This window comes from Cnephaeus nilssonii, assembly GCF_951640355.1.
Source record: "Cnephaeus nilssonii genome assembly, chromosome: 15".
NCBI classification, from domain to species: domain Eukaryota; kingdom Metazoa; phylum Chordata; class Mammalia; order Chiroptera; family Vespertilionidae; genus Cnephaeus; species Cnephaeus nilssonii.
In genome coordinates, this window is record NC_137086.1 from 59864110 (window position 1) to 59924887 (window position 60778).

Below are 60778 nucleotides of genomic sequence, written 5' to 3' on the forward strand. Positions count from 1 at the left end.
CGGACCCGCCGGAGGCTTTTGTCCTGGAGCATGAGCGGACCCCCTGCCATCAAAAGCGGGGAGCTGGGTGTCCGCTCCGGCTCCAGGCCAAAAGCCTCCACCGAAGGCTTTTGGCCTGGAGCATGAGTGGACCCCCTGCCATCGATTGCAGGGAGCTGGGGGTTTCTTCAGCCTAGTACACCAGCGGACCCCCTGTGATTGATCACCTGGGCAGGGAGCTGGGGTTCTGCTTTCGGCCTGGGCAGGAGCGGACCCCCTGCGATTGATTGTAGGGAGTGGGGGGTCCGCTCCTGCCCAAGAGGCTTTCGGTCTGGGCAGGCCTGGGCAGGCCTGGGCAGGGGCTGAGCCAGTGATCAGAGGGAGCTGGAGAGGCCTGCCCAGGCCTAAAACTTCAGCCAGAGGCTTTAGGCCTGGGCAGGGCCCAGCCCTCCATTGGTGTGAACTATAGAGGAAACACCTTTTCTGACTGCACATTGGCTAAGCTTCCTGTATGCCACTGGTAATATTCTTAGTCACTTGGGTAATAAGAATCCAAAAAGGTGATCTAGGGTTTTTCCACCACACTTCTGGAGAAAAAAATGAAGGTCCGCTGCTGGAAGGCTAAGAAACGTCATATCCTGCCCTAGCCGGTTTGACTCAGTGGATAATGCCTCAGCCTGCAGACAGCAGGGTCTGGGTTTGATTCTGATCAAAGGCATGTACCTAGGTTGCAGGCTCCTCCCTGGCCGGGGCCCAGATCAGGGCTCATGCAGGAGGCAACCAATCAAAGTGTTTCTCTCTGTCTTTCCCTTTCTCTTCCACATTCTCTAAAAGTCAATGGAAACATACCCTCAGGTGAGGATAAAAAATAAATAAAGAAATCTATATCCTATGAAAGACACATCTTGAAAATGCCTAAAGAAAGTTGTCATTTTTTCTTGGTGAAGGGACTGGAGTCTGTGTTGATGAAAACACCTTGGTGGCTGCGGTGACTGACAGTGGCTGCAGCAGTGGGGTGATGGGGCTGGTGCCTTCCCCTGACCAACCCAGTTGCCTCCCACAAAGGGAGGCCAGACTGCGGCTTAGGTACGCTCCCTGTGGGGCGCGGGCCTAAGCCACCAGTATGACATCCCCTGAGGGCTCACAGTATGTGAGAGGGGGCAGGTTGGGCTGAGGGACCCCCGACCCCCAGTGCACGAATTTCGTGCACCGGGCCCCTAGTCCTATATAATAAAAGCCTAATATGCTAAGTGTCCAGTCAACTGGTCAACCAATCAAAGTGTAATATGCTAATGATATGCTAAGGCTGCTCAACTGCTCACTATTACATGCACTGACCACGAGGGGGAGATGCTCTGACCAGTAGGTTAGCTTACTGCTGGGGTCCAGCCAATCAGGACTGAGTGAGATGGGCCGGACACGCCCTGGTGCCCTCCTGCAGCCCCTCCCTGGCTGGCTAATCTCCTGCATCCCTCCCCAGCCCTGATTGTGCACCAGTGTGGTCCCTTGGCCTGGCCAGTGCCCTCTTGCAATCTGGGACTTCTCGGGGGATGTCAGAGAGCTGGTTTCGGCCCGATCCCACAGGACAGGCCAAGGGACCCCACTGGTACATGAATTCGTGCACCACAGGCTTCTAGCCTACATAATAAAAGCCTAAACGACCGTTATGGTGAACAACCAGAATGACCAGTTGCTATGATGTGCACTGACCATCAGGGGGCAAATGCTCAATGCAGGAGCTGACTCCTGGTGGTCAGTGCACTCCCACAGGGATCACGGCTGGCCGGTTTGACTGCCAAGGAAGGAGCCTCTCCGGACTCCACGGCAGCAGGCACAGTGGGCCAGGATGAACGTGAGTGGCACCCTGCCCTGAATCGGGCTCCTCCCTAGCCACCTGTTGCTTGGCACACTGCTACATCCCCCGAGGGGTCCCAGATTGTGAGAGGGCACAGGCCGGGCTGAGGGACCCCACTCCCCTAGTGCACATATTTCGTGCATCGGGCCTCTAGTGTGCAACATAAAAACAAAAACCAAACAAGAAAACAAAAACAAATTCACAGAGGCAAACAACAGATTGGTGGTTATTAGAGGGAAAGAGGAGTGACAGAGGATTAAAAGGGTAAAGGGGGTCAATTGTATGGTAACATGGAAACTGGATTTTTGGTGGTACACATGATGCAGTATATACAGATGTTCAATTATAATGTTGCACACCTGAAACATACAATGTTATAAGCTAATGTTACCCAAAAAAATACAGGTATGCTATTTCTCTTCAATCATGGAAGGACGGGACCTATTTTTATGTCTCTTACTTATGAGGCATGCTGCTCAGAACACAGCAGTGGGACCATCCCTTATAGTAATGTAGTGCTAAGTTGGCACTTTGAAAAATAGGTTCTAACTCTCTTCTAATATTGCATTCACAAAGCATAAAACAAAGCTCTGCATCAAATGGAAAGGTGGAAATTCATCATGCATGCGCTCTGTTTTCTTTACCATCCAAGTCTTTTCCTAGGAATGGACGATGTGTCTCAATTCTGCCAGGTCGGGTGGAAGTCCAGGCTCTTCACATGGTCCCCACTGACACCATGGGAAGGGGGTTGTTACTACCCAGTGGAGATAACAGTCCTGACTCCCTACTCAGTCTTTTTTTTATGCATTTAGACCCTTAATTTTACATTATAGAAAGAGCACTTCTAGACTCACTTAAACATAAAGTTTATATATTATTTATGTTCATAGTTAAAAAGAAAATAAGAGAGGAGCCAAGATGGCAGCGGAGGTGAACGGCTGATCTGTTGTCTCGCATGGCAGTTTCGGAAATACAACTAAAAGATGGACTGGTGAGCACGGCGACTCCTGCTCGCATCTCCCCAGGCCGGGCGGCTGCTCCTCTCAGTCAGCACCTCAGCCGGGGCCATGAGCTCGTGGGCGGCCGCGGCAGCTGCTGTGGCGGCGGCCGCGGACTCGGCGCAGGGGCTCTTGGTGAAGGAAGAGACCATCTTTCTGCAGGACGGGCCCATCCACGTCACCGACCTGGCCGAGCTCCCCAGTGAGATTCTCGGGGCCCCGGTGGCCGCTGACACCGACTTAGAGGATTTTTAGGATTTCCCGTCTTACATTCAAGTCCTTTAGCCATTTTGAGAGAGGAGAACCAAGAAGGAAGCAAAGTTAAACAAAGGAACTTCGCCGAGCACAGCAATTTCAAAAATACAACTGGAGGACAGAGCGTCTGCCACCCAGAACCACAGGAGAGCTGGCTGAATGGTGGATTTACAGCTAAGAGGGAAGAGGAAAGAGCGAACTCAGAGGGGATAAGGTGCGGAGGCGCGTGGGTCAGGCTGGTGGCGGGGGAAGGGTCGTGCGGCTTTTGTTCTAACCCTAGGGGAGATTAGCTCCCCATCACCTTGAAATCCAGCTTCTGGGGACGCGCGGGAGACCCAGACGCCTTCGGGGAGAGGCTGGACTCTCGGCCTTCGTGTCAGAGAGTGGGAGTAACTTCCTTGCGGAGGTGCGCCCAGCAATCAGTGTTTGCTGTGCTGGAGTGCGGAACGAGGGGGCTTAGAAATGTGGAAAGCAGAAAAAGCAGACTTGCAGCCATTGCGGTTCACCACGCCATGGCCTGGTGGCGCCCTGAGGCCCCGCCCCGCCCTGAGACCCACCCCGCCCTGGGACCCGCCCCGCACATTTTGCAGACCCACCCCGCACGTTTTGCAGGCCCACCTGGGCTCCAAACAACGGCTTTTGCATGTGGGTGGCCTGCCCTATGGCAGCTTGACCAGATAAACTGCGGTTCTAGTCGGACTGCTCCAGGGCCGCTCAGACAGGAGGAGGAAACTGCAGTTTTTGCTGTAATTCCTGCTGAATGGCCTCAGGCAGTAGCTGACCTACACTCCATTGGAGACCCAGAAACGAGGGCATCTAGTGGTCGGTGTGAGATGACACCAGATTTCAACCACTCGCATAAGGGACACATTCAAGAAGCAGACTCAGTGAGTGCCAAAGCCTTGCTGCACCAAGACCCGGCCCATAAACGTGTCTCCTGCACAGCAACTCTTCCTTTATAGACACAGAGGGTCCTCACGGCCAATTGGCCTGGAGGACAATTCCTCCCAGTGACACCAACAACAATCAAGACTTAACTATACAAAGGAGGACCAAGATGGAGGCATAGGGTGGAAGCCTGATTGTTGCCTACCACAACAATTTTGAGTCTACGATGGGAGAGCAGAGCAGACACCATCCAGAACCACCAGAGGGCTGGCTGAGCAGATGCTCTACAACTAGAATAAAAGAGAGGGGTACGCGGGATGATGCTGATGCCGGTGACCCAAAGATCACACTTTAAGAACTACTGCTCAGGCGACACAATGGCGGCCTGGAATGTGCTTGGTGCAGTTCCCCCGGCGGTCTCCGGCTGAGGGGACGGCTCCGCTCGCTGCCGAGCACGGACAGACGAGCCCCTGGGAGACATGGGGTGGGAGACTCCGCGCTTGCTGACCTCCGAGTCCTTCAAGAATCTCAACGCCCCGGAAGCGGCCAGGTGCGCACGCTCGGCGACCGGCCACCGCTGCAGACCCAAGGGCCGACGCAGCCACCCCGGACCAGCCCGCTGCCGCGCACCGGGCACACTGGAGCTTTGCCAAGCCCGCCGCCCAATGAGTTCTGCGGCAGCTGCCCTGGAGCTCTGAGAAAATGGCCGAAGGAATTGCTGAGATGGAATTGACCAACAGGAATTGGGATCAAGAAGACGAAACCCTGCTGGGTCCCGGATCCGGGTGAAGCCGCGCACCCCTGGGTCCGGGTGAGGCCACGCACCCCCTGGGTCCAGGTGAGGCCACGTGCCCCTGGATCCGGATGAAGCTGTGCCCCTGGGTCCAGCCGAGACCCAACCAGAGGGAATCGAACCTGCATTACCACCATTTGTCCACCATCCAGAGCTGAGGAGTCAGTGCCGACATGTACACATAAGGAACTGGTGGACATTGATATTGGGTCTCAAAAGAACTGTTGGTCCAGAAAGAAACTCACTACAGACTGATTCATTTGCCTGTCAGCATAACTATTATTGCTCGTCTCACATTCAGTTCATATAAGTATATCTCTAGTGACACATGATCTCGCTCATCTAGGGGAAATGATGAACAACATAGACTGATGAACAAGAACAGAACCAGAAACAAGGAGGCATCAATCGAACTATCGGGCCTCAGAGGGAGGGTAGGGGAGGTGGGGGGAGGAGGGAGAGATCAACCAAAGGACTTGTGTGCATGCATATGAGCCTAACCAATGGTTAAGGACAACAGGGGGTTGGGGCATCTGTGGGGAGGGGTGTGGGATGGGAATGGGGAGATGAGGACAAATATGTGACACCTTAATCAATAAAGAAATTTAAAAAAAATAAGAAAATAAGAAATCTAATTGATTAAAAAACTTAAACATCACATATTGAATCCTATTCTTATTACTTTTTCAACTTAGAGCTACTGACAGAAGTGATTTCAATACAATAGCACCAGCAGTGCCACCAAAAACATTGATGATGCTGTGTGTGTGTGTGTGTGTGTATGTGTGTGTGTGTGTATGGTGTGTGTGTGGGTGTGTGTGTGGGGGTGTGTGTGTATGGTATGTGTGTGTGTGTGTGTGTGTGTGTGGTGTGTGTGTGTGTGTGTGTGTGTGTGTGTGTGTGTGTTTACTAGTAAGTGCTCTGCTGACAGCCACGTTTTAAGTTTGATGCTGGTCCTTTCCTATTTGACTGCTCATAGTTATGCTGTTTCCATTGAATCACAGGTAGCTGGAAGGTAAGGGCTTCTCTTTGAAGTCAGCAGGATACAACACAACCAGTCTCTTATTACTTTGAACATTTTTCCATTTGTTTGGAGGAACTGGCAATTTATCCCACCTTGAGTTGCATTGCTTGGTGTGGAGAGAGAATTCTTCAGCACTTTGCAACATCAGCAGGACCTGGAATCTCTGGCCCCACCCCAGGCTCGCTGCATCAGAATCCTCATGTTTAACAAGACTCGAGGTGATTCAAGTTCGAGAAGAATTATTGCAGCTTCATCCCTTTGTAGGATGCTGTTTCTTAACTGCTGTAATGTTCTTAGTTGCTCCTTCTGGACTCCGGCCTGGCAGTCCCTCCTGGTCATGGGCCTAAGTGTCTCCTCAGCTGCTCCAGGTGGGCACCTCACGCCTGGTTTTCAGCACCAGCTTCTCCTGTGTTGCCTGCACCACAGCGTCCAGCTCCTCCTGGGCCGCACTGCAGCTCATCCCCAGGCCCTGGCAGCATGGCCCCCAGGAGTGAGGATGCATGTGGGTGGGCTAGAGGAGACACCTGCTCTGCCCAGGGTGGTGGGTCTCTGCTCAGCTTTCTCTGACATCACCTTGGCCATAGGGTTGGGCCTGGCAGAGGTGAAAGTCGAGGCTCCCCAAGCAGCCTTTGCTTGCAGGGACTGGGACAGGACAGTTTGCTGTGCTGTTTTGTTGCAGTAGAGTGGTTATTTTCTAAAAGTTTCCTGTTTTGCTAGGTGACCTTTTCTAAGTCCTTTGGATATAGAAACCAAGCTTCTGTTGGGGCTCTTTTGGTTTGCGCTCATTGACAAATTTCAGGGTTGGTGGCTTTTCCAGCACCGAGTCTGGGGCATCTGAGGCAGAAAGAAAACCCAGAGAATACACCACCATGTTGTTCTTAGGGCCCTGAGGTCCTATGTCAGTCTGCCTTCTTCTCTATACCTTTAAGAGCCTCTTATATTTTATATGTCATGGTCAGTGCTTCTAGTTGTACATAGTGGGAAGAATAGAGAAACGTGCCTCTGCTCCATCACTCTGAAACCAGGCTTGACTTGCTTTTCACTCAACATTGTGCTTTTAAACTGTACTTACAATGACACATTTAGAATGATTTATTTACCTAATTAATTCCTGTATAGTATTCCATTGTATGACTAAACCTAAGTTTATTTACCTATTCTCCCAATGATGGACATGTACGTTATTTCAGACATTTTTGTTGTAACAGAGCTTCATTGAATATCCTTCTTTGCACATGTCTCCTGTGTACACACGAGTTTCTTTACACGCCTATATGCAGCACGGGTGAGCATAGAGTGGGCACATTTTCAGCTTTACTAGGTATTTCCAAATTTTTACTCGCCCACCACTTCTTTGCCACACTTAGTATTGTTAGACTTTTTGATTTCTGCCAGTCTGATGTGTGTGAAGTGGTATTTAATTGTTTTACTTTGTATGTCTCTAATACTAGTCTACTGATCTTTAGATTTCTTCTCTGAATTGCTTGTTCATATCCTTTGCTGAGTCCTGGCTCAGGCTGTTATCAGCTATGTGATATGAAACAAGTTATCTAATTTCTCTGTGTCTGTTTCTTCATCCATGGAATGAAAGTATATAATAGTATTACTTTATAACTGCAGGGCGATTATTAGGATGAAGTGCCTTCATGTATGTTTAAAACTGTGCTTCATGTATAGTAAGAACTGTGTAACTAATTATTATTCATTCATAGAACATGTATTAATTTTTATATGGATATAAATTCCTCATTTGTTCTCTTATAAATATGTTATCTCTGACTCTGACTTGTCCTTAAACTTAATTTATAGCATATTTGATCAGACTGAAGTTTGAAATTTATATAATAGTATATATCAATATGTTCCCTAATAATTTCTGCTGTCTTTTTAAAGAAATCATCTTTCCCCAAAATAATGAAATAGTTCTGCATACTTTCTTCCAGTTGTTTTAAACTGTTGATTTTCACTTTTAGATATTTAATCTCCCCAGCATTTATTTTTATCTGGTGTGAGGAGATAGAAAGCTGAGTTAGGCCAAGACCACAGGTGCTGGTTAGGGCATGAGGACTGGTGAGGGCGATGACCTGCACTCAGCTCGGTTTCATTCTTTGTCATTTACTTGGGAGCCAGTCAATGACCAGGACAAAGGATCACAGGAAGTTGAGGGCATTCATACAATGAAACAGCTCTCCAAAATGTCCTTTGTGGTCATGGAAGTGCATCTCATATTTGGCGTCTCAGCAGCCCAGGAGAGGCAAGTGCCAGAGGCTGCAGAATTAAGACAGCCTGCCTTTTACATTATCTTGGAGGTTGAGAGGGCCCAGCGGAGTCACATCAACATGTAAGATAGCACTGTGATCTCATGAAGATATTGGTACAACTCTGCCTTCCATTTCACTTCTAATTAGGCCTTCTTGTGATTTTGATGCCAAGGGATGACACAATTCTCTCAGCTCCATGACTAGCCTTTCCCTGAAACTGGTAACATCTCCCACACAAAAGACCCCCTAAAGGCCAGGATCTCTCTGAATACAGTAGCTAACATCATCCACGTGAAACAGACATCTGCAAATGTTGGCCATTTTGCTTTTGCTTTGTAAAGTCCGAATGCTGCAGAGCTAAAATTAAAGCAAATGACACATTTGCTTGCAATGACACATTCCAGTTTTTAAAGATTCATAACACAACACAGAGCCTTGCTCTCCAGATGCCTAATGGTATGCCATGGGCTCAGCACTTGGAAGTGTGCCTTCTAGTAAATACGGTGGGGTCAGATGTAACAGCTGGGTAATTATAATGGCAGGAAATGTGTAGCCAATTCACAGTCGGAACCTGAGTCAGTCCATAAATTGATCAGCAAACTCTCCAAAAAGAAAATTACTAACCTGGGAAGTGGAGGAGTAAATGTGTGGTCACAGTCCAGTTTTATTTCCTGTGAACTGATTGCTTCCTCAGTAGCGGGCAATGTGTTCTCAGTGCCTTGGGGAAGCTCAAACTTCCGTAGGGTCATGATGAGTAATAAAAACACAGAATCCTGAGGAAGATTTTAAGGATGGCCCCAGAATAAAACGTAAAATGAGCTTGTGACATCTGACTAAGAGGGAGAAGGAAGGGTGTGAGAATTATTCACAGTGGGTCATAAAATGAAAATGCCAAGAGGTCAACAGAAGGGGCAGCCAGCAACGCTGGGGGGTTGTTTGCACACTGCTTCTCTAGATGACACATTCTAGTCATCAAAGCCTTCTCAAAACTTCCCATCCTCCAGGGCTGCAGGGCGAGTACACAAATGGTATTTTTACACATGCAGACGGCTGTACGCACATCACAGAAACTTTAGCAGCAGTGACGGAGCTGGGCTGTGGCACAGATCGCCCAGGACATTCTATACGGCTTCTGGGAAGTCCTCTATTACTTAATTTTGGCAGGAGATTTATCTTTGTCAGTGTGATCCTGTGATTTATAAGAAATATACATTTGGTCTTCTTCCACAGTTTCTGGCTCACGGCTCTAAAACCCTTGGAATTTTCTAAGTGATGAGAGCCTAATAGTGTCTTTGGTTGTGTTAATAAGGTGACTTTTGGAAAGTATCTAAGGTTGGGGGCTGGTTGTCAGGGGAGGGTTGGAACTTTTAGTCCCACCAGCCTTCCCCGCCCCCACTTGCAGGGAGGATAGAGGGGCTGGAGCAGGGGTCCTCAAACATTTTAAACAGGGGGCTAGTTCACTGTCCCTCTAGACGGTTGGAGGGCCGGACTATAGTTTAAAAAAAAAACTATGAACAAATTCCTATGCACACTGCACATATCTTATTTTGAAGTAAAAAAGCAAAACGACAAAAACACCTGCATGTGGCCCGCGGGCCGTAGTTTGAGGACGCCTGGTCTGGAGGTTGAATCAGGGGACAATGACATTGATTCAATCAAGCTTGGCTATCTAATGAAGCCTCCATTAAAAACCCAAGAGGACAGGCTTTGGAGAGCTTCCAGGCTGGTGAGAACATGGAGATGTGGGGCGAGTGGTGCACCTGGAGAGGGCATGGAAGCTCTGAGTCCTTTCCCCTTACCTGCCCTATGCATCTCCTCCATCCTCCATCTGGCTGTTCCTGAGCTATATCCTTTATAACAAACCAGTGAGATAGTAAGTTCTGAGTTCTCTGAGCCATTCTAGCAAATTAATCAAACCCACGGAGCTGATTGTGTGAACCTGTGATTTACAGCCACTAGGTCAGAAGTACAGAAAACAACCTGGACTTGTGATTTGCATTCTGAGTGGGAGACAGTTGTTGTCATCTCTAATTTTTAGCCAGTCAGAAGCCCAAGTAGCAAACTGGGTTTGTGATTAGCATCTGAAGTAGAGGGCAGTCCTGTGGGACTGAGTCGTTTACCGGTGGAATCTGATTTTATCTCCAGGTAGATAGTGTCAGAATTGAGTTGAAATCTCAATCATCCTGCTGTGGTCTGAGAATTGCTTGTTGATATGGGGAAGCCTACACACACACACACACACACACACACACACACACACACACACACTGGAAACTGGAACTGGGTCCAGGAACACTTTTCAGTCAGTATTTTTCCAGAACTCATATATATATATAAAACCCTAATATACAAATAGACGGAATGGCAGAACAACCTAACAACTGAACAATCAGACACTATGACATGTGCTGACCACCACGGGCGCATGCAGAACATGGCAGGCGTTGGCTGCGGCAGGATGGTGAGCAGGGGTGTCAGACCAAGGTGGGGCACTGGTCACTGTCATCGGGGTGAGCCTCTGGTAGTTACTGAAAATCCCTTGCTCCCGCATGCTGCGGTCCTGCCCAGCACTTGCACCTGCTGCCAGTGCCAGCCCTGCTCGGACCTGCAGCCAGTTCTGGAGCTGCCACTCGCACCTGCTGCCGGTACCAGGTGCCAGTCCCAATCGCTTGGCGCCATCAGCGGGTGTTAGCAGCAGCTGCCAGCCCAAATCGCCCCTGATGGCTTCTCCACCTCCCCCTACCCCTGAAGGGCAATCGGAGCAGCAGCCACCACTTGCACCCACTGCTGGTGCCAGCCCCAATCACTCTGCACCATCAGCAGGTGTGAGTGGGGCCGGCACTATCAACGCATGGGAGCGATGGCAGCAGTGGGAGCGGTGGCAGGGGCAGGAGGGGCGGCGGGAGTGGGGCTGCTGGCAGACAGGGTACCAGGGGCCGTGGTGGGAGGGGCTGGGTGAGGACACCGAGGATGCGCCAAGACCCGCCCCTGTGCCCACCGCAGCACAGCGGCCCACAGTTTCTTTCAAGGTGCACGAATTCGTGCACTGGGCCCCTAGTATAAAAATAACTTCGAGTGTCCTGAGCATCCCTAGGTGATGGAAAAGGAAAGCCCAGGACCATGCTGACTAGAGGCAGAGGCAGGAAGAGCCTAAATGAACTGAGAATGTACTCTTGAGTGAAGAGAAATTGCCTAGTTCTGCTTAAACTGAGATTCTTAACTTGGTGTTCTTGAACCCATAGTAGGGCTTCTCAAACTCAGATTGCAGCAGAACCCCTGGGGAGCTTGTTTACAATGTAGATTTTTTTGTGCATCACACTCAGCAATCCTGATTCAGAGAGTTTGGAAGGGGCCCACAACCTGTATTTTCATGTGCACTGCAGGTATTTCTCTCTTTTTAAAAATTTTTGATATGTTTATTGATTTTAGACAGAGGAAGGGAGAGAGAACGAGAGAGAGAAACATCGATGTGAGAGAGAAACATTGGTTGTTTGCCTTTCATACTCATCCCAATCAGGGACCAAATCCACAACCTAGGTATATGCCCTGACCAGGAATTGAAACCATGACCTTTTGGTGGAATACACTCCAACCAACTGAGCCACACCAGCCAGGGCCACTCCAGGTATTTCTGAAGTGCGTAGTCTGATGACTACATTCAGAGGAACCCTCTCCTGAGAGTGGATGGTTGTCTGTGATGCAGGTTCATGAAAGGGATTGTGGAAAGAGCTATGTGCCAGAACTGAAAAGGTATGAAAATCAGGCATTCAGATAGGTCTGTGAATTTTTCAGAGGTGAGAATCCATAGCTTTCCTCACATACTCAGAAGGATCCATGTCCCCTCAGAACTTACAAACCATGATAACACATGGACCCCACAAAGCTAATACCTCCATTTCCACCTCCAGCCTCAGATGGCTCCCCAGAATTCATCCAGCATCTCACAGAAGTATGAACACATTTGGCACTGAGAAAGTTCTGGTCGGAAAGAATGGCTGGGTCTCTGATTTTATCATCATTATGTTGGGAAAGTAACTCAAAAGATATACCAGGTGGACAGGCAGCTCATTTCTGCAAAGATAGCAGTGCAGTTGCTAATGGTTCCCAAAGACAGTCCAAGGAGCATGAAGCTCCCCTGGGAGCAAGGAATTTTCAGTCAGTGCCCAGGAAATGACTCTCAGAGGTGGCCCAAGTCTCCGTCAAAGGTCTGACTAGAAAGAGGAGGCTCTTCAGTTCCAGTGCCCCCTCCAGAGCTTCTTGAGCTTCTAGAATATTTTTCTCCTGTCCCTTGGGCTGTGCAAAACTGTGAAGAATAGCCCACAGTTGCAAAGAGTATCCCCAATGACCATGTTCACCTTAACTCTGAGCTTAGCCAGTTTTTTCATTTCCCACATAGCTTCTCAAGCATTTATTACCATTAATTTACATAATTTATTCTTCAAACTCTTTGCTTAAATAAGAGAACCATAGGTCTTAGTTTATTATCATTATTTTACCTTTGCACAATGAGAGATAACCCTCTTCTGACTTAGAGACAGACTCACAATGCAAGTGCCTTTTAGAAAACATCTCAAATGGAAGGTGACCAGAGCAGCACATTTTTAAGCAAGACCAATTAGGATTGTGCCTTCCTGTGCGCTGCAGGCTATTTACACAAATCTTGGCAGCAATCTCTGAACTCCAGGTGTTTCGTGAATCCTGTGTCAGAACCAGCACTGACAAGCATAGTTAAACTAGAGGCCCAGTGCACCAAACGCATGCACTCGGGGGTCTCTCAGCCAGGCCTGCACCCTCTTACAGTCCGAGAGCCCTCAGGGGATGTCTGACTGTTGGCTTAGGCCCACTCCCTGTGGGAAGCAGGGAGCAGGGAGTGGGGAGCAAGCCTAAGCGGGCAGTCAGACAGCTTAGTGCTGCCTTGGAGGCAGGAGAGGCTCTTGCCACCGTCGCTGCGCTGGCCAGCCATGAGCCCAGCTTCTGGATGAGTGGTGCTCCCCCTGTGGGAGCTCACTGACCACCAGGGGGCAGCTCCTGCATTGAGTATCTGCCCCCTGGTGGTCAGTGTGCATCATAGCGACCAGTCCTTCTGGCATTCGGTCAATTTGCATATTACCCTTTTATTATATAGGACTAGTGACCCGGTGCACAAAATTCGTGCATGGGGGGCGGGGGAGTCCCTCAGCCCAGCCTGCACCCTCTCCAATCTCGGACCCTTCGGGGGATGTCCAACTGTTTCTGACTAATTAGATCAGGCAGAGACTCTAATCCTCCAGGGGCCACCTTTGCCTACAGACTGATAAGATTCCATCTTGAATTGCCCTCAGGCAATCATCCATGAGTGTGGCAAGTGTTTTTTTCAATGGGGTGGGGCAATTGCCTCTGCCTGAAGGCTAGTTGTTATTCTTAGTCCCTTAATGGGTCTCAGAAACTCCACACCATGGAGCAAAGTGTTTTCCAATAGGGTGTTTCAGCTGTCTTCCCCCCAGGCAATGCTGCCTGTAAAGAAATTGTCTGCATGATAAAGATGACCTCTGCAGTATGAGGGAATGACTCAGCACAGGAAATTATGGTCTCTGCTTTCTGAGCTCTAACCCCAGAGCCCTCAATCCTGGCTTCTGCTCACACATCTTCAGTCCACTCTGCCCTCCCTTTCCTGGAGTACAAGGTGAGTGGCTCCACAGGGAATTTTGTGCATTGGCCCTTTAAGAGGGTGCCTGAATTTCCAACCATCTCTCCCTGGCCGACAGCAACCTCACTGCTTTTCACAGCCAGATGTTATGTGGGTACCCTTCTCATTTCTGGTGTTCTCTACTGGGGGGCTCAGCTTGGGGATTAGACCCTAGAGTTCTCAGTGGCAACCCCCACAGCTGAGATATCTCTCTGGAATTTCAGTTGCTGCCTGTGGGAGCCCAGCCAGCCCTTTCGTACCTCTGCCCCAGTCTCTATGCAGTCTCTACTTTCCATCCTTGGTTATCAGGGTTCTCTCCAGTGAGTCTTCCATTAATTATTCAAGAAGTTTTTCTGTACTTTAATTGTAATTCCAGTGTGGTCCTGGGAGCATGTATGTGCAGCATCCACTTATTCCACTGCCATTTTAAATCCTTAAACTCTTATTTTATTTGGTCCCTATGAAACTCATTTTTCTCATTCAAGTGTGTTCTTACATAGAACTCCATTTGATATAAGCAATTTTCTTTTCTATTGGTTGCCATCCCTACTTACTCTTTTTTGCTTGCGAAATTACTAACCTTCACCTGTACTCTTCCACTACTTAGTCTCTCTTTCCAAACACTAGTGATAACTCTTCTCTCTTACTCTTTTTTTATTGTCTAAATTTTTACATATGTCTCCTTTTTCCCCTGTTAACCTCCCCCAAGCCATTCCCACCCCGAGCAAGCCCCCACCACCCCAGTGTCTGTGTCCATTGTCTTCTCTCTTACTCTTAAGTGTTTCCCTTTCAATACCTCTGAATCTTCCCCTGTGTTTGCTAGAGATTCTTTTCTGACTTCTCTGTCTGTGCTTCAAATAGAGTCTTTATATTTTCATTTAATCATGGTCACAGCACATTTATTTGTAATAGCTCAAACTGGGAGCAACCCACATGTTGCACCAAGAAGTGACTGAAAAAACAAACTGTGATCCATACATGCAATGGAATACTCTTCATCAATAAAAATGAATGAGTGATTAAAAATGCCAACAACTTAGATCAGTTTGATTATGCTGAATAAAGAATTCAAATTTTAAAAAAAAAGAGTACATACTTTAACCTTTTGCACTTTGATATCGAGTGTGACTCGACACGGTTAGCATTAGAATAAAGGAATCGAGAAAAAAGCAAGCGAGTGCAAAGGGTTACGTTTCCATTTATATAAAATTCTAGAAAATGCAGCAATAATGACAGACCCCAAATCAGTGGCAGGTGAAGGAGAGGGAGAGATTACAAAGGAGCATGAGAACCTTTTGGGGAGGGGAGTGGATATATTTGTTTGTATTGTATCACCATGGATACTTTTGTTAAAATTATTCAAATTACACAGTTCAAATACTTACAGGTAACCACAACAAAACTATAAATAAATTGTCCTGAAAGGAGGCTATAAGTACAAAAGGGTAAAAGGTGATATTATCCAGAGGTTAGCAACTGCAGAAAGTCCCATCTACCCATAATGTTGGAGGAGCACAAGGAAAACTGGTGTTCACGGAGCCCATGTTCCTTGGCCACTAAGACTAATGGGGTCCCTGCTAGGGCTGCTGTTTCAGTTATGATCTCTGCTTCTTGTTCAGGAGGCTGGGAGCATGCACTCTCTCTATCCTCTAGAACCTGGGGAGTGTGAAGGTGTGTATAGATGATGCTGCTAGAGCTAGAACCCCTAAGTGTTGCTTCCACTGGAGCCATCACCCAATGCAGGAAAAAATAAATGGCTCTCCCTTCTATCTTTCAGACTCCTCTTCCATTTACAGAAAGCAACTGGGAAGAAAGTTTATTTTTGCAGGTTTCCAATTCTCTGTGATTGGAGGGGAATAAGGAAAGGTAGTTATTGAAGCTGAAGACTAGTGGACAAGAAATGGGCACTACGCTTGACAAAGGAAAGTATAAAATATGCAGAGGCATGGTTCTGCCATCTCATGGGTCTTGTCTGTTAGCACATCCTGGTTCTCCTGAGTTACATGGCTCTCCCGCCCCCTGAAACTAAATAGCAAAAAAGGCTGTATTCAAGTGGGTGTGGACAGTGTTAGCAGATGGGTGAGGTTGGCCTTTTCTGCAACCAATCAGTTTTTTAGGGGATTTGACAGCCAGCCTCTGAAATAAACCTATTACTACTTTCTATGAAATCCTGCTACATAGATAGATGCCCTCAAACATTAATTCTTGTACCTACATCATAATTTACTTTAGACTCAGAAGGTTCTTGAAGAACATTGGGTACCACAAGAACTCAGGGAATTATACTTTGAACACTGAAACTTATCATTGATTTTGAAATTTCATTTTTTATATCCTACAGATTAAAGTTCAGTTCCTTGAAAGCCTGCTGAGTTTTATCATTATAACAACTTGTAAAGCGGAAGCTAATTTAATGAGGGAAGGAGAAGGAATTTTTAGTGTAATTCTCTGGCGTTTGCTTCTGTTTCAAATGGTGTGGAAAGTCCACATAGTGAGTTCATTTATTTTTTTAAATTATACCTCATTAAATTGGCTTGGCACTGACAAACCCACTGGTCACAAGCTTTTCAATAATACCTAACAAATAAAGCACTTTGGAGAAATAAATGTAATTTAAAAAGAGAAGAATTGATCTTTCACATATATAAGTTCAGGTCTTTACATATGTTAATCTGTTTACTAATAATATTGTTTGGAGTTTATTACAATTTTGAATTTAATTTTGCTTATAAGTAATTCACAATTAGTCAATGCAAAAATTCAGAAGTACAAATAATGCAAAGGTTTTTATGAGCCCCTCATAATCCATCACTCTGGAATCAGTGCTATTTGTGTGTGGTGTGTAGCGTCCCACCCTTTTTCTTTGCATTTACCTCCATAGGTACTTATGGAATTACATGTGCTATTTTGAATAAACTTGTACGTAAATGGAGGTTGGTAGATTGCAAGATTGGCCTTACCACTTTTCGGCTCCTCTCATTGACAGATAGAGTTATTTTCCGCACCCTTTGAATCTGGTTAGCCATGTGACTTGCTTTGACCAATAGAATGCAGAAGTGGTGTTGTGCCAGTTCCAAACATAGCACTCCAGAGGTGTCATAGCTTCTACTCTCACTGTCTTATAACTTTGAAACCAGCAGGAGAACAAACCTGGGCGAGTCACCTAAAGAATAAGAGACTAAATGGGAAAAGGCCACAGACACTCCAGTGTATTTACCAGATGAATACAAGTGGCTAAATGAGTGCAGCTAATTAGTTGAGCCCAGCCCAAATCATAAATACTGGCAAATTGAGCCCAGCCCAAATGACTGACCTGCAAAAATTTCAGCTAAATAGATTATTGATTTAAAGAACTAAGTTTTAAAGGCATTTGTTATGAACAGAAGCAAACTGATGCTAGAACAATATGGTGTGGAGTTTTATAACTTTTTTTCTTTACTCATTATGTTAGGAAGAGTTTAACTTTTCAATAAATCTTCTTTTTTAAAAATCCTCACCCAAGGACATGCTTATTCATTTTAGAGAGAGGGAAAGGGAAAAGGAGAGAGAGAGAGAGAGAGAGAGAGAGAGAGAGAGAGAGAGAGAGAGAAAGAAGAGAAGAGAAGAGAAGAGAAGAGAAGAGAAGAGAAGAGAAGAGAAGAGAAGAGAAGAGAAGAGAAGAGAAGAGAAGAGAAGAGAAGAGAAACATCAACGTGAGAGAAGAAACATTGATCTGTTGCCTTCCCATATGTGCCCCTGACTGGGGACCGGGGATTGAACCCACAACCTAGGTATGTGCCCTGACCCAGAATTGAACCTGCAGCCTTTCAGTGCACAGGATGACATCCAACCAACTGAGCCACACTGGCAAGATCTTATTCTTTTCAACAGTTGCATAAAGTTTCATATTATGGCTATTCCACAGTTTACTTCATATTTCCTCTATAATGGACATTTATTTTATTATTTTTAAAAAATATTTTTATTGATTTCAGAGAGGAAGGGAGAGGGAGAGAGAGATAGAACCATCAGTGATGAGAGAGAATCATTGATCTGCACGATTGAATTGAGCCAGCAACCCAGGCATGTGCCCTGACCGGAAATTGAACTGTGATCTCCTGGTTCATAGGTCAATGCTCAACAACTGAGCCACTCAGGCCGGGCTATGATGGACATTTAAGTTGTGCCTTCCTGCCTGTCTTCTTTCCGTCCCTCCACCCTCCGTCCTTTCCTCCCCTTTCTCTTTCTTTTCCTCTCTTTTGCTTGTTTTTTGTTTTTTGTGTGTTGTTTTTTTTTTTTGTATTATAAGTATCTCTAGAATTGTTGCAGAGACCCTATTCTCTCTTTTCTAGGCTAATATTGGTTAAGGTATACTTTTCATTTTTTAAAATCCTTACCCGAGGACATTTTCACTGATTTTTTTTAATAAATCTTTATTGTTCAGATTATTACAATTGTTCCTCTTTTTTCCCCCAATAGCTCCCCTCCACCCGGTTCCCACCCCACCCTCTGCCCTTACCCTCCCCCCCACTGTCCTCATCCATAGGTGTACGATTTTTGTCCAGTCTCTTTCCGCACCCCCTCATCCCTATCCCCCTGAGAATTGTCAGTCCACTCCCTTTCTATGCCCCTGATTCTATTATATTCACTAGTTTATTCTGTTCATCAGATTTTTTATTCACTTGATTTTTAGATTCACTTGTTGATAGATATGTATTTGTTGTTCATAATTTTTATCTTTATCTTTTTCTTCTTCTTCCTCTTCTTAAAGAATACCTTTCAGCATTTCATATAATACTGGTTTGGTGGTGATGAACTCCTTTAGCTTTTTCTTATCTGTGAAGCTCTTTATCTGACCTTCAATTCTGACTGATAGCTTTTCTGGGTAGAGTAATCTTGGTTGTAGGTTCTTGCTATTCATCACTTTGAATATTTCTTGCCACTCCCATCTGGCCTGCATAGTTTCTGTTGAGAAATCAGCTGACAACCATATGGGTGCTCCCTTGTAGGTAAGTAACTGTTTTTCTCTTGCTGCTTTTAATATTCTCTCTTTGCCTTTTGCTCTTGGCATTTTAATTATGATGTGTCTTGGTGTGGTCCTCTTTGGATTACTTTTGTTTGGGGTTCTGTGCACTTCCTGGACTTGTAAGTCTATTTCTTTCACCAGGTGGGGGAAGTTTTTGGTCATTATTTCTTCCAATAGATTTTCAGTATCTTGCTCTCTCTCTTCTTCTGGCACCCCCATAATTCGGATGTTGGTATGCTTGAAGTTGTTCCAGAGGCTCCTTACACTATCTTCATATTTTTGGATTCTTTTTGCGTTTTGCTTTTCCGGTTGAGTGTTTTTTGCTTCTTTGTATTTCAAATCTTTGACTTGATTCTTGCAATCCTCTAGTCTGCTGTTAGATTTCTGTGTATTATTTTTTATTTCAGTCAGTGTATGCTTAATTTCTAGTTGGTCCTTTTTCATATCCTCAAGGGTTTTACTAAATTTATTGGCCTTTTCTAGAAAATTCTTGAAAAACCTTATAACCATGGTTTTGAACTCTATATCCCATAGTTTGCTTTCCTCCATTTCTTTCATTTGTGACCTATTTCTTTGTCTCTGCATTTTGGCTGCTTCCCTGAGTTGATACAGTGGCTTTGTGTGCTAGGTGTCCCATAGGGCCCAGTGGCTCAGCCTCCCCAGTTACCTGAGGTGGACACTCTTGATTCACCCCTTTGTGGGCTATGTGCACAGTCTTGTTGTAGTTAAACCTTGATTGTTGTTGGTATCACTGGGAAGAATTGACCTCCAGGCTGTGAGGATCAGCTGTGTCTACGACGGGAGAACTTCTGTGCTGGAGACACCTCTGGACTTTACTTCCGCAGCTCCTGTGAGTCTCAGCGTGCTTTTCTCTTTCCTTATAGTTGTAGAATTTCCACTCAGCCAGCCTTCCTGTGGTTCTGGATGATGTCTGTTTTGTCTTTTAGTTGTAGTTTTGAAATTGTTGTGCGAGGCAGCAGTTCAGGTGTTTACCTATGCCACTATCTTGGTTTCTCCCATTTTCACTTATTTTTAGACAGAGGGGAAGAGAGTCAGGGAGGGAGAAAGAGAGAAGGGGGTGAAGGGCATCCATGATCAATGTGAGAAAGAAACATTGATCGGTTGCTTCCTATATGCACCCAATCCAGGGCTGGGGATCAAACAACCTAGGTATGTGCCATGATCAGGAATCAAACTGGGACAATGCTCCTACCAATGGAGTCACACTGGTCAGGGCTCATAGAAATATTTTCAAAATATAATCCAATTTATCAATCTTTTCCTTAATGGCTTCCCTATTTTGAATTTTACTCAAGAGCAGTTTTCCAATCAAATATATACTCTATTTATTTCTAATATAGCAGTTTATATAAATGTGTGTGTGTTAGCTTTAATTCGTGAATCCTCTGGAATTTATAGTGTGAAATAGGAAAATTTTTGCCAAATGATTAACCAATTGTTTTAAACACCATTTATGAAGTAGTTCAAGATTTTTTGCACTGATTTGCAATACCACGTTTATTTTGTACTAAACTAATCTGCTTCAAGATTCTATTCTGTTCCATTCATGTCTGTGACTGGATCAATAACAAAATGACTAGTACAATATAGCAATTATTACTGCTTTGCAATACATTTTGACATTGACAAGTCATTCTTTTTTTTTTTTTCAAAAAATTCTTGAATATTCTTGAATATTTTTTCTCCCAGGTCAATTTCAAAATCAGTTTTTAAATTCCATGAGAAGTCATTTCGGAATTTTAATAATGATTACACTGACCTTATAGGTTTTTTTGCCATCAGTTGAACTTTTAACAACATTAAATCTTGTTGTCAAGGATCATGATATGCTTTTTCATTTATTCATAGTCCTTTATGCCTTTTATGTCAATAAAATTTTGTAGTTATCTTTTTAATATATTGCACATTTATTCTTTGGTTTAGTCCTCAGTATTTTATAGGTTTTTTTTAATATATGTTTTTATTGATTTTGGGAGAGAGAGAGAGAGAGGAACATTGATGAGAGAGGATCATCATCGATTGGCTACCTCCTGCAAGCCCCATACTGGAGATGGAGCCCACAAACCTGGCATGTGCCCTGACCAGGAATCAAACCGGTAACCTCTTGGTTCCTGGGTCGATGCTCAACCACTGAGCCACACCAGCAGGGCAGTATTTTATAGTTTTTAAAGCTATTTACATTTTCTAATACATTTTATAATTCATTTCTGTTCATGTCTAAGAAAATTATTCCTGAAAATAGTTTTCTCTAAATCTGGCCACAGTAAACTCTTTTGTATTCTAATAATTTACCAGTTGATTCCTTTGGATTTCTTTGGGTAGATGATCATAACTTTGGAATGAGAATTTCTAACGTTTACTTTTTATTTCATTATTTTATTTTATTTATTGAATCAGCTAAAATCCCCTGTATTTGCATTAGTCTGCCCAAGCTGCCATGACAAAAGAGCACAGGCTGGATGGCTTAACCAACAGAAATTTATTTTCTCACTAGAGGCCCAATGCATGAAAATTCATGCAATACTAAGCCTTCCTTCCCCCAGCTGCTGACACCGGCTTCCCTCCAGCATCTGGGATCCGGGCTTCCCTCCTCTGGCTGCCTGCAGGCACCTCGGACCCGGGCTGGCTTCCCTCCGGCCCCGGCTTGGTCAGGAAGGACATCCGGAGACGTCAGGCCTAATTAGCATATTACCCTTTTATTGTTGTAGATAATTTGGAGTCTGGAAGCGCAAGATCAAGGTGCCAGCAAGATTGTTTCTGGTGAGACTGCTCTCCTTAGCCTTCAGACAGTGCCTTTTCACCGTGTCCTCTCCGAGTCTTTTCTCTTTGTGCATGGAGAGAGAAAGAGAATTCTGGTATCTCTTCCTTTTCTTAGAAGGACACCAGTCATTACAAATTAGGGTCTCATCCTTGTGTCTGATTTAACCTTAACTACCTTTTTAAAGGCCCCATCTCCAAATACATGGGGGTCAGGGCTCCAACATATGAATTTGGGGTGGGAGACACAATTCCATCCTATCTAATAAAAGAATAATATGCAAATTGACCATCACTCCAACACACAAGATGGCTGCCCCCATGTGAACACAAGATAGCCAGCAGGAGAGGGCAGTTGGGAGGGATCACGTCTGCAAGGGAGGACAGTTGTGGACAATCAGTCCAGCAGGGGAGGGCAGTTAGGGGTGACCAGGCTGACAGAGGAGGGAAGTTGGGGGCGACCGGGCCTTCAGGGAAGGGCAGTTGGGGGGGACCCAGGCCTGCAGGGGAGAGCAGTTGGGGGGGGGGGTGCCAGGCCTGCAGGGGAGGGCAGTTAGGGGCAAACAGATTGGCAGGGGAGCAGTTAGGCATCAATCAGGCTGGCAGGGGAGTAGTTAGGGGGTGATCAGGCTGGCAGGCAGAAGCAGTTAGCGGCAATCAGGAAGGTAGGCAGGTGAGCAGTTGGGAGTCAGTAGTCCTAAATTGTGAGAAAGATGTCCAACTGCACATTTAGGCCCGATCCTACCGGGAGGATCGGGCCTAAAGGGGCATTCCGACATCCCTCAAGGGGTCCCAGATTGGAAAGGGTGCAGGCTGGGCTGAGGGACACACACCCCCATGCACGAATTTCATGCACTGGGCCTCTAGTCTATAATAATGTTGAATGCAGATTTTTTTATTGCTTGTTTCCTTTTTCCTATTTCTGAAATAGCATTAAAAATAACATTTTGATTTTTAAATCCTGAAATATGAGAAATAATGTGAGCAAAATATGCAAAGAAAAAAAATAAATGTGGTATAAATCAGAGTTATCACAGAGGTTTATTTGAGAAAGGTACGTTTGGGTATAAATCACCTAGTTCACTGGTATACACAGACCAATGTCCAAAAAGTGCTTGTTGATTGACATTTAGTAGAACTGTCACAACCTTTGTTATTATGTGTGTGTTCTGTGTCTAAAATGTCCATGAGTAGTTGTGTTTAATACCATAGAGATAAGTGGTTTATGTTTAAAAAGCATTTATTCATTCATTCAGTAAAGACCTGTTCCTAGGCAGTGGGCATATTTTAAAAACTTTGGGTTATTCTCCTTGAACAAAAGTGAGAAATCCTATAAAAATAGAAATATCTATTCTCACTGGTTCAAAGAAGTAGGCAAAATATTATGGCTATAAAGTAGTTCATAATTCCCACTCTGTTATGAATTAGAAATTTGGGAGCAAAATTCCATAGTTTAAGTCATAAACATTCTATGTTGAGCAACACCTTCTCAAATTATTCTGTAAATCTTCATTAATTTAAAAATTATATAATATGACAGGTAAATTATTAACATGTTTTAGGCATATTGTAAGCATTCAACAGTTGTTAGTCCTTAAAAGAACAAAACTTAAAGATATGCATGATGAAAAGAGTCCAAACATTTATTTAATATAGGGCATGTCTGTTTCCTCTTTAGTAAACAATAGCAGACTTCATTTTTTATCTTCTTTCTTTTTAAAAAATATATGTTTTTATTGATTTCAGAGAGAGGAAGAGAGAGGGGCAGAAAGATAGAAACATTAATGATAAGAGAGAATCATCGATTGGCTGCTTCCTGCACACCCCCTACTGGGCATCAAGCCCACAACCCAGGCATGTGGTCCCAGGCATACTGGGAATGGAACCATGATCTCCTGGTTCATGGGTTGATACTCAACCACTGAACCACACCAGCCAGGTTGTCTTCTTTCTATTCCATATCTAATCTATTTTTTTTATTGATTGATTTTTAGAGAGAGAGACAGACAGACAGACAGACAGAGACAGAGAAACATCAATTTGTTGTTCCACTTATTTATGCATTCATTGGTTGATTCTTATTTGTGCCCTGGCCAGGGATTGAACCCTCAACTTGGTGTATTGGGACAATGCTCTGACCAACTGAGCTACCCAACCAGAGCCTTAATTTTTCTATAATGATCATAAATTTCATGTGCAAGTTTTAAAAATAACGTTTGTTTAAATTAGGGGTGGAGAACATCTGGATATGGCCCACAAAATCATGTGGTCTGGCCCTGCCAAGGCATTAGGGGTGAGTTAACTAAATGTTTGACCAAATATAGCAGGCTAATTTTTAAGTTGATAATTTTGTATGGCCCACAAATGATGATATAAATATCCAAATGGCCCTTGTCATAAAATAGATTCCCCACCCCTGTGTTAAATAGTCTTCCGAAGTATTTTTAATCTAATTCAGTACAGAAGAATAAAATTTTTCAAGTACTTTACCAGGCCTCTAGAAATAAATATAGGGTGGGACAAAAGTTGGCTTACAGTTGTAAGTACACAAAACACAGAATTTATTATTATATTACTAGAGGCCGATGCATGAAATTCATGCAAGAGTAGGCCTTTCTTCCCCCCAGCTGCTGGCACCGGCTTTCCTCTGGCACCCGGGACCCAGGCTTCCCTCCCAGCCCCAGCTTCGTCCGGAAGGTCGTCTGGAAGGATGTCCAGTCTAATTAGCATATTATGCTTTTATTATTACAGATTATTTATTGATTATTGTATTATTTTCCATACAAACAACTATAAAACTACTTTTGTCCCACCGTGTATCACATAGCTTCACAAATGAAAACATATTTATAAATATATTTTTTTCAGTTTTTTTATTTCAAGAAAAACTATTTTAAATATAATAATGTTACATGCAATAAACCTTAATAGTTCAAGAAAAATGATTTTAGGGTGAGGCTGGAACCCGGGTCCGGGTGAGGCCACGCGCCCCTGGGTCCGGGTGAGGCTGGGTCCCGGGTCCAGGTGAGGCCGCGCGTCCCTGGGTCCGGGAGAGGCCACGCGCCCCTGGGTCCGGGTGAAGCTGGGTCCCGGGTCCGGGTGAGGCCGCGCGTCCCTGGGTCCGGGAGAGGCCACGCGCCCCTGGGTCTGGGTGAAGCTGGGTCCCGGGTCCAGGTGAGGCCGCATGCCCCTGGGTCCGGGTGAGGCTGGATCCCGGGTCCAGGTGAGGCCGCACGCCCCCGGGTCCGGGTGAGGCCGTGCGCCCCTGGGTCTGGGTGAGGCTGGATCCCAGGTCCGGGTGAGGCCGCATGCCCCTGAGTCCGGGTGAGGCCACGCGGACATCCAGGCAGAAGCAAATGCCCCACCCTGTTGAAAAAACTCTCACCACACCTGAGGACAATTGCCTGGGAGCAATTCAAGTCAGAATCCTATTAGTCTGTAGACAGAGGCAGTCTCTGGAGTGGCCTCAGGGCAAGGTATTTTCAATAGGTTGTGTTCACTGTTTTCCCTTCAGGCAAGGCAGATGTCTATGTAGGAAAGATGTCCTCTGGCTATATGAGGGAGTGACTCAGTCCAGGAAACTTGGGGTGTCTGCTTCTGAGCTCTATCCCCCGAGTCCCCAGTCCTGGGTTCTACTCTCATAGCTCCAGTCCACTTCACCCTCCCTCTGCCAGAGCACAAGGTGGGTGGCTCCACAGGGAATGTTTGTGCATTGGTCCTTTAAGAGGGTGCCCAAACTTTCAGCTGCCACTCCCTGGCAGACTGCACCCCACTGCTTTTCACAGCTAGATGTTATGTGGGCACCCTCCTCAGTTTGATGTTTCTGTTAGGGAGCCCTGCTTGGGGATTAGATCCCAGAGTTCTCAGTGGCACCCCCCCCCCCCAAACAGCTGAGATATATTTCTGGGACTTCAGTTGCTGTCTGTGGGTGCCTGGCCAGCCCTTTCACACCTCCACCCCTCCTACCAGTCTCTATGTGGTCTCCACCTTTAGTCCTTGGGTATCAGGGTTCTCTCCTGTGAGTTTTCCATTGATTATTCAGGAAGCCTTTCTGTATTTCAGTTGTATTTCCAGCTTTTTCCTGGGAGCATGTCCATGCAGCATCCACCTACTCTGCCGCCATTTTTAATCTCCCATGTCTAATCTTAAGGGGACTCTTTTTAGAAAAAACAACAACAACACCTACCTATTATCCCACACTCTTAAAGACATGACTGCATCCTTGGGTCCAAATTCCTCATTTGCATTCTTGGGATGTTGACCTTGGTAAATTCTTTCATCTTTCCAAGGCTTAATTTCCCCATTAATAAGATTAGCATATTATAGTCCTTATGGATTTTCTGTGAGAATTACATGAAATAACTTATGTGAAGTGTCTAAAACAGACAAAAACTTAGTAGGTGGAGTATTGTTATTATGATTAAATGTTGTCATGTTTTCTTGAATACTGATTTAACAGGTCATATTTAACTTACTTATATAAAAGAATCTGGAGAAACCTTAAAGAGTCTGATTTTCAACCACGATTTTTTAAAAGAACCTTACATATTTGAACTTTTTAGTTTCTTGTAATGTTATATGCTGGACTCCAAATTTTGTTCTCAGATGCACCAAAGACTACAAAACATCCTTTGTTAATGATGGGGAAGAAACAGCTTCTTCAGAAACAAGACTTGATCATGCAAGAGTTTATAGATTTATGTCCAGATCTTTTATTTAAAAAAGAGAAAAAGCCTTTCTTTAGAGTTAGAAATGTTTCTCAAACCACTATAGAAAAACAATTATGATTCTCCACTTTTTGTTTTTATTGCTGGGTTTAAAAGGATGACTCTCTACAATGCCAACACCAGGAGGATATTATTTCACAAATAAGAGCCCAGCATGACATTTATGAGAAAGCCGGGGTCCTCCTGTGCAAAGCTAATTGGTGCTTAGCCAATGGGCTCCGGGCATTACTGGACTTATCAGACACAGAGAAGAGGGTTGCCTGTACCTGCGGAACTTCAGAAAATGCTCACGTCTTGTCCTAGCAGGACACATCTGTGGCCATCAAAGAGCAAACAGAGTTTAAAGATGAAGTATCTTCCCCAATTCCCTTCCATCTTGGCCATCTATTGCTTCTGCCTGCTACAGCATCCCTCCTCAGGTAAGAGGACCCCTTCATCAGACCCTAGCTGGCCTGAGCTCTAAGGAAGACTGAGATGCCCCTTGATCCTTCTGGAGGGAGGCAAACTTTATTCCCCCACCTGCCCCTATTTCCACCCTTTCAATTTCTGGCTTCTCGTTTGTCTCTAGCCTTTAAGAGAGGGTCGACAGAGCTAGATATCACAGCCTTTTACTAAAGCAGGCAACTTTCCCTTGTTGAATGGTCTCACACAGCTCCTGCCGCTGTCCTGAGGATGTGCCTGCTGAAACTGCGAGAGAAAGGACTTGGGGAAATCCCAACTTCTTAGGAAGAGAACTAGAGACTGTAGAATTGAGATTACAGACTGGAGATTAGGGGCATTTGGAGAGGGGTAGGGTAGGAGTGCGCACAGGAAAAGGGAATCTTTTCATAGCCTTGTGGGCTCCCAGGAGGCAGGATCCCTGAAACCCCAGCGGAGGTCCCACTGCTTCCAGGTTGGGGCGTTGTCCGAGGTGCTGACTGGAGTCGCTTCATTAACTGCCTAGAACCAATGGTTTGTAGGGAACCAGTGCGTTTGTATGGGGTCAGTAGTCTGAATCCATTACCCATCTCAGGTAATTCTCCGTATAACGCAGGGAAGGATGTGGTGGCAGAACAGCTGGGCTGTAAACACGAACTGTTTAGAATTTTGATTTAGGGGAGTAGAAATCTTTGAAAATATATTTAAACAGAAAATATATTTCAAACAGTACGTGTGTTTTTTAACTGTGTCGTATAACCACAACACCTAAGTATTTCAAGGAACTGTGAAAGTCACTTGATTAGCCTCTCATGGAGAACAAGGATTTCCTCTGTTATTTTCCTATGTGATAACTTTCAGTAAATCCCAGTGCACTACCAGCCTGAGATAGCCAGTAGCTGCCTCCTTTGGGCTCCAATAGAATCTTGTTTCTATCACACTTTTGTACATTTATTGTCTTTTATATATCTGTATATATTTATAGCCACCTCCCTCATTTTTCTGTTTGACTTCATGTTCCCTGAGGATATGGTCTTTGTGGTTGTATTGATAACACAGAACCTATTAATAACTCTTTATAGGACTGGTTTGAATTAATTTGCATTTTTGAATGGCACCAACCATCAAGAACTTCTTTACACTAAACTGAAATCTGATCACATGTAACTTCTAACCATTAACCCTAGCTCTTTCCTTTGGGGATGTACAGAATAAGTCCAATAACTCTCAGGACAGTTCTCAATATATTTGGAGGTAATTAACATATGCTTCCTAATTTTTCTCTTTGTCAAAGAAAACTATGTTTGGCTCCTTTTATTCTACCACACATCGTACTATTTCAAGTAGGACTATTACCTTTCAAGATTTGGACACTATTATTTGAATATTTCAAGATTTGGACACTATTATTTGAAAACTAAGGTTGCCTTAGTTTTTAGCTTTTTCTTGACTCATAGAAAGATTTCAGGGAGCAAAATATCAATTTTCATTTTAAAATATATAGTCTACTCTTGGGCCAGATATTTCTTTTCTCACATTTAAAAATCTAAGTTCAGAGTTTTGTATTTATCCCACTTAATTTCATCTGGTTAGTTTTGACCTATTTAGTTGATTCTTCCAATTGCAGTATTAGCTACTTCTCCAAGTGTTGTATCACGTGAAAATGAGATGAAGACTTCATTTAGGTCAGATACAAGTTGCCTGGCACAGGGTCCATCTGCATGTTGGAAGCAACCTTTCCCACAACCCTACCCCTGAAGAGTCTAATGAAGCACAGAGCCAGGCATCCATATTTCTTAAATGTTCCAAGAGTGATTTTGATGCACATACTTGACACCATTTCCTGGTACTTCATCTTCATAAGTTCCATCAAAATATAAATTAAGTTGTTGCCTAGGCATTTTTGCCCTTTTTCCTGACTTGATAATTCTTGTACTGTTAACTCCTGATAAATAGAAAATCAAGTTATTTCAATTAATTTTGGTGCAAATCTCATGTTTGCTAGTGGTAGGTAAAGTGTGTGTTTTTTGTCAATCCTTTTTAACAGCATTGGATTTATAGAATCTCTGTATGTTTTTCATGGGAAAGATTTAAAAGTTAATGCTATGACTTCTTTTCTCCTAATTGATATTTTTATGATTTCTCACAATAGGATATACTCAACCTTTAGATGATTCTCCAGATGGCGTGGATATTGTGCAGCTGGAGGTACACTGTTGTTCAGTAACGTGAGGTTTTTATTTAGTCTTGGCCTTGAAAATATCATGTGGGTAATGTTCACTTAAAACTATTTTAAGAACAGATACTTGGCTGCAGCAGGACTCACTATTGTCATTTTCATGGCCTCATTTAAGGCATCCGGAGAATTTTGTTGAAATGTATTGCCACTGTGTGAGAAGATAATACAAGGCTCATAAATGGGACAATTTTAGAATTATATGTGTTGTAATAGAATGCTATGGACTAATGAATTTATACTTAACTTTGATTCATTTTCCTCATTTTTTAGCGACTGGCACATTGGGCAACTCTTTCTAGTCAACCTAAGGTAAAAAAAAAAAAAGCCATCCTATTATGATAAATTTTAGTTATAACATGTTTATGCCATAATTGATATCTGAAATAACTGCACTATTTTGCTACCTACAGGAGAATTTTATGTGTGTTTGTGTAAGAATATAGTTTTAGGAAATAACAACTGAATCTCTTAAATAATTTACTGTACGTTATTTGTAGTTCATCTGCATTCTTTTAATTACCATAATCACATATGCATATATAATTAAATTAATTGAATATGTTATGTTATAGCATAACATGAATTACAAATTGATATATTGTGATTTGATAGTTCTCCAAAACAATGGATTTCATGTAAAGGACCTAGGAATAACTATAGTAGCCACAACAGAAATATTTCAGTGGGTACAAAGTAAATGTTGATTTATTCTAAAGTGCAAGAGAGTGGTATCAAGGAAGAGTCCATGATTCTTAGCATAGACTATATGTTTTTACTTTGAGCAACATCTCTTCCTCCTTTACCTCTCCTAACTCACAGTAGCCCATGCTCCAGCCACAGTGAACTTCTTACCATTTCCCACAGGCACCAGGCCCTTATGTCTTTGCACAGGCTTTTCTTTAGGCAAAATGCCTTTGCCTCCTTTGCCGGCTGTGGTTAATATCCCAGACTGTAAAGCCAAAGTACCTGGGCTCAAAACCCACATCTATTTAACCTTAGTAGGTATCTTAATTGCTCTGTGTCTCAGTTTCACCATCTGTAATATGGGAATAATAGCTGTAATAGCCTCACAATATTATGTAAGTAATGTTCACTTAAATTGTTCTAATATTTGTGAAGTAATTTCAACAGTGTCTACAAGATAGAAAGTGACAGCACTTAAGTGCTAGCTGTTATCATTGTTTCTTTTTTTCATTTATCTTTATTGTTGAAAGTATTATAGATGTCCCCTTTTCCCCATATTGATTCTTATTCCCCCCCCCATTGATTCTTGATTAAATGAATTTCCATTCTTCAAGACTTAAACATCACGTTCTCTCTTAAACTTTGTAAGTATATCGTGCCCATCTCTTCTCATTTTCAGTTTACCATTATGCATATGTTTGAAGACAATTGTCATCTCTCATCTTTAGAACTAATCATTACAACCTTGATACCCAGAGCAAAAATCCAGGGTAAGAGAGTTCTCCATCTCCTTGCCGCTGCCTTCTCATTCACACCAAAAGGACTTCCTTATCCCTCAGACCAAGGCTGTGGGGGTGCCCCTTCATAAGCACAGGAAGTACAAGTGTGGCTGTCACATATACTACCTTCAGTACTAAATTGGGTTGTGTGATTCCCCAGTTGCAAAGGTCCACTTGGATGAATTTCCTTCCATTGTCTGCATTTTCCCATAGCTGATTCTGTTCATTGTTTCCAATTGCAAAAGAGCAAGGCATTGCTCAGTGAACACAGCTAACAATATTTTACTAGAGAAAGCTATTAATAGAGAGACTGCGGCTCTTCTTCCTTGAAGTGTAACTTTCAACGTGTCACTTCCTCTCCTGGGCTTTGGTTTCCTCTCCCACCCAGTGTCTGCGTGTCTTGCGTGGTTCTAAGTCCCCTTCCAGTGCTGGTCTCCAGGAGAGTCCCGGTCTGTGTCTCTAGGGAACTTTCATAACAAGGCCACTCAAAAAGCATTACAACCTGCGAACTGCAGCACTCTTGGTGTTTTGTGCTTCTGGTCACTATGTGGGATCAGAAGAATTTAGATGGGAAAGGGGGCAACGGATTCTTATGAACACAGCCCTACCATTCCTATATTTGAAAAAGGTCCTCATTGAAAGCATGCCATGTGCCAGGGGCTAAGGATATACAGTAGTGATCAACATAGACAAAACTACCTGTTCTCATGGAACTTACATTGTAGTTAGGGAAATAAATAATTTAGATGAGTACATTTAAACTTTTTTTTCTTTTTAGAGTAAAAAATAAAAGGAAGGTGCATATAAAATGTTGAGAGTGGTGTTTAGCATCTGAAAAAACATCTTTGTATTTCTTTTTGTTTTGTTTTTTGTCTGAAAGGTAATGGTAAAAAATTGATACACTTGGTACCAAAAAAACCACACAATTGTTCACCCAGTACGTTTTCAGAACACACACACACACACACACACACACACACACACACACACACAGCAAACAGATGCTGACAAGGAGACCAAAAACTATAAAATAGTAAATGGTAAATTTTAGAATTTATAATAAGAAAATAGAGGAACTCGCCACAGAACCTCTGCTATTAATGATGTTGGAATTATATGGGGTGGGCAAAGTAGGTTTACAGTTGGAAGTACACGAAACACAGAATCTATTCTTATATTTTGATTAATTGTATTATTTTCCATATGAACAACTGCAAACCTACTTTGCCCACCCCCTGTAGTGTGTGTCTGTGCCCATATGTAATATGTGCATGTATGTACATGACAGAGAGAGAGAGAATGTGTAGATATTGGTTGCTGCAGAAACTCTCCACAAAGTTTACAGGGAGGTGTAATCATATTCAGAGCAACAAAATTAGAAGTGTTATTAAAAACTTTTTATTTCTGTGTTAATGGATTTTAAGCTGATTCAATAATGTTTAAATGTGAATGAGATATGAATGATCAATAGCAGCCAAATCAATATACTTAAAAGTGCATTCACAGTAATCATCTCTAGCAATTTTATAAAATACAGACATGGAATCCTGTACTATCATTTTGTGAGAGCCCTCTTCACAGCATCCTTGGGTGGAATATGCTGCCCACACACCTTTTTCCAGGTTCTCATCTGTGCAAACAAGGGCAGGTGGTGCTCTAACAAGGACTTAGAAATGAAAAGCTATGCTTTGTGCAAGAACAGTGAAGATTCATATTGAATGTTTTAGGGGAAAAAGTTTGGTCAATTGGAACCAACCATTTAAAAAGCTGAATTCTAGGATATACCCAGCAGCAAATTGAAAATTGGAATCATTATTTTGTTCCAATTCTGTATCAGATGGTTATCTGGGAATAGATTCTGGTATCTCTTCTATACATCATGGAGTATGTTTTCACCTGAAGCTTGAAAAGGTAAAATGAGATTAAGTTTTAAAATAATGGTGTATTGCTGCCAACTTAGTTATTCATAAGATCCTGCATCACTATAATCTTATTCAGTTTGTGTAATGAATTTCTTTTTAGCTTGATAATTTATTTCATAATATTAAGGTAAATCCTATATATCTCATGGTATAACTTATCCTGAAAACTTTATCAGTTACCTGCCACAGGAAAATTCCATGTAACTTACCCTCACAATTCTCTTTCCAGGATAATCGAGACATATACAAAAGGGTGAGTACCGCCCAGCCCACTAGCAAGGGCATGCAACTTCTACTTTGTAGCAAGTGACACAATACTAAAATGAACCTTTTTTTTTTTTTTTCTTATTCAGTTTCTATTTGACTACTCCAGAACTCGGGAGCCAACACAGCCAGTTAACACTGGGGTCGGTATTGTATTGTAATCGTCTTTGTAAAAGTCCCTCCACTCTGCATGCCTTTATTCCTTCCTAATTAATACGTGCGGATCAGCAAGTCTGAGACACTCTCTGTGTAACCTTTCCCAGGCCTGTAGGGACTACACGTCTCCCTCCCTAGGTTGGAGTGCGAGGAGGCTGACAGATCTAGAAAGAGAGAGAATAAATTATAAAAAAGGAAACATAAGTAAGAAATCACTTTTCATTATGCACTTAAACAGATGTACAAGAAGAACCTGACAAACGGAACTCTATTTATATTGTCCCATATTACCCTCTGTTCTTAAAATTATGAAAAGTGTTTTGTGACGTGTAAAGCACCATACCCCCCAATAGTGATCCATGGATGTTCTTTTTTCGTAACCGTCACAATGTGTGGGTGCTGTTCAAATAATAAACATCACCTCTAACTTTATTAGCATAAACTTGAGTTACCCTCGGGTACAGGTTGTGTAAGTGAATTTCTGCAGGGTTTGATTTGAGAATTATTAGAATCATAGAATAAATTTAACTCAGGTGCCCTGTCACAACAACTGAAATTTGACCATTAGAAAGTCACTTATTTATGTAATCAAGGCTTTCCAAGTCTTCAAGAAGACCCTTAAAAAACCCAGCAAAGTACTTTTTCCCCCTAAGAGGCAAAGATTCACAAGTAGTACCGGTTTGGGAATGGGAATCAAGGAATGATGGGGATTTTCTCAAGAAAAGCCATGGGCACTGCAAGTGGGGGTGGGGGTGGGGGTGTGCAATGGAAGGGAAAATGAACATGGTCTGTGACACAAATTATACTTTACTCTGAGTCACCCTTCTCAGGAGGATTCAGAAAGACTAGGTAAGACACAGGTCTGTGTCTGAGTGCCGGTGGGGAGTCACAGACAAGAAGTCTGGGAAAATAAATGCATCGGGGAGAGAGGGTCAGGGTGCTGCCTTCCCAGTTGGTCCCTTAGATCAGGAGAGCACACCTGGAGGGCAGAAGGACCTGCGTGGAGATGCTTCTTCGGAACAATGCACTCCACACCAGAAGCACGGAAAACTTGGGGCCAATGCAGATAAAAGTCTGGTTTATCCTAAGGGAATATTTTTAAGTGATGTGTTGGAATTGAAACCTGCTATCCAAGCAGGCGCGTCTTTATTGAAAACATAAAATTTCAAGCTCAGGCTCGGAAATGATATTACTCTGAAAATTAAACCCATTTGTAATGGAGTGAGTGGAAAGGATGCGAATAACGCTGGGCTCTGGCCCCGCTGCCTGGAGCCTCACAGCGCCCATCTGTTGCAGTTTCCTCCGGTGCGCCCTTTAATGCGGCTGGCCGCCAAGCTCGCCAATGGAAAGATGAAGAGATTTCTACAGCGCGTATGTGCTTTTTTCTTCCGCCATATTTCATGCCGGTAAAGGTACATTTAACCAGGGTATATGCGTGTCTTCGCCTTGGAACAGGCTTGCATTTTCTCCTTAAGTCTATGTCTCCATGCGGGAGGGAACTCTGGCCCATTGACCTTACACAAGTTACTTAACCTCCCCCAGCCACAGTCTCCTCCACCGAAACCTTCCACTGCCCCTCATGGCTCCGTCCTCTCCACTGCTGACCTCCTCATCCACATTTTTGTTGTTAATCCTCACCGGAGGATATTTTTTCCATTGATTTTTAGAGAGAGTGGAAGGGAGGGGGAGAGACAGAGAGAAACATTCATGCAAGAGAGACACATTGATTGGTTGCCTCCCCACGAGCCTGCCATCAGGGCCACAGATGGAGCCTACAACCGAGGTATGTGCCCTTGATTGGAATCCAACAGGGTCCTTCAGTCGGCCAGCCTGCACTCTGTCCACTGAGCCAAACTGGCCAGGGCTTCATCCACATTTTTGTTTTGTTTTGTTTTAGCTTTTGTGTTGTCTGCCACCTTTCCTGTCCCTCTTCCTCTTGACATGAACATTTGCCTTGGTGGCCCTCTGCCTCCCATTGCCCCACCCGCCCTTTTGCCCATAACTCAGAGCTTTGTTTTTATTTTCTTAGGGGGAAAAAGTAAGTTTAGAAATTGCCAGTTTCAGTAATAGCTGAACCTCAAAATCTTCATCAAGGTTTGTTGCATGGTAGCAAAAAGAAAACTTCTTTTGAACATTGTGACCCCAAGTCAGGTGACCAATGCATCCCAGGATGCCCAGGACTTTCCTGGTTTTATCTCTGAAAATCCCAAGACCCTCAGGAAACTGCTCAATTCCTGAGAAATCTGTTGGACACCCCAAGCACAGGGAGCAGTTTTTCTGATCTGACCACAGCTCTCCAGGGTGGGTCTTGCCTCCAGTGGTCTGCCAGATTCACAGGCAAAGATAAGCTGAAGAAGCTGAAATGCCTTATCTGGGATATGTGTCTAAACCAGGGGTCAATTTCAAGTTGAGGCTGTTGAGAAGAGCAAGCTAATATAACATTGTCCAGGACACAAATGGTAACTCAATCAAGAAATCATGCTTGCTTTCCTGAACAGGAAATTGAAATTGGCCACATAGCTGTGCCCTTGAACAGAGAGGTGCAGAATCCCAGCAGAATAACAGCTGGCCTCACGGATGTGGTTCCTGTGAAATTAACCTGTGTCTTTTCCTTCACAGGATCCGGGGGCTGTGGCACTTGACTTTACCAAGAAGGTATGTGAGCCTTGTGGAGAACACAACCTCCCAAGAAAGATCTGCGAGAGGACAGGGAAGTACTTGGAGTTGGGCCACCTTGACCATCCTCTGGCTGTGAATAGCTCATCTCCAGTCTTGTGGATGCGTCACCTGGGGCCATCTGTCCTGGAATTGGCTTTCTCTGTCTCAGGGCCCTCATGCCAGTTGTACCAAGTGGCACAGACCCTATATACCTGTGCTTCTCCGCGTTGACAGTGCATTAAAGATATCTGGGGACCTTGTCAAAGTCTGGAGATTTGGTAGGGGCCTGTGAATGTGCATGTCTAACAAGTTCTCAGGTGTTATTGATGCTTTGGGACTGGGGACCACACTTTGAAAACTGCTGTCTTAGACATCATTGAGAGGCCTTGGGCACAACATGGTTTCATAATGGTTTGTGTTTTTATGTTGTAGGATCACGCTGCTACCCGGGGACGACCATTTTTTCTTTTCAGGGTACAACATGTTTTTCTGTTTTTAACCCTGATTCCCTCCTGCTGAATGAGCAGAGCGGGCCCCACGATGAACTGGTGAACAATTGTGGGGACTCTATAACTCTTTAGTTAGGGGGTGACCCTCAAAGTTTTCTCCTACAAAGTCAGCGCTTGTAAAGGAAAGGGTCCACCAGGACACAGGCTGAGAGCACCAGGGCTCTGGGAGCACAGGGGTGGGAAGTGGGAGTTCTAGTGATGGACAGACACGAGGGCCAACCAGAGTCTGAGTCTGTTTCTGACCATGAAGGTCTGGGTACCTGGCTCTAAAACACACTGGCAAGAGGAGTCTAGTGCCATCCTCTCCTCCTTCCCAGGGGACTTGAGCTTCTTGCAAAGATCATGGAGCCAGAGAATTATCTCTTGGTATTTGACCTGCCAATCACCCGCTTTGTTTCAACCCCTAAATACTCAAATGTTTGCATCAGAAAAATGTGCAAATCAGCCAGACTTGTACCCGTCAAACTGCATTCTGTGGGCCATTGGTGCTAAGAGCTGCTATGCAAAGATCAACTCAGATTAGAAAACACTGCACCCAACATTCCTGGGGGTTTATAATGCACACTAATGTGTCTGGCAGAAAACAACCTGTTTAACTTGAATTTATCATATGTTGTTTCCCAAACTGTTTTGGCTATGGAAACGCTTCTCAACCCTCATGCCTCCCCACATACACCTTTTTAATCTGCATGACCTGTTAGTACTTGTTCTCTGGAAACAGTGGGTCTCCATGATGTCTTTAGGGTGAGAAGTCCTGTGACAAATAGGTTGAGGACTGTCCTGCCACATAAACAGAGGCTAAGGGGTGGAGTGAAGGAGGGGGGACAGTGTCTGGGCTAGAGTGATGGAGTGCAGACGGTTTCTAAGCAGGTAGGGTCTTGGAGCTCTGCCATAGAGGACCTACAGACTGAGACAGGGCTGAGGCTCACCCAGTGAGCCCCCCAGGAGTCTGCTGACACCTTAGTTAGGAGAACAAGGCCTTAGGGCTCATGAAGAAAGAATCTGAAACCAAGAAACAGGTTCCGGGCAGTTTTGTTCCAATGTTTCTAAGTTGCTCCTTTTTTTTTTCCAGCCAAGGAATGGAAGAAACACTGAACACCCAGTAGGATAGACCAAGGTCAGCCCATTACAGCTTTTTACCTCCAAGGAAATGTTATGAGTCTGACAGGGAGTAGTGAGAGGCAGCCAGAGGAGTGATAGTTCAAAGAAAGGAGAGCTACATGGAACTCTTGAGGACCTTCTGCCCCATCCCCTTTCCTGCTCTCAGCACCACAGAGCCCCCATTCCAGCCGGCCCTGGACAAACACTGCAGCCTTCACTTCGTGCTGGCTCTTTGCAAGGGAGCTGTCTTCGGCTGCCTTTGAGGGGCTGGAAGCTCCACTTGGCCCATCCGGTTCTCTGTGAATTCTCACCCGGCTCTTCTAATGAGGAAAAAAACTACCCTGGGATGCTTGGGGCAGGGTATAAGCTCCCTATAGTGGGAACATTCCAGAGTACAGCCAGACAAGGCCATTCCTTCCATTCAATGATGTTCAGAGACCAGAGCTTCAATCTGGGGAGATTCCTGGTCTCCGGCCTGTGGAAGCAGACTGCCCTGTACAAGGGCAGCTCTAGGTCTCCTCTGCCTCTCATGATGATGTGGTCCCAGGGACATGAGGCCATTGTCCTGCAGAGGCAATGCATCTTCCCACCTGCAACCTGATCCTGACCTGCTGGCCGTGGTCAGGGCCCCAGAAGGCCCAGGTGCCTGAGAAAGCTGCCCAGGTGCTGGGTAACAGAGCTGCCCAGGTGAAAAGGGGAAGGTGCTCCCTAGGGTCACAGCACTCACACAAGTTTAGGGGTCTAATTAGGTACAGCAAACACAGACCTTATAAGTATCGACTATGGGCATTTAGGACATGTCAAATTGAGGTGTACTTTTAAAATATGCTATGTAATAACACGCCCATGGTCTCATCTCAATTCTGAGAATGAATTCATCTGAGTTGTATGTTTTCTTCCTTTTTTCTTTTTTCCAGAGTTCAGTGGCAAAGGGAAGCTGGATCAGATTAGGCAACCCAGCAATTATTTTGAGCAAATGTCAAATTTCTTCTTATGAACAATATGTAAAGATAATTCTCTTGCTCTATATTCACTGAAATATTCAGTTGTATAAATAATAAAGTAGCATTGACACATTTTCATTTCTTATTGGAAAACCTTGGGGGAAGGATCAGTGTATATTTAAAATAATGGGATTTTTCTTTTTTTAAAGTACTTTTGGGGTATCATTTTAGCATGCCCCAACTATCTTGTTATTATTGAGAACTGAGCACACAAGCTTGAGAGAGATGGGCTGCTTTAAAATCCTTACTCCACTTTGTAGCTGGGGTACCTTGGGCAGGTCACTTCCTACCCCTGTGCCTCAGGCTCCGGTAAAATGGGGTTGGTAATAATAGCTCCTACACATAGTTTGTGTGATGATTGAAGAGCTGGTCCATGTAAAGGGCTTGCAGTGCACTGCTGAATTGGAAGGCACAGGTGCAGGACAAGGAGGCTGGACCGGATGGGCACGTAGAGTAACAGCCCGAGGATGGGCTCCGGAGCCACCGTGGAGGTTGCTGCAGGGGCTCCTAGAGGCCACATTTCCAAAGAGTGACACACTTGCCACAGGTCAATCCATTCAGCTCTCACATGGTCCACTGCAAGTGCTCCTAGTTTAGTTCAGAGTCCAAGTTCCTTTCTACATTGTAGGCTCTGCCCAGGATGGGCTCAATGACCTCCCCACCCTCTCTAGACACTGATTGGATGGGGAAAGAGAAGATACTGTCAGGAGCGAGGATTTTATGGGCCAGGCCTTTCCTTTTAGTATAATTCAGTCATATGACCATGTCTGACAGGAAAGGAGGCTGGAAATGTCACCTTGCTGTGTGGCCTGGAAGAAGAGAGGCAGATTTGGTGAATAAGCTGGTCAGTCTCTACTGTAGTATAAGTGTTATCCTTAGGGCGCAAGAAAAATGACACTCAAAGAAATCAAATACTTGCCCAAGGTCTTTCACTAAATGTCAGGGTCACAATTCAAACCCCCGGCGCAACTGACCCCAATATCTGTGGCTCTTCACCAGCACAAGCTGTCTCCCAGGGACAGTTAGCTTTTGGCTGGGGGCAGCAGTGGAATGGGATAAGGGTACACTGTTGACTGTACATGAAATCAAAGCTGCAAGCCCTGCCGCCTGAGCCTTGACTTGTTAGGTAGAGATGATGTACCCAGTGCCAGGTCAGAGGGAAGTAAGAGTTCACCCCAACCAAGCAATGCAGGGCAGTGCCTGATCGGGGGCTAAAGAGGCATCTGGATAAATGGGGGAAGTTAAGCAGGGACCCTTCCCCTCCTCTGCTTGGATTCCAGGTTCTTTTCTAATTCAACATGTTTAGACACTCCGGTTTTCTTAGTCTTTATGAAGGTATTTACTAGTATCTTGTGTATCTCACTACCTGAAAGAACAAATATGCCTGGACCAAACAAACCCCTTTGAAGAGCTGGCAAATTCCACTTTGGACAATTTTATTTTTTGCTCAATTCTCTGATCTCTTTGCTGACTCCTGGTATTTCAGCTTAATATTAAACCATCAATTTGCTTCAAGAGAATAAGTCACAATCAATAGAAACCCTAAAGGAACAGGCAGTAGAATTTACTTTATTTACACACTTCGTCTTTCAGACCTTGATGAAATGGATGTAGGGAATTGCTGTAATAAAGCAGAGCCCAGGAGAAGAGACATTCACTGCATGGAAGCTGTAAGAATGCTGGGCACTGGGCAGCTGAGCAGTAGACCATGTGGCTACAGATTTGCTGGAGGCTAAAGCAAACAGCAGTTAGCATAAAAATGCAAAACAAAAACAAAAACAAACAAACAAAAAAAAACATTGGAAGGCCAAAGGACTTTGGTATTCAGCAGGGCTGAAAATCATCATAAAATTGCCCTGTTGTGGGTTCAATGGCTCAAGACAATTTCCTGCCGAAACCGGTTTGGCTCAGTGGATAGAGCATCGGCCTACGGACTCAAGGGTCCCAGGTTCGATTCCAGTCAAGGGCATGTACCTTGGTTGCGGGCACATCCCCAGTAGGGGGTGTGCAAGAGGCAGCTGATTGATGTTTCTAACTCTCTATCCTTCTCTCTTCCTCTCTGTAAAAAATCAATAAAATATATATATTTTTAAAAAGACAATTTCCTAACCTGATAATCCTTACATTGTTTACCAAACTTTACCTTTGATATGCCTATATGCATTGCTAAAGGGAAAATGTGTATTCAAGTAAATAAAAAGCAAACCAGGCCAAAGGTGGGTGTGTCTCTTTAAGAAAGAGGCTCCACCTGGCCCCTAATGCCTTCTAAATTCATATTTCTTGTATAGCATTTTCATTTGTGCATTGGCCTCTCCTTCAGATCCTGAACCTAGCCGTGAAGGTCATGGCACAGACTCAGAAGAAAATGTGGCCAAGGGAAGAGCTACCATTTATCACTATTCCCTGGGAAAAACTCACCATGACCTCAACTAGGTAAAGAAGAGCCAGGAGCATTTGTGGGAAGAAAAGCCACAGGAGAGTAATTTTATCCTTGATTGTCACTTAAGCAATGGACAGCATTGCAAAATGTATCTTTTTATCAGGGGATAAGGTCCCTTCCCACTCAGCAAGAAAACAGGGACATTTGGTAATGGGACTTGTTTTACTTGGAGTCTCGATGTGAATGACCCAGGCCAGTAGAGCACCTCTATTCTTTGAGCTGTTCAGAAGGAAAGGACCTTGAAAATAATTGCTTCACTATACCCCACATTATTAAATCTGGGTTGCCCCCAATCTGTGCTCCAGCATAATGTTTTAAGTCCTGGGCCTGGAAATGGCAAACACCACTTCCCTCCCTTGGGGAGAAATCAACCACAAGACCACACTTGGGCTGTAGTTCATAGTTCATAGCTAGGTGGTTCTGTCTCACCACAGTCTGCTGCCTTAGATTTAGAAGAAGAGGGGAAGAGTTCTTGGAGGGCAACCACGACTAACAGAATTCAATGTTGAGGAAGAGGAAGGGATCCTTCAGTAAAGTGCTGATGCTGTGATGTGCTAGGGGGTAAAGTTGGGAGAGGCTGCTCAGTGTCTAGCACACCAGGTATTCCAGGACACCTTGAAGAGAGACTCTCCTCACTGCCTTAAATATTCCAGGCCAATTGTCCTCCATCCTCCCCTAAAACTCCACATTTCTTGACGGCTCCTTTCTTCTGGCTAAGTCATCCTACTCTTCCTCAGTGCTGTCATCTACAGACATCCTGGCTGCACTTTCTCTTCCCTCGAGGGTTTTGATAATTTGTTCGTGGTCCTCCTCTCCACCTCCTGTCCTGTGTCATTCAGGTTGGCGTCAAAGCCCCTGTGGACATCTGTCTGACACTCTGGGCTTGGAGTTCTTGACCTCCTCATTGACAGAGCTTTTCATCTCTTCCCTCTGGCTGCCCACTGGTTCTCTCCCCAACCTCACTGCAAGTTCCTTAGGTGGAGGATGCTGGTATCTATAATATAAAAGGGTAATATGCTAATTAGACCAGACGTCTTCCGGATGTCATTCTGAACGTCTTTCCTAACAAAGCCGGGGCCAGAGGGAAGCCAGCCCGGGTCCCAGGTGCCTGTGGGTGGCCTGAGGGAAGCCAGCCTGGATCCCGGGTGCCTGTGGGTAACCAGAGGAGGGAAGCAGCCTGGGTCTCGGGTGCCGGAGGGAAGCCAGTGCCAGCAGCCGGGGGAAGGAAGGCCTACTCTTGCACGAATTTTCATGCATTGGGCCTCTAGTTGTTAATAACTTTAGAGATTGTAAGTCTATTAAATGAAAGGTTGTCATGCTTGATTCATGACTGATAATGTTAGATCTCTGGGTGGGTCTTTTACAAGAAAACATCTAATGATCATGGGAAGGCAGAAGAAGGGACTGATTTGAAATGTGATAAGAAGTAATCATTGACAATTTCATGGTGGCCAGTCCTCTGGGTTCCTTTCTGTGACCTGGGATCTAAAATTGGTAATCAAGTCAAATATAAGCAAACAAACACTACCATCCTCCTCCCCCAAATACAGATTAAGGACCATTTTCTTTCTCTTTAAGCTTAATCAGACAAAAATCACTAAGGACAAGCCTGAAATCTGACAGAATCTGATTTATTGACCTGATGCCATGAGGGAGGCACTCCAGAAGAGCCATGACGTGCTTCTCAGTAAAAGGGGAGACTTGTAAGGTCAAGCTCCTGCTGAAGGATCCAGGAAAGTCCAAAGGAAGTGAGGATCAATGCTGTACTGGTTGCAGCTGCCAAGACAGAATTATGAGAAGTGGAGACTAACTAGGGCTTGGGTGGCATAATGAGCAAGGGTGGCTCAGCATTTGGGAATCCCTAGTAAAAGATGGGTGAGATAAAGCAGGTCTGGGGCATCATTGGTAAGAAAGCAGTGGTCATTCAAAGTGAGCATTGTTATGGCATTTCACAGCTGCAGCCAGACCTTGGGAGAAAGGCTGTTCTCTGTGAACTTCGCATTTGGCTTTATCTGACTGTCCTCCCAGCCTGGGTAATAGCAGGGCTGCTTTTGCTCTTTTTCAATCCGAGCTTATTTTCATTCTTTCAGACCCAAACAAGTTTTAGCTCTTTCAGTTAACTGGATTTAGCCACGTTTAAATATTCCCTTTTAAATCATACTAAACCTAATGTCCACATTTCCCTCTACAGCTATGACCATCAACCACACACAGGAGCAAAATTCTGCAAAGACTAAGGTGGCATGTGTAGGACAACTGTAGGGTGGTTCATTGAAACAATTAGAACCAAATAAAATACAAACTAAAATCAGAGATTATTTATTCCCAGCAGAAGTAGGGTGAGCATCTGCTTGCTGTGGCATGATCAGCTTCATGTGACTGGTATTGGGGAACTGTTTTCTCTACTAAGGCCATAAAGCATTCACTAAGAGGAAGTACTTATTAGCTCCTCTTCTCTCATTTCTTAAAAAAAAAAAAAAAGGAAAACCATTGAGAGTTTGGACACATTAAGAGCCCAGCTGTTATAGCTGATGTATTACTTGGAGTCTCAATGTGAATGACCCAGGCCAGTAGAGCACCTCTATTCTTTGAGCTGTTCAGAAGGAAAGGACCTTGAAAATAATTGCTTCACTATACCCCACATTATTAAATCTGGGTTGCCCCCAATCTGTGCTCCAGCATAATATTTTAAGTCCTGGGCCTGAAAATGGCAAACACCACTTCCCTCCCTTGGGGAGAAATCAACCACAAGACCACACTTGGGCTGTAGTTCATAGTTCATAGCTAGGTGGTTCTGTCTCACCACAGTCTGCTGCCTTAGATTTAGAAGAAGAGGGGAAGAGTTCTTGGAGGGCAACCACGACTAACAGAATCCAATGGAGGGCAACCACGACTAACAGAACTCATATCCCAGTGGTTCTCAAACTTTAATGTGCTTCAGAAACATCTGTAGGACTTGCTGAAACCCAGGTTGCAGTTCTCTGTCCCTAGAGATTCTGATTCAATAGGTCTGGAGTAGGCGCCCAAGAATTCATAATGTCAGCAAGTTCTCAGGTGATACAGATGATGCTGATGCAAGGACCATATTTTGAGAACCACTTCTCTAACTCAGCTCTTCCTCATTGCTTCCACCTTCCATACTTTTACACTTTTTGTTTCTCCTGCTTGAAATGCCTTCCCTGCTCTCCATGTAACTGGTTGTTTGTCTTAATTTCAGTTATCCAACTTTGCTTGGCTATTGTATTAGTTTATCTGTTGGTATGTAACAAATTACCCCAGGTAGGACCTCCAGAATGGTAGCATGAGGTGTTCAGAGAAACCATTAAACTGGTGGAGATTAATAAAGACAACCATTCAAAATCTTTAGAGATTAATCAAAAGGTTTAAACAGGTTGAGAAACATCAATTCAACAAAATCTATGGAAACTTAGTTGGAACAGTGGAAGCTAGGGACTGCATCCATCTCCCCACAGCTCTGCCTTGTTGAAGAACTAACTGTTCCAGTGAGCTCAGCAACCATCTATACTAATAAAAGAATAATATGCTAATTAGACCAGGAGACCTTCTGGAGACCTTCCGGACAAAGCCATGGTGGCAGGGCTGAGGCAGAGGCACTTAGAGGCAATCAGGCCATGGGGGGAGGGGAGGCAGTTGGGGGTGAGCAGGCTGGTGAGGGATGGGCAGTTGGGGTGAGCAGGCCAGCAGGGGGGCAGTTGGGGCAAGTAGGCTGGTGGGGGGGGGGGGGCATTTGGGGGCAAGCAGGCCAGTGAGGGGGAGCAGTTGGGGATGAGCAGGCCGGCAGGGGGTCAGTTGGGGGCAATCAGTCCGGCAGGGGCGGGCAGTTAGGGGTTATCAGGCCAGAAGCGAGGGGGAGGGTAGTTGGGGTTGATCAGGCCGGCAGGCAGAGTGGTTAGGGGCAATCAGGCAGGCAGGCAGGCAGGCAGATGAGCGGTTAAGAGCCATCAGTCCCGGATTGTGAGAGGGATCCCAGGTTGGAGAGGGTGCAGGCTGGGCTGAGGGACACTACCCCCCTCCCAATGCATGAATTTCATGCACCAGGCCACTAGTTGAAGAATAAAACCTCCCTTTCCACCATAGCTCTGTAGAGAAGCCCTCATGGGCTCAACAGATGAATGACAGCTTCCATCTTCCCCACCTTCCTAGGGATGAAGATGGCAACCAGTGAATTTCAGATCTCATCCTCTTTGGATCTGTGCCACAGAAGATCCATACCGGGGACATACTTAGGAGTGGCCGCATCCTGGTATGGGACCACTTTCCAGCACCACTCCCACCCCTACCTTGCCTCACCACCAGCACACACACAGCTCCTGGTCAATAAAGAGAATCCAGGTGGGGTAGTCAGTCAAGAGTGAATTCCTCACCCTTCCCTCCAGCTCTGGCATCAGAGCCTCCATGGCTTAGGTTCTGCCCAGGGGGAGGAGGGCAGAGAAAATCTCAAAGACGGGCAACACCAGCCCAAGTGTCCAAGGAGGGATATTGATTCTTTAACTCAAATTCGTTGGACTTTTGTAGGCGGAAGCCTGGGGCCTAGCACCTGCACTTTACAATTCAGACTCTGCTGATTTTTACTCAGTGCCTCCAGTGTGCCCATATAAGGCTAAACATTGGTGCAAATATGGATTGACTTTCTGGTTTTGTCTGTTGTGATCACTGCTGAATTCGTAGAGCCTAAAATAGTACCTGGTACAAAGCAGGCTCTCAATAAATGTCTTATAAATGAATTGCCTTATCCGACGCTGAAATGATAGGTTTAACTCCAGGTGAGCCTGTATCGTTTTTTATTATAACACTGCATCACTGAAACATTTCTATTTCTGACTTCTAGGGCTGAGTTTAGACTTCTTTTGCACATTTAGGTCTAGAGCTAGAGTCTCCTCCACCCAGCCCACAGCTCCAGGGCCGAAGAACAGCCCTAATAAGGTAGCGCTCAGGGTTGGCTCCGGGTCACGTGACTTGCAGCACAGCCAGAAGGTAGATGTCTCGTGTCTCGCGTGTGAGCACAGCTTCTGCGCTGGTTTCTTGAGGAGCACGCGCAGACTCAGAGGCCTCGCTTCCTCCCAGGCTCTGTCCAGCTCACTCCCGGTGGGCGGGGCGAGAGCTGAGCTGGGAGAAGAGGCCGGGCGACAGCTGCGCGCATGCGCAGAAGAGAACTGAGGGATCGGGCGCGTTGGTCGGCCTGGCTTAAGATATTTGAGACAAGATGCAGGTGAGCAAGCCAAGGGGCGCGAGGCCTGGGGGCTGCGGTTGCTCGTGTACCCCGCTAGGTCCGCGCCGACGGCGGACTGTCCCGTCCGGGCCAGCGGGGAGCGCCACAGGCCACTGGCACGGGGTACGCTCGCTGGTCCAGGCCCGGCGCAGGCGCAGTGCGGGAGGGCGGGCGTGTTCCTGCCGGCTGGGCGTCTCCACCTCGGTGTATCCCACCCCCAAATCTCCGTTCTTTGGGGCTACCTCTCTTTGAGGTCGTATCCCACCCGGCAGTTACTTCTTACCCATTAACTCCCTTACTGAGCACCTGAGCAGGTGTGTTATGGACCCTTTGCACGGATCGGGAAACTGAGGCTTGGAGAAGTGAAGGGTCCCTCCTGGGGGGTCCCATAATATAAAGCAGCGGTGGAACCCCTGTTCCTGACTCCACTTAGAGATGGGGGAGGGGTTCGTTACACTCTTTCCCCTAACGTTGGTGTTCAGGTTGAGGGGGCTCTCCTGGCTTTCAGAACTCAGCCCGAAGAGCCCCTATGCTCAGTTACTTTCCGTCTTAAAACAAGATCCTCTTGTATTGTCCTTTTATTGTCTCTGGAATTTGACTAAAACCCAAAGGAAAGTGAAAGAAAATGAATGAAAACACAATGAAAATGGATGCTTTTATGAGCAAAAATCTGTGACAACTAAGTCGTCAAGGACGCTCCCCCAAAGGTCATTCTGCTGCCTTCCAGCCCTCGCTGTGGGCAGGAATTCTGATTAGATGGTTTCTGGCTCAGTGGAAAATGGGAATGAAGTTCGTGTGGGTTTGGTTGGGGCTAGAGGCCTTGAGGCTGGAGAGGATAATCCTCTGCAATTGCAGCGTGTCTGCCACAGACCAGACACTCTTAAATGCTGGTGAGGAAGCTCCAGGCTTCATGGCTCCTTTGCATTCTTTATCCTTCAGGCCCCTCCTTAAAAATGTCACCTCTTCAGAGGCCTTCCCTGACCACCCAGTTGAAAGGATTCTGTTCATTTTTCTTTTGCTGTATCTCAGCTAAACCTCGACGTGAAGTGGGCTGAAGCCTGGTTATCCCAATGCCCTTTCCACAGCGCTCCTTGATTACACATTTCAAACCAGATCCATTAGCAAGTGTCCCTGCCAAGCTGTGCAAAGCCAGTGTTTGAACCATTGGGTTCTGGAGCTAAGAGCCCACTTTGAGATTTATCCTACTGACATTTGCCTGGTAAATTGGACTGGTACCAGCATGGCAATGGCTTCCTAAATGCTGTGTCTCCTAGGCTTGTTAATATGAATTAAGCAGATACAATTAAAGGGCTTAGAAAAGTATCCAGCGCCCAACACTCATCAGGTGTTAGCCATTGTGAGCTATTCTGTGGATCTCAACTCTTCCTCTCAGGTTTGGCTGTTAGAGAGTTTGTCAGCCTAGCATCAGGCTCTCCTCGTGCTTCTCCTGCAGCCGAAGGACTTGTAGATGCTCAGTATCGCTGCTCTTTGGCCCTTTGAACATGCTGATCCCTCTGCCTGGAATGTAATTTCCTAAGTTCTCATGTCTGATTCCTTCTCACCCTCCAGATATGGTTAAATGTCACCTCTTCTGAGGGACCGTCTTTACCCAACCTGTGGAATGCAGGCCCTCGTAATTCTAGGTCAGCAGCCTGTTGGCCATTGCACTTGCTACAGTTTGTAATAAGTCTGTGATTGTGTATTTAATTGTTTGATGCCTGTCTCTTCCTCTCGACTGTAAAATAGATGGCACTGGTATTCACCACTCTTCCCTACTATTGCAATAATTTACATATAGTACTTGCTCAGTAAATATCTGTTGAATGAATCACTCTAAGTCATTAATAAGAATATTGGATAAAAGTCAGGTCAGAGCCTTGGTTTCAGCTTTGATGTTGATCTGCACATCATATCCTGTTTTATACCCCTCAGTGATGGGTGGGGGGGAGGACAGGAAGAAAGAAACAGGGCTTCTGCGTCTTTTGACACTTTCTCAGAAACATAATTTGAATTTTTCTTCCCACCACCTTTCCTTTCCCATTTGACCCCTTGCCCGACATGGCACCCTCCTTAGTGGACTTTGCACTCATAGTATATGTATCCTTGGTCCCCTATTCTAGGACCCCAATGCAGACACTGAGTGGAATGACATCTTACGCAAAAAGGGCATCTTGCCCGCAAAGGAAGGTTTGAAGGAACTGGAAAAGGAGGCAGAAGAGGAAGAGCAGCGAGTGCTTCAGCAGTCAGTTGGTGAGCTGGCTTTTATTACTGTCTGTTCTGTGTCTGCCTGGGTAGGAAACGACTTTCTAAGCCTCTAACTGCTTTGGTGGAAGGATCCTCTGAGCAAGAGTTGGGAGCCAGGGATTGAGGTGCCCGAATTAATGCTGTGGGACCGCAAGCAGGTCATAGCATGTCTCTACCTTTGTCTTCCTGGGCCGTAGAATTAGGGGACTTCAAGGCTCCCTTCGTTTCCACAGTTCCTTGTGTGTGTCAGATGAGCGCATGACAATCTTAAACTTGACGTTCTCATCTGCGATTCACTTGGGATCATGTCATGGAAATCTGCTCAAAGTTTATAGTGTTTGTATAATTCTGAGCTTATACTTTATTCTCTTTGTGCCTTGATTGAAAATATTTAAATAACTTAATTTGGGGAAGCATAAGATGTTTACAATGTGTGGGAGCTGAGAGAGGGGTTTTCTCAAAGGTAGCTCTACTACCTGAATTGGAATCCTTGGGGTGCTTGTAAACACTCAGTTCCTACTGAATCGGAGTCTCAGGAGTGGGGAGGTGAGGCCTAAGAATGTGCATTTTAAGCAAGTGCCTCAAAGGATTTCTGACTCACACTAGAGTCTGCGAACTACTGACACAGAATCCCATTTACATATTAGAGCTAATTTAGAGAAGGTCTTGTTGCAAAGTATGTATCCAGCGAGTGGTTATTGAACGATTACTGTGTGCCGTGTGTTTTTCTGGACAGGGGGCTTTAACCGTGCACAGGCCAGACAAAAACCCCTGTCCTTGTGGAACTTACACTGTAGTGAGAGACAGACAATGAACAATACATAATGAACACAGGAAAAGAAGGCAGTGAAAGGGCCTTGAAAGGGTTGGAGGAGAGTTGAGTATAATTCAGGATAGGGTCAGAGAGCACCTCACTAGGAATGACACTTGGGTAGACCTGAGGGAGGTAAACAGCTAGTTTAGTGAAAAGTATGTTGGAGAATCTGCAAGGAAGCCAATACGATTAGGAGAGAAGAGTAGTAAGTTAGGAGAGGTAACTAGGGGTCAAACCACTTAGTAAGGATCTTGATTTTATGTAGTGAGTTGGAAGTCATTGGAGTTTTATGTTTCAGCAAAGGAGTGACATGTGTCCTTCATGTTGGCAGCACCATCCTGTGGCTGCCTTCCTGAGCATGGACAGTGGGGGGCAAGGCAGGAAGTATGAGACTAGTCTGTAAACTACTGCAGTAATTCAGGCAAGAGGCCGTTGGCTTGGACCAGCGTGGTGGTGGTGGTAGAAATGGTGAGAAGTGGTCAGGTAGGGCCAACAGGACTTGCTGATGGATTGATCCTATGAGGGGTGTGAGAGAATAAGTCTAGGATGACTACAAGGCTTTGGGCTTGAGCCACCAGAAGGATGGAGTGACCCCAACTGAGCTGAGGAAAGCTTGGAGAGAGCAGGTTTGGAGGTGAGATCAGGAAGTCTGTTTTGGACATAGTAACTTTGAGATTTCTTATTAGACAAATAGAGATGCTAAGTGGGATGTTGGGTATGTTTTTCTCCAAATCAGAAAATAGGGGCTGGAGGCATAAATTTGGGAGTTGTCAGCATACTGCAAGCCATGAGATACTATCAACAAGGGAGTGGCTATGGATAAAGAAGAAAAGGGATCAAACCAGCAAAGAGTCCAAAGGAGGGCAGTCTTAGGGGTGGGAGGAGAGCAGAGCGTAGGTGTCCTGGAAGCCAGCAGAGGGCAGTCTTTCACAGAGGAGGCAGTGATGGGTTGGATCACATGCTGCTCAGTCAAGAAATGAAGATCATTGTTGACCTTCATAAAAGCAGTTCTTTGTTGTGATGGAGTGGGTGTCAGGGACAAAAGCCCACTTTGATGGTAAAAAGCAAGAGTGTTTATGGAAATAAAAACAAAATACAAATGTTATAGCATTTTCTTAAAAGAAAAGATAGAGCGGCCTGGAAATATCAAGAGCCTGTGATAATCCCTGTAACTCTAGGAAGGGTGTGCTCACTGTGGGAGGACACCCACTGGTCTCCTTCCATCTCCTGGGAGACAGGAGGACTGTGATACACCACCCACTAGTGTATGGGCTTGCTCTGCCAGGTGAGTTATAAACTTGGGAAACCTCTCATTCATGTCCTTACTGTGGTGTGTAGGAAAGAGTCAAGCCTGTAGATACCAACACACTAGTTCTCTTTTTAAAACACCCCAACTTATTTTTACTAGTGTGATACCTGAAGTACTTTGCATCCTGGTTTTGATGGGCTGGGAGTCTTGGGTGTTGCATGCACATCTTTAGGAGAAAAGTAAAGGAAAAAAACAAAATGCATGTTTGTCCTTTAAATTTTTTGGTTTTGCTAACTTAATTACATTCAGTGAAAACATATGAAGATATGACTCTGGAAGAATTGGAGGATAATGAAGATGAATTTAATGAGGAAGATGAACGAGCTATTGAAATGTACAGGTTAGTGCCACCCAGAGGGACTGTTTTTTTTTGTGTGGCACTAAAATGTGTGTCATTTGAAAAATGAATTTTTTGACTGAGATCACATTTGGAAAAGACCATAATTAAATAATAATATTTCAGATTTCAGCAAACAGGTCTTAGACTTTTGCCATGTGGCAAATAAATAAACCTGGACCTTTATGAAGGTTGGTGTGTGAAAGATATACATGTGTGTACGTGTGTGTGTGTGTGTGTGTGTAAGATAACTCACTCCTCCTTGTTGTGCAGGCAGCAGAGACTGGCTGAATTGAAAGCAGCTCAGCTGAGGAATAAATTTGGAGAAGTTTTGGAGATCTCAGGAAAGGATTATGTTCAGGAAGTTACCAAAGCCGGAGAGGGCTTGTGGGTGATCTTGCACCTTTACAAACAAGGGTGAGTGAGCTTATGCTTTGTCTTTCGGTGCTCATTTGAATTTATATCTTGAACATCTTGGGTTTATTCCACATTGGAGGTTGTTTTATCTTACATTTTTTTGTGGCTGATTTGCCCAAACCTTAATGCCTAATTTTTGTCTTAAGATTTTCAAATTAATATTTGTGACTAACACAGATGCCTTTGTTATGGTGTAACAATAGAGACTTTACTTTTATTGAAAATAAACTCCTAAGTTATTTATTCCTCTAGAGAAACCCTGGCTTTTCGTAATCCCATGTATGAATCACTCATAGGTGGCAAGGTGCCTTGGTAATGATTGTCCACAGTGAGTGGTGCAATGGTCCTCCATGTTTCTCACCTCCAGGCCTGTCCTCAGAGCAGGAAATACTTTCTGACGTATTTTACACATTCTGAATCTTGAATATTCTGTCATGGAGAAGGGCATAACAATTATCTTTTACATTGATACTGTTTTTCCGACTTACATTTCGGAATATTAATTTGGATTTTGGATTTTGAGTTCTTCACTTTTCCTGAACATATTAGAAGGTTTGTGGCTCTTTTAAATATATTTTTTTATTGATTTCAGGGAAGAAGGGAGAGGGAGAGAGAGATAGAAACATCAGTGATGAGAGAGAATCATTGATCGGCTGCACGCCTCCCACTGGGGATCGAGCCCACAACTGGGCATGCGCCCTGACTGGGAATTGAAGGTGACCTCCTCATTCATATGTCGACACTCAACCACTAAGCCACAGAATGTTTTTTTAAAAATGTTAATTCATCTTGACTGGAGTAGCAGATCCTCTTGTGAGTTTTCACTTAGGGCAGAAGGCTAGTTGAGCTTTGTTCTGTGTAAATGCAGAATCATAACTGCTTCTATTTTTACTTTGTAGGGTTTTCCTCTCAATATTGTTTCCTATTTCTGTTTTATAGGATTCCCCTCTGTTCCCTGATAAACCAGCACTTCAGTGGACTTGCCAGGAAGTTTCCTGACGTCAAATTTATCAAAGCCATTTCAACAACCTGCATCCCCAATTATCCTGATAGGAATCTGCCCACAATATTTGTTTACCTTGAAGGTGATATCAAGGCTCAATTTATTGGACCTCTAGTATTTGGTGGCATGAACCTGACAATAGATGGTAAGGGCCTCTTTGAGATGGTCCAGGGCACATGAGAGGTGGCCAGTGCATGGAAGAGATGGGAAGAAGCATATTTAATCTCTCATCTGAGACTAGTCAGTGGGGCAGAATAACTGAGCTCTAATGATTCTCAGTGAAAAGAGGACATTTAATTTAATTTAAAAGTTACTAAGACATTCAACTGAGAAAATATTTCTAGGGAGATGATTCACATATATGTGTATGTGTATAATACATATGTATGTGTGTGTGCATATATATATATATATATATACATATATATATATATATATATACCAGTGACCTGGTGCATGGATTCGTGCACATTGAAAGGAAATTAATTAGAAGGTAGCAGTGGGACTGGGTGTGACGGGCCAGACACGCCCTGGAGTCACTTTTCCTGAACATATTAGAAGGTTTGTGGACTTTTAAAATATATTTAATATTAATGTTTTTTGTCCTTATAGTTGAATGTTTTAAATTATAGCTCAAGATCACATCATTTGTTTTTGTTTAATTCACATGAACGTATTAGGACAGATGCATAGATATATAGATATAGATATAGATATAGATATAGATATAGATATAGATATAGATATAGATATAGATAAAAAGCTGTTATGCTAAGTGTCTGACCAGTCACAGTGAAACACACCACCAGGGGCAGACGCTCAACACAGGAGCTGCCAAGCTGTAGTTTGGCAGTGGTGGTTCTCGGGTGACGCACCTTGAAACCAGAGAGCAGGGAGCCTGATTCCTCGTGGGGCTGCGGATTTCACCTTCAGCCATGGGTTATATTGTTGCTGAGGCACTGTCGGCCCCAAATCTGGTTTACTGCACACTCGTGTTTGCATTCCACACTCTGTACTACAGCAACTTTGCAGAGTGCCCTCTCACACTTTGAGACTCCTCCGGGGATGTCGGAGAGCCAGTTTCGGCCTGATCCCTGCAGGTAAGGCCGAGGGACCCCACCTACTGGAGGCACCCCGCTCATTCCACAGATGCCCTTCGAGCCATGACGCCACCCAGGTGTGGCTGGCAGGGGGAGGGACCGACAGGGGTAGAGACCATGAGAGGTTGACTCCAGGGCGTGTCTGGCCCGTCACACCCAGTCCCACTGCTACCTTCTAATTAATTTCCTTTCAATGTGCACGAATCCATGCACCAGGTCACTGGTGTGTGTATATATATATATATATATATATATATATATATATACACACACACACACATACATATGTATTATACACATACACATATATGTGAATCATCTCCCTAGAAATATTTTCTCAGTTGAATGTCTTAGTAACTTTTAAATTAAATTAAATTAAGTCTATTTAATTCTTCCTCTTAACTTGTAACCAATGTCTTTTTATTCCTTTCTGCCTGTTAAACATGAGGTGTCAAATCCTATATAATAAAAGTGTAATGTGCAAATCGACCGAACTGCAGAAGGACTGGTCACTATGACATGTACTGACCACCAGGGGGCAGACACTCAACACGGGAGCTGCCCCCTGGTGGTCAGTGTGCTCCCACAGGGGAACGCAGCTCAGCCAGAAGCTGGGCTGACAGTGGTGGGAGCCTTTCCCGCCTCCGAGGCAGTGCGCTAAGGATGTCCGCAGGGAGTGGGCCTAAGCCGTCAGTCGGATATCCCTCGAGGGCTCCCGGACTGCGAAAGGGCCCAGGCTGGGCTGAGTATACACACACACACACACACACACACACACAATGTGAAAGAGACTGAGGCCTGAGGGCTTCCTGCTAGGTCAAAATCTCTTTATTGAAATAACCTGTCTAACTATGCTTTAGTAGTCTTTAAAAACATGTTCAAATATGATTACATACTACTTTGTAATATTCCTATATACCATATATAACTCTATATGATAGTCAACTGGGAAAAGTATAAACATACACATCAGTATGTTACATCAGTTATTCCAGTGCATAAAGGCATATAGCATGCATATATGTATGAATGTATGTGTGGATTTAATGTATTTTTGAGTCAAGAATCAGAAATCTTAAGCTTGGGTTTTGTGTGTTTTGGTGTTTTTTTTTTAAGAAATTGGTTGAATTTTTGTAACATTTAACTGAGAAAACTGAAAATGCTGGTGGTGTTCATCTCCATGAGCACTTTACAGTACTATGACTTCAGTAAAATTGGTTGTCTGACTTTAATGGCAGGACCTAATTAACAGAGCATTGCTTTAAACCAGGCTGTTGTGGACTTTCTCCTCCAGTCCCTTAATTCTGCCTGGACCCTCTACTGATTTTGCTTCACAAGGGCTCACTGATTATCAGAGAGTGAAATATAGTAACTGAGGCATTAGTCACTCATTCATTTTGCGGTAATTTTTTTTAATTAGTTGGAACAAATGATCAGTTCAAAGATGTCATCACCCATTTAGCCTTTGACTCTAATAGATGGGAGATATTGGACATAAGGCTGAAGAATTTCCTTTTGTTAACTAAAATAGGACTTATTGATCAGATAGCCAGCAGGACTGTGAAAAGAATTGCCTTTAAATGCTTCATGCTGATTTCTTTCCTGGGAAATTGTGGAGTCTGAGAAACTAAAGTTATTAGGAGACTTAGGTGTAGTCTCTTCTTTTAATTACCAAATAGGTCCCAATGTATGTAATATCTCATCTGATCTCATTGTCTGGAAAAGTGTTTGAAAGTATTTTTGTTTTCCTTCTTCAAGGTCCGATTTTTTCCTTTCTTCTAGGTACCTTGTAATTATGGCACTAAAATTAAATTGTCATCAAATGTTGATTGTAGTTTCTGCATAGAAAACATCTGACTTGGTGAGAGCCCTGTGCAGTCTGACTTAGGTGATTTGTTTTTTCTTTATTGCTTAGAGTTGGAGTGGAAATTGTCTGAGTCTGGAGCAATCAAGACAGACCTGGAGGAAAACCCTAAGAAGCCAATTGAAGACGTCTTGCTGTCCTCGGTGCGCAGCTCCGTCCCCATGAGCAGGGGTAGCGATTCTGAGGATGACTGAGCTGTGCTGCGGTACTGTCCTGCCCTGCCCGGTGACCTCTTGGTTCCTGGGTTGATGCTCAACCACTGAGCCACAACGGCCGGGCCTGAGCTTTCTTGATGTGACAGATGATCCGGATTTTTTTTTAAAAGGAAAAAGTAGGATGAATCCTTTGTTTTTTAGTCTTTTATAATCATGTTTCAAATATCATAGTTCTCAGGAATAATCATTGCTGGGAATCCTATTGGATTTCTTAGAACTCTTTTTAAATTAATAACATTTTCTCTAAAAAAATAAAGACCAGCTGTTGGTATGGCAGATGTCTTTGTTTTCCTCACTTGTGGTTTAAGAAAGCTGTAAAACTATTCACTATTTATTCACATATCATTGCATAAAAAGGAATGTGGAGTTTGTTTTAATGTGAATAATATATACAGAGAGAGATAGAAACATCAATGATGAGAGAGAATCATTGATCGGCTGCCTCCTGCACCCAAAAAACTGCAAACTAAGCTTTACAGTTACATTAATGTTTATATTTATTCTTTTATAAAGGTAGCAACAGGAGTAATAGCTCAAAGGAATGATTGATAGGAAAAAAATCTTAGTATTTATTCTGTTTGGAAGAATATGCAATGATTTTTATAAAAACAAACACTGTCTTCTTAAAGCAATAACTGAAAGATCTCAATTTACTGCCACTTGGGTTAAATATTTTTTCCAGTTAAAATAATTTTTTGTCTCAAACTGTTGAGATGTCAGCTAATCTCAATTACTGCAAAAGGCTACCTTAATTTTTTTAAATAAACATATAAGCTTGCACATAGATAAACAGAATCTCAATTAATAAAAAAATGCATCAAGATATTTTCCTGCCTACAATACTCGTAGCATTTATCACTTCTTAACAAATCAACAATAACAGAATAATTAGGGGAAATATTATTCCCTAATATTTGTGTTGAATGATGTAGCATTTAATGCTGGTTTGAATCTTAAAAATATGAATCAGAGAGGGCACAGAGTTCCTTCTGATTATACTGTAAAAATTATTTTTGCTGTAATTCAACAAATGACAAGTAGCTTTGATTCATCCATCCATCAGAACTGTCTGTGTTAGTGATTATTGGTTTTTCTACACACATGAGAGCCAGCGCTCTGTCACGTTTTACCTTGAAGGATCTTTTCTGAAATTTTCATTGCAGGGTTGATACAAGCTTGGCAGGTCTGTCACTTGAAGGAGAGCTGCTTTCTTAGGTTTTCTGTGTGAGCTGACAGTGAAATGAAGTGCTGTGGGAGGAACACAGGTGAAGGCTCGAGCACTGCATCTCCTAAGGGCTACAGTTCACGCGGCTCCCAGGAGAAGAGAGAACTGTGCTTGAATGTTGGCGGGCAGGTGAGCAGTGTCTACAGTGGTGGCGCCTATACCAGATGGGATTCTAAATGTTTGCTGTACCACTTGGAGCAATGTGAGTGTGTAAACTGCCTCATCATCTTGCCTCCAGGCCAGACTAAGACACTTAGTTTATGGTCAATTAAAGCTCAGTTGCCTGTGGATTTGGCTCATGAGCCCCATTTGGCCACAGGGCCCTAGGTCCTAGGTCAGTGATGGCGAACCTATGACACGCGTGTCAGCACTGACATGCGTAGCCATTTCTGATGACACGCGGCCGCATGCCGAGGATGAAACATTTGCTGCTCCTGAGGATGAAACATTGCGACTAGAGTCTTGGAGTTAGTTTTTTCCTCAAAGTGACACACTACCTGAGTTTTGCTCAGTTTTTTGGCGAAGTTTGACACACCAAGCTCAAAAGGTTGCCCATCACTGTCCTAGGTGCTGTTTAGTCATGCTGACCAAACTTGATACAAAAAGATAGAGAGACCGTCTATGGCCACACCACTGAATGCGCCCAATCTCATCCAAAAAGAGAGAGAGAAGCATCTCTATCCTAAAATTAGTATTGGGATTTAGAACCTGACCTGCAGATTGCTACAGGTTAATAATTCTGGGAGACTTTCCTATAATATTCACCATTCCTTCATTTGGAGCATTTGTGATGTGACAGAAATGATACAACTTGGCTCTTGAGCATTGAGTTCATCTATTCCACAGCAGAAAAGCGACCAGGGAAAACATAAGAATGGGACCCAGAGCCTGTCTTCGGGGGAAACTGAAACACACTAAGACTATGGTCAAATACAGTGTATTTTTTCTTACTTTCCTTATTTGTGGAAGAGAAAAAGGATGTCAGTAGATGGAGTACACCTTCTTCATTGCAAACCTAGGTTTTCATTCTCACTCGTCAAGGGTACAGACAACTGTTTCAGCAGAGGCCCCTCCCATGGTGGTTTCTGGAGTGTCAGGAGCACTTCAGAAAAGTACGGGATGGAAAGGTACTTTCTGAGAAATGTGAAAGGGCTGTGTAGAACAGCGGCCACCAGTGATCCACGGACCACCGGTTGGCAACCGCTGGTTTAGAAGGGTGTCCCTGTCACCAGTGCCTAAATTTGTTGTCATCTGTTACCTTCAGCTTTCAATCCAGTTTTCTTATATAATAAGCACAAATTTGGACAAAGTGCTTTTCAAATGAGACAGGCTAAAATGTTGTGATTGTGTTTCCTACTTTAGAAACATGTCCTGATGAAAGTGATTTTGTCCTGCTATGGAAATCAGTTGTTACTCATAAATACAGGCTTTTGACAAGTGGCTTTCAGCACATATTCTTGATACTGTTCACATTTACACAGCAGATGGTGCAGGCCCTCTACCCTCTCTCTGCACACTGCCCCCCACTCAGCAACTCCACTGGAGACCTTGTCACTTGTGTGCTACAAGGACTCCCCTTGGCTTTCGGTCTCACCACCCCATGCCCATCCTTGTCTTCTCCTTCTGTTTGACCCTCTCCTCTCCCATAGTCTTTAGGACTTTGTTCCAATAAATCATCTTGATTTCAGTCTCTCCCTAGATGCACAGCGTTAGGCAGTAAGAGTGTTTGGGTCCTGTGGCAGAGACTGCTATTTGCCTACCAAGTATCCAGAATTATCTAGTTCCACTCAAGCAGCAACGGGACCAGCTAAAGGATCAAACTCCCAGCCTCCCTTGGAGCTACAGATTGCCAGAGGGAGGTGGGCACAAGTTTCATAAGAGAAGCACACTGGCATGTGCCCCTTTTGGGCTTAATCCCCTTCTACTTTCTGACTAAAGCATCCATGTGATTGCAGCCTACTTAGCATAACATTCCTGATGACATTGTGGGGCCAATACAACGCAGCTCCTGACTGCCCTCGTAGACTTCTGTTATTGCAAAAGGAGTAACTTCCATCCTGGTTTCTCTTAGTAGCAGCTGCAGCATTTCCCAATAAAGCCACCAGGCCATCGCAAAAAAACAAACAAAAACAAACAGTCACCATAGCTTTCTACTCCCCACTTTTCAAAATGCTTGACCAACAGAAGAGTATCTGTATTCCTATCTCTACTTCGTCATTGCCTTCCAGTAACTTCATGAGTTAGAATTTAGGACTTCCATTTCCAGTGTGTGAAGAACTAGGTACTTGGAGGGGGTATGGATGCAAAAGGGGCCATACTAAACCTGGCAAGCACAGGGGATGCCTGCATGGCTGGTCTTACAAACTCGGAGGCTGAAAGTAACCACAAAAGATGGTCTGAAATGAAAACTTCACTAAACAAGTCATGGCGAGTAGTCATGCCCTAAGCCTGTATCTTCCTTTACAAAGATCAGTCTTTACCTTAACCAAGCCTGTCTAATCTTTTTGTATCTATGATAACATACCTTGGGAATGTCAGTGTAACTTCCCCTTTTCAGGACCCCTTACTACACCAGAGCAGAGACCACAAAACCGATCAATGTTGTTGTTAATTGTTAATTATCCTATACCCACCAATGTAAAAGAAGTATGTGTCTATTTGTTTTATGCAATCCCAGAGATTTCCCCACTTTACTTTCTCCCACCTCCCTAATCTATCACCAGTGGGTTTCATGTAACCCTCCTTATGCCTCATCCTTTGATTGTAATGTATAAAATGAGGTGCAAAACTTCCATTCTCTGGAGCATTTTCTCAGTCTGTTGAGATTTTTGCTTTCTGGCAATTGTCATCAGTTTGACTCAAATAAACTCATAAAAAGTCGTACAGGTTTGGACTTTCCTTATATTAACATTTACTTGGTGTAGTGTGGCAGGATTCCAAAGAAGCCCACCCAAGACCATCTTGTAGACCCCGACCCATTCTAGGTACCAGCAGGGGCCCGAGGACTTCTCATTTTGTATCAAGTGAACTTGGGTGAGTTTCCATTGGAATTTCAGACCTCCCTGTTTTAAGGTAAGAGGGTGACTTTATTTCAGCTTTTTTTTTTAAAAAATCCTTGAGGTGGAGCTAAATGTAAATGGTTGAGAGAACCCAGGCTAAAGATAAGAGTGGAGATAACTAAGAACAGGAGGGAAAAAAATTAGTTTGGCTTTTCATTTGGAATTGCATTCTGAAAATCTGAGCAACATTTTACCTCATAAATGAGAGTCTGAACTCATTCAACTCTAAAGATGAGGGGCACTTCCTCCAGCCCAAATCTCAGGTATTCCTAGGTGACTAACAAGCTTTGTGGAGGTGTCAGAGGATATTCCTTACTATGTGCAGGAGCCACATAGGAAATGCCAACCAACTGTAATGAAATACTTGACTCTTCTGGGGCCATGCACATATAGGTTGGTTACCTAGCATTTGAGCCCTCATAGCTGTATTAGACTGTCAGGGAAAGAAACAAAGAAATGTAAGAGGGTTGAATAAGATTCAGGAGGTGACAGCCCCTTGGAGCTCAACCCATAAGCTGCCTCTTAACTAAATGAAGATGATAATTTCCTTTCTGCACAATATCCCTAGAAATTTGTTCAGACTCCGAAGATTTCAAAATAAAACATATTAACATGGGAAATCATGCCTCCAAGGCCAGAAACTCCCAACCTCAGCCCCCATTAATATTCCTGCAGGTATCTATACATATAAAAGCCTAAGTGACTGGCCAACTGGCCTGTAGCTATAACATGCACTGACCACCAGGGGGCAGATTCTCAATGCAGGAGCTGCCAAGGGACAGCAACTTTGCAGAGTGCCCTCTTGCACTCCGGAACCCCTCGGGGGATGTCGGACTGCCAGTTTCGGCCCGATCCCCACAGGCCAGGCTGAGGGACCCCACTGGTGCATGAATCTGTGCACCGGGCCTCTAGTAAAATAACTAAGAAGCCTTTACTTGCAAGTACTTACAGAAATGGAAAGATTTAACTAGAAATGTTACTAACTTTATATTCTGAAACCTAATTATGTTTTACTAGAGGCCAGGTGCATGAAATTCGTGCATGGGTAGGGTCCCTAGGCCTGGCCAGCGATCAGGGCCGATTGGGGCCTTTTGGCTGCCAGCTGGGGCCTGCCTTCATTCCACGCTGCCCCTGATGGTCAGCACACATCATAGCAAGCGATCAAACTCCTGTCATATATTAGCCTTTTATATATATAGATTGTAATCAGTGATACTAGATTCATGCCATTTTAAAAACTGAGGTAAAATATACATAAAATACAAATAAACATTTTAGTCCTGGCTGGTGTGACTCAGTTGACTGAGCATTGTCCCATGCAACAAAAGGTGGCCAGTTTGATTCCCAGGTCAGGGCACATACCCAGGTTGTGTGTTCAATTCCGTTAGGGTGCATACAAGAGGCAGCTGATCAATGTTTCTCATATTGATGTTTATCTCCCTCTCTCTGTCTATCTAAAATCAATAAAAACATATTTTTAAGAAAATTACCAAAAAATTAAAAAACATTTTAAACTATATAACTCAGTAGCTTTAGAATCTGAATAATGTTGTACAACCA

The 60778-nt window shown here is 44.2% G+C and overlaps 2 protein-coding genes across 2 annotated transcripts; both read left to right on the forward strand.

The window, feature by feature from the left end:
• Positions 1–26574: 26574 nt before the first annotated feature.
• On the forward strand, positions 26575–36967 carry NMS (neuromedin S; the record flags this gene model as incomplete). The annotated part of the gene is made up of 9 exons (XM_079792231.1): positions 26575–26647; positions 28798–28853; positions 29155–29193; positions 32499–32522; positions 32623–32676; positions 33986–34060; positions 35309–35344; positions 35780–35821; positions 36929–36967. The coding sequence occupies 9 exons, from the start codon at positions 26575–26577 to the stop codon at positions 36965–36967; spliced, it is 438 nt and encodes a 145-aa protein (XP_079648357.1).
• An 8524-nt stretch (positions 36968–45491) lies between these two features.
• On the forward strand, positions 45492–59039 carry PDCL3 (phosducin like 3). The gene is made up of 6 exons (XM_079792636.1): positions 45492–45631; positions 47752–47881; positions 50248–50338; positions 50609–50752; positions 51692–51900; positions 54771–59039. Exons 1-6 carry the CDS (start codon positions 45626–45628, stop codon positions 54911–54913), a joined length of 723 nt encoding a protein of 240 aa, XP_079648762.1. The 5' UTR covers positions 45492–45625; the 3' UTR covers positions 54914–59039.
• The last annotated feature ends 1739 nt before the right edge of the window (positions 59040–60778 follow it).

Bases quoted from the DNA above. Each gene is read 5' to 3' on its own strand.
- PDCL3 (XM_079792636.1), top strand. The intron at 50,339-50,608 runs GTTAGTGCCACC...CTTGTTGTGCAG, and splicing joins CGAGCTATTGAAATGTACAG to GCAGCAGAGACTGGCTGAAT. The intron at 50,753-51,691 runs GTGAGTGAGCTT...TCTGTTTTATAG, and splicing joins TTGCACCTTTACAAACAAGG to GATTCCCCTCTGTTCCCTGA.